The following is a 72,089-nucleotide window of genomic DNA, read 5'->3' on the forward strand; positions in this document are numbered from 1 at the left end:
TATCTTCTCAATATGTACTTCATTTGCAACACCAGGATGTACTGGTTGAAGACTTTGCTCTGGCTGATCATTGTCTTCATTATCAGTATTGACTTCGGGCTGAGCAGTGTCTTCGGGTTGATTAGGTGCAGAAATGATGAGTTCTTCTTCAGCCTGTGCCTCTGAAGGTATGATTTCTCCAGTTCCCATAAGCTTAATCGATTCACTAGGAGAGACTTCATCTAGCACATTTGGCAGGTGCTCTCTTTGCGAGCCGTTAGTCTCATCGAACCGCACACCCATAGTTTAAACCACTTTATAGTGAAAGAGGTTGAAGACTCTGTAGGAGTGCGGATCCTTTCCGTAACCGAACATAAAACCTTCATGTGCTTTCGGTGCAAATTTTGAAGTGTGATGTGGATCCTTGATCCAGCACCTAGCACCAAATACTCTGAAGTAGCTTACGTTTTGCTTCTTACCAGTTAGTAGCTCATATGATGTCTTCTTTAGAAGCTTGTGAAGATAGACACGGTTGATGACATGGCATGCAGTATCAATGGCTTCAGGCCAGAACTTCCTTGGAGTCTTGTACTCATCAAGCATCGTCCGAGCCATCTCAATGAGAGTTCTGTTCTTGCGCTCCATGATGCCATTCTGCTGAGGTGTGTATGGAGCTGAGAACTCATGAGTGATGCCCAACGTATCAAGATAGGTGTCAAGGCCGGTGTTCTTGAACTATGTGCCATTGTAACTTCTGACGTGCTTGATCTTGATGCCATAGTTCGTCATGGCATGATTGGCAAATCATTTGAAGACATCCTGCACTTTAGTCTTGTAGAGAATTATATGCACCCAAGTATATCTAGAGTAATCATCAACAATAACGAAACCATAGAGACAAGTGGTAGTAAGAGTGGAGTAATGAGTAGGGCCGAATAGGTCCATGTGAAGCAGCTCAAATGGACGTGATGTCATCATGATTGTCTTCGAGGGATGCTTGGCGCTAGTCATCTTCCTAGCTTCGCAGGCACCACATAGATGATTCTTTTTGAACTTGATGCCCTCGGTGCCTACGACATGCTTCTTCTTCGCGAGAGTGTACAAGTTCCTCATGCCAGCATGCCCTAGCCTCCGATGCGAGAGCCAACATTCTGAAGCTTTTGCCAGAAGACATACAACCATCTGTGGTCCCGCTGAGAAATCTACCATGTACAAATTGTCCTTTCGATATCCTTCAAAGACTAGAGATTTGTCAGACTCCATAAGCACAAGGCAATGATATTTTCCAAATATCACTATCATGTTTAAATCACAAAGCATTGAGACAGACATTAAGTTGAAACCAAGGGATTCAACAAGCATCACTTTATCCATGTGCTGATCCTTTGAGATAGCAACTCTACCTAGACCCAATACCTTGCTTTTACCAGTGTCAGCAAATGTGATGTGACTCTTGTCAGATGGGCGTAAGGTTGAGTCCATGAGAAGACTTCGATCACCAGTCATGTGGTTAGTGCATCCACTATCCATAATCCATTCAGAAGCCTTTGGTGTTATACCCTACGGTGCAGTTAGGGGGATAGGCTTCACCAAGGGTATTGTGAAGCATAAACATTTGATGAACGAGTGGATTATGAAAGCTCAGATCTAGGTTAGGACTGATAGGATGATTGTCAAGCGATTCAGGAACAAAATACATAGTAAGACCATTTGGGCATTTTATCTTGCACCCCACAAGATGTTTTGGGTCCCCAGCAATAGCATCTGGCGCCTTTGATTTCCGGCTGGAGACCCTTCCCTACAAAAGAGAGTTAAGTTTTCTTAACCACCCACATTTTCAGGGGTGGCTTCGAAGCAATGAGTGTAAGTGCAGCATCTGAGAACTTTGGCTTTGGAGCCCTAGCAAATAGTCTTGCAGGAGGTGAATAATACTCATAAGAATAGGCAGAACAGTTCTTGGTCTTATGAACATGGCGGTTTGATGAAACACACTCATATTCATAGGCCTGAGTATGGTTTCCCTATAAAACATTGGCATTAGGGTGACTCTGTTGAGTCATCGGTCTGTATGAAGCCTTTGGACCATACGAAGCCTTTGGTCTGGGGTTTGTCTTCTTCCCAGGTGGTGTCATGATGACATTCACCTGAAGATTTTCAAGACAACTCTTGGGCACCCAGATCTTCTTCAAAGGTGGTCCATTCCTGCAGTTAGTACCAATATACCTGGAAAACACTTCATGATTCTGATTCTTAAACAGTTTATAGTTTGCATCAAAGGATTCATTAATGATAATCGGGTTAGCACAAGTGAAGCCAGATAAGGTAGATGGATCCACTGAAGGTCCCTTTGCAGCAACCCATGTGGTTTTGGGGTACTGCTCAGGCTTCCAGTAAGAACTATCAACATTCATTTTCCTCTCGAACCCAACACCCTATTTTCTAGGGTTTCGGTTCAGAATCTGTTTCTTGAGGACATCGCATAGTGTGTGATGGCCTTTGAGACTTTTGTACATTCCTGTCTCAAGCAATGTCTTCAACCTGGCATTCTCATCAGCAATAGTAGTGGTATCCTCAGCAGAGGGGTTAGTTACCATATCAGTAGTTGAAGATATTGCAACACTAGTAGCAGTAGAACATCCAGCAACAGAAGCAACATTATCACGCTCAAGACATTTTAGACATGGTGGTTCAAATCCTTCCTGAGCGGAACTGATCTATTGAGCGCGGAGTGACTCATTCTCCTTTTGAAGATCTTCATGAGCCGATCTGAAGTTCTCAAACTCTTGCTTCCTTTGAAGATAATCATATGTGAGCTTTTCATGAGTAGTTGAGAGCGTTTCATGACGACTTTCAAGTTCCTCGTACTTAACATGAAGACTTTTAATGTCTTCAATTAAGGACTGAGTTTGAGTCATTTACACGTCTAACAGGTCATCGCTTTTGTCTAACAATTTTTGAATATGTTCCATGGATTCTGTTGTTCAGTTGCAATTTTAGCAAGTGTTCTGTAGCTAGGTTTAGATTCACATTCAGAGTCATCTTCACTTGATGTTTGATAGTAAGCATCGCGTGAGTTTACCTTGGCACCATGTGCCATGAAGCAGTAGGTGGGTGCAGAGTCATCCTCATCATTAGCATCAACGTTGGTGACGAGGCCATTGTCTTCAGTGTTGAAGATGGACTTGGCGACGTATGCTGAAGCTAGAGCCAGGCTTGCCACGCCTGAATCAGATTCCTCGGCAGACTCCTCCTCCACCTCCTCAGATGCAGACTCTTCCTCTGAATCCATCTCCTTGCCAACAAACGCACGAGTCTTACTAGATGAGCTCTTCTTGTGTGATGAAGACTTTGATGAAGACTTGGAAGAAGACTTTGAGTATTTCTTCTTCTTCTTGTCATCAGAATCATATTCCTTGCTCTTCTTCTTCTTGTTGTTCTCATTGTCCCATTGAGGACATTCAGAGATGTAGTGACCAGGTTTCTTGCACTTGTGGCACGTTCTCTTCTTGTAGTCACGGGAGGAAGCTTCATCATTTCTTGAGCTAGATCTTGAGGACTGTCTGGAGCCTTTCTTCTTGGTGAATCTCTAGAACTTATTCACTAGCATGGCAAGTTCCTTTCCAATGTCTTTATGATCCTCAGAACCGCAACCAGATTCTTCTTCAGATGAGGAAATAGCCTTTGCCTTCAAAGCACGAGTTCGGCCATAGTTGGGACCATAAATATCTCTTTTCTCAGATAACTGGAACTCATGTGTGTTGAGACTCTCAAGTATGTCAAACGGATCGAGAGTCTTGAAGTCAGGGCATTCTTGAATCATCAGGGCCAGGGTGTCAAATGAGCTGTCGAGTGATCTCAAGAGTGTCTTGACGATTTCATGCTTGGTGATCTTAGTGGCGCCGAGTGCATGAAGCTCATTTGTGATGTCTGTGAGGCGATCAAACGTCAGCTAAACATTCTCATTGTCATTTATCTTGAAGCGTTTGAAGAGGTTGCGAAGAACACTAATCCGTGAGTCTCTCTGGGTTGAGACGCCTTTGTTTACCTTGGAGAGCCAGTCCCAAACTAGCTTCGCAGTTTCCAGAGCACTCACACAACCATACTGTCCTTTGGTCAGATGACCACAGATGATGTTCTTGGCAGTAGAATCCAGTTGAATGAACTTCTTGACATCAGCTGGGGTGACACCTTCACCGGCCTTGGGAACGCCGTTCTTGACGACATACCAGAGGTCGACATCAATGGCTTCAAGATGCATGCGCATCTTATTCTTCTAGTAGGGGTAATCAGTGCCATCGAAGATAGGGCATGCAGTGGAGACTTTGATTATCCCTGTAGTCGACATAGCTAAAACTCCAGGTGGTTAAACCGAATCACACAGAACAAGAGAGCACCTTGCTCTGATACCAATTGAAAGTGCTAGTTATTGACTAGAGGGGGGAGGGTGAATAGGCGATTTTTATGGAAGTCTTCAAAACACGGGGGCTTTGAAGACAAACAGTAGAAATGAACCTATTGATATGCAGTGGAAGGTAGACTACACTAGACAAGTCATAGCCAAGTAAGTAATGAAGTGAAAGCACGAATACTATCAGCAGCTAGGTAGTATGGATCAGGATGGAAGATAGTATGAAGCGAAACAACAACAGTCTTCACACAATGAAGTCAATCAGATCATGCAAGCAGGCAATGACTTCATGAAGACAAACTGTAAGGAAAGAGAGGTAAAGGATAGAACCAGTTGCTTGGTGAGGACAAGGATTTGTTGGACCGGTTCCAGTTGCTGTGACAACTGTACGTCTGGTTAGGGAGGCTGAGATTCAACTCAGAAGACCGCGTCTTCACCTTATTCCCCTTGAGCTAAGGACACACAGTCCTCGCCCAATCACTCTGGTAAGTCCTCAAGTGTAACAAGTCTTCAGATCATGCAGACAGAAAGACTTCAGTGATGCCTAACACTCTTTGGCTCTGGCTGTTTAGGGCTTTGTCCTCGCAAGGAAGCTTCAAAGGTGGGTTGCTCTCAAACAACAAAAGCCGTGCACTAACTCTAAGCAGCCACCAATTTATGGTGTAGGGGGTGGGCTATTTATAGCCAGGAGGCAACCCGTCCTGATTTGTCTGAAATGACCCTGGGTCACTAAGGAACTGACACGTGTCCAACGGTCAGATTTCAAACACACGCGGCAGCTTGACTTGGGCTACAAGTAAAGTTGACTCATCCAGCTCTGGATAAGATTTGCTCTCATTGTCTTCACTCGAAGACATATGATTTGGTTGAGCATCACTCCAGTCACACTGACTTTGTTCACTTGGACCCCACTTAACAGTACAGTGGTTGCTATGACTCAACAAAGGAGAAAATGAAACTACGAAACAACTATGTCTTCACAATCCATAGTCTTCATGCGATGTCTTCTCATGTCATAGTCTTTGATGTGAATCTCTTCACGGACCACCATTGTCTTCAATGTCTTCACACATTTTTAGGGGTCATCTCTGGTAGGTAAACCGAATCACTGAGGGACTACTACTTGTGTTATCCTGCAATTCTCACAAACACATTAGTCCCTCAACAAAGTTTGTCGTTGTTGGTGTCAAAACCGGCGGATCTCGGGTAGGGGGTCCCGAACTATGCATCTAGGCGGATGGTAACAGGAGGCAGGCGACACGATGTTTTACGCAGGTTCGGGCCCTCTTGATGGAGGTAAAACCCTACGTCCTGCCTGATTAATATTGTTGATATGGGTAGTACAAGAGTAGATCTACCACGAGATCGGAGAGGCTAAACCCTAGAAGCTAGCCTATGGTATGATTGTTGTTCGTCCTACGGACTAAAACCCTCCGGTTTATATAGACACCGGAGAGGGCTAGGGTTACACATAGTCGGTTTCAATGGTAGGAGATCTACATATCCGTATCGCCAAGCTTGCCTTCCACGCCAAGGAAAGTCCCTTCCGGACACGGGACGAAGTCTTCAATCTTGTATCTTCATAGTCCAGGAGTCCGGCCGAAGGTATAGTCCGGCTATCCGGACACCCCCTAATCCAGGACTCCCTCAGTAGCCCCTGAACCAGGCTTCAATGACGACGTGTTCGGCGCGCAGATTGTCTTCGGCATTGCAAGGCGGGTTCCTCCTCCAAGTACTTCATAGAAGATTTTGAACACAAAGGTAGTGTTCGGCTCTGCAAAATAAGATTCCACATATTGCCATAGAGAGAATAATATTTACACAAATCTAATCTGCTGATGTATTCCGTAGCGTGACATCACACCACGGCCAAGTCTTTATCCGAATCGTCTTACTGTTCTACCTCAGCGCGTCTAGCGAGGCGGTTTCCTTGGCACGTCTTGTCAAAGCAGAGATCGTGTCCCCTTATTCCGGGATTCTCATCAATACGGGTGTGGGTATCCCAACCGCGCCATTGATCACGGCGCTTGGGAGATAAGCGAGTTTTACTAGGCTGGTGGGGACGCATAGTCGCGTCCACCCATATAAGGGGATAAGGATCCACCTTTTCATCCACGCCTTCTTCCTCCTTTGCCTATCCATTTCCGCGCACTCGAGCTCCAGCGCCCAACTCCACACACCCCACCTCAACCTTCTCCAGCCATGTCTGGAGCGGGAGGCAAGTAGATGGTCTCCTCCGTCACGGAGGGACACATCAAAAGACTAAGGAAGGCCGGATACCTATCTAACGACATTGCGCACCGGCTTCCCGAAGAGGGGCAGCTCATCTGAGCAGGCTCTTCGACACGATGTACGAAGATGCCTGGAAGGCGCTTTTCAAGGGCGCCGAGGCCCCTGCATCCGCTACCGAGGATCGCAGATTCAGCATGCAGCGTCACGCTCGTGTGGTAAGCTGTTTTTACCTATTAGAGAGAGTATCACTGCTAGTCAGCTCACTGACTTATATATTTCTCGAATAGTGTCACTACATGGTGTTCCACTAGAGATCAATTCAGACGTGGTAGTCTTTTCTCTTCTCATTTCTATGAAAGTTTCCAAACTGCCATGGGAACCCATCTTTCCTTCAGTACCGCTTTCCACCCTCAATCAAGTGGTCAGGTGGAACGGGTCAACCAAATTCTCGAAGACATGCTTAGAGCTTGCGTTATCTCATTCGGTATGGATTGGGAGAAGTGTCTTCCCATTGTAGAGTTTTCTTATAACAATAGCTACCAATCCAGTCTTAAGAAAGCACCCTTCGAGATTCTGTATGGACGAAGATGTCGAACACCTCTGAACTAGTCAGAAACCGGTGAAAGACAATTCTTTGGACCGGATATGATTCAGGAAGCAGAAGAGCAAGTTCACGTTATTTGTGAGAATTTGAAAGTAGCCCAATCTCGTTAAAAGAGCCAGTATGACCATCGTCATAAGGAAGTGGCTTATGAAGTTGGCGACAAGGCTTGCCTTCAGGTTACCCCTTTAAAGGGTACCCATCGTTTCGGTATCAAGGAGAAGTTGGCTCCTCGTTACATTGGTCCTTTTTGCATTCTCGCTAAACGAGGAGAGGTTGCCTACCAGTTGGAACTACCCCCACATATTTCTCGAGTGCATGATGTCTTCCACATCTCTCAACTCAGGCGTTGCTTCTCGGATCCCATCCGCGGAGTGGACCACGAAACGCTTGATCTCCAAGATAACCTCACATATCGAGAGTACCCTGTTCGCATTCTTGATCAAGCAGAGCATGTCACTCGACGTCATAACATCAAGTTTCTCAAGGTTCAGTGGTCTCATCATTCTGAGAGAGAAGCTACTTGGGAGCGAGAAGATCATCTTCGATTGGATTACCCCACTCTTTTTCCGCCGACTCCTGAGTCTCGGGACGAGATTCTTTCGAGTGGGGGCGAGTTGTCACATCCCTAGCTCTGGTATGCTCTAGGCTAGCCACTGTTTTTTGCATCATGTTTAAAATTCAAATGAACATGAATTGGGGGATGTTCAAACCCTAGCATCAATGAAATTCAAATAGGTTTAACTAAAAATATTTTTCAGTGAACCCAAATGGCCTTCAAAAATGTTCATCATTTTTGGAAAATGCTAGAAATAGCAACCAGAGGTGATGCACATTTTTGCATGACATTTTGGATTGTTGAATTAACACATATGGTATTTTGAATTGGAGCAAATAAATACTATAAATACTTTATTGCTCCAATAATTCTGATTTTTGTTGAGGGGCTTTGGAATAATCCTTTTAGTCCCTGCAAAATTTATCAGAAGCAACAAAATTAGTTTGGTTCAAAAACCAAACTAAAACAAAGGTCAGAAATAGAAAACAGAAACAAAATGGAAAAGGAGGAACTTACATGGGCCTCTTACCTGGCAGCCCAGCGGCCAACTGGCAGTGCCAGTCGTCGTCCTCCTGGCGCTAGGAGGACGAGAGGCACGCGCTCGCCGCCCATGCGAATGGGCGCCACGCCACCTGCCTGCCCTCCCCCTCGATGCCCCGGTCTCTCCGAACGTTGCCACGATGCACCCCGGACCCCTCTCACTCTCCCTCGTGTCGATCCCCTCCTCTGCTGCCTCCCTCTCGCTCTGCACCTCGTGGCCGAGCGCTGCCGTCGCCGCCGTTCGCCGTTGCCGCGCCCACCGCCACGGCCTCGCCTCTGCGACGAGTCCAAGAGCTTCGCCGCGTCTTCCTCGTCCTCCACGTCAAGCCACGCGTCGTCGGGCGCCCCATGGAGCCGTCACTGCCGTCGTCTTCATCATCGGCCACCGGAGATCGCCACCGACATCCCATCGCCTCCAAGCCATCCCCGAGCACGCTGAGATCACCGACGGCCTCTCCGTGAGCTCCTCTACCAAACCCCTCTTCTCCCCCCTCATTTTTGCGTGCCCCAGCTCCGTTCCCCACCATGGCCGTAGCTCCTCGCCGCCGATCATGTCGCCACCATGGACAGAGCCACCGCAGCTCGCTCCCTAGCAGCTCACCGTATTCCTTGCAACTCTAGGAGGCCACAAAGCCCCTCAGCTTGCTCTGCCGTGCCCCATAGCCTGCGCCCGCTCGGAGCCGTGCTCTGGCCGCTGCCGTGAGCTCCGGCCTCCCCAGCTCCTCCCACCTGCCCCACTAGACGCAGGAGAGCACGGGCTACGCCCCGGTGCTCTCAGCCGTCGCCCCCGTGCCTTGCAGCGCAGACTCTGCCGCGACCAGAGGTCACCGGCGGCAACCTCGCTGGCCTGACATGCGGGCCCGGCCTGCCAGGTGATTAGCTTAAGGCTAATCACCATTTAACTAAACTCTGACACTGACAGTGGGCCCCTGCGCCCTAATCTTTTAATTAGATTAGTAATAACCCCCCTGTTTAACACTGTGTCACTGACGTGTGGACCCCACACGTCAGGTTTGACTCTGGTCAGCCCTGTTGACTCGCTGACTTAGTGATGATGTCATGCCAACGCAATTAATCATTTTCTGGATTATTTCTATTTTGGAAATTCCAGGAAATTAGCAAAACTTATAAAATTCATATAAATTCAACCTAGCTCAGATTGAAATAATTTATATATGAAAAATTATCAGAAAAATTCAATCTATACATCTGTACTAGTTTCATGCATGACAAACCAACTTATACCTACTGTATAAGTGAAAACACATAAATGACATTTATAAATGTCAAATTTGGAGTTGGTTCAAATTGACTTCATTCAAATAGAATGCTTGATGCATTAGCTCAAACAACATCACATATTCATGCCATGTTCATGCATCATATTGTTGCATATGCTTGTGTATCGAATGCCGACATCGTTCCTTCTCGTTAGGTCTTGCTCCGGAGAGTGTTCTAGAGTACCTGTGTGTGAAGCAGTGCTCCCTGTTGATCTTTCAGGCAAGCAAAACCCCCTTGTTCATTCCGATACAATCCCACTCTCTCGCTCCTACTCTCTTTTATTGCATTAGGACAACAATGATTCAACTGCTACTTTATGCTGCGGTAGTTGAACCCATTCCCCTGCATGACCTGTCATTGCCACAGTAAATAGTTGAAACCCACTAGCATGTGTAGGAGTTGGTTGAGCCATGTTGTGTTCCTACCATGCCATGCCTGCTATTGCTTAGAGTTGTGTCAGGTCTGATTCATTGGGAATGGATTGGAGTGTTATGATATGTTCTGATGCTGAGAGTTAAGTGTGTGAACATGATTTGGCAAAGGTAGAGGTGAGAGGCCATGTAGGAGTACATGGTGGGTTGTCTCACTGGAACCGTCCCTCAGAACTGAGTTCTGTGTATTGATGTCTACTACACAACCTTCTTGTTGTAGACGTTGTTGGGCCACCAAGTGCAGAGGTTTGTAGGACAGTAGCAAATTTCCCTAAGGTTTATCAATCCGTAGGAGGCGTAGGATGAAGATGGTCTCTCTCAACCAACCCTGCAACCAAATAACAAAGAGTCTCTTGTGCCCCCAACACACCCAATACAATGGTAAATTGTATAGGTGCACTAGTTCGGCGAAGAGATGGTGATACAAGTGGTATATGGATGGTAGATAATAGTTTTTGTAATCTGAAAATATAAAAACAGCAAGGTAACTAATGATAAAAGTGAGCGTAAACAGTATTGCAATGTGTTGAAAGAAGGCCTAGGGTTCATACTTTCAGTAGTGCAAGTCCTCTCAACAATAATAACATAATTGGATCACATAAGTATCCCTCAACATGCAACAAAGAGTCACTCCAAAGTCACTAATAGCGGAGAACGAACGAAGAGATTATGGTAGGGTACGAAACCACCTCAAAGTTATTCTTTCCAATCAATCTGTTGGGCTATTCTTATAAGTGTCACAAACAGCCCTAGAGTTCGTACTAGAATAACACCTTAAGACACAAATCAACCAAAACCCTAATGTCACCTAGATACTCCAATGTCACCTCAAGTATCCGTGGGTATGATTATACGATATGCATCACACAATCTCAAATTCATATATTCAACCAACACATAGGACCTCAAAGAGTGGCCCAAAGTTTCTACCAGAGAATCACGACGAAAACGTGTGCCAACCCCTATGCGTAGGTTCATGGGCGGAACCCGCAAGTTGATCACCAAAACATACATCAAGTGAATCACGTGGTATCCCATTGTCACCACAGATACGCACGACAAGACATACATCAAGTGTTCTCAAATCTTTAAAGACTCAATCCGATAAGATAACTTCAAAGGGAAAACTCAATCCATTACAAGAGAGTAGAGGGGGGAGAAAACATCATAGGATCCAAATATAATAGCAAAGCTCGCGATACATCAAGATCGTATCACCTCAAGAACACGAGAGAGAGAGAGAGATCAAACACATAGCTACTTGTACATACCCTCAGCCCCGAGGGAGAACTACTCCCTCCTCGTCATGGAGAGCACCGGGATGATGAAGATGGCCACCGGAGATGGATGCCCCCTCCGGCAGGTGCCGGAATGGGTCTAGATTGCTTTTCGGTGGCTACGTAGGCTTCTGGCGGAGGAACTCCCGATCTATTGTGCTCCAGGATGTTTTTAGGGTATATGGAGATATATAGGCGGAAGAAGTACATCAGGGGGTCACGAGGGGCCCACGAGGGTGGAGGGCGCGCCCCCTGCCTCATGGCCTCCTCGTAGATCCCCTGACGTGCACTCCAAGCTTCTAGGCTTCTTGTGATCCAAAAATAAGTTCCGTGAAGTTTCAGGTCAATTGGACTCCGTTTGGTTTTCCTTTTCTATGATATTCTAAAACAAGGTAAAAACTGGCACTGGGCTATGGGTTAATAGGTTAGTCCCAAAAATGATATAAAAGTGTATAATAAAGTCCTTAAACATCCAAAACAGTAGATAATATAGCATGGAGCAATCAAAAATTATAGATACGTTGGAGACGTATCAGCATCCCCAAGCTTAATCCTGCTTGTCCTCGAGTAGGTAAATGATTAAAACATAATTTTTGATGCGGAGTGCTACTTGGCATAATTTCAATGTAATTATTCTTAATTGTGGCATGAATATTCAGATCCGAAAGATTCAAGATAAAAGTTCATATTGACATAGAAACAATAATACTTCAAGCATACTAACTAAGCAATCATGTCATCTAAAAATAACATGGCCAAAGAAAGTTCATCCCTACAAAATCATATAGTTTAGTCATGCTCCATTTTCGTCACACAAGAACGCTCTCATCATGCACAACCCCGATGACAAGCCAAGCAATTGTTTCATACTTTAGTAATCTCAAACCTATAAACTTTCACGCAATATATGAGCGCGAGCCATGGATATAGCACTATGGGTGGAATAGAATATGATGATGGGGTTTATGTGGAGAAGACAAAAAGGAGAAAGTCTCACATCAACGAGGCTAATCAATGAGCTATGGAGATGCCCATTGATTGATGTTAATGCAAGGAGTAGGGATTGCCATGCAACGGATGCACTAGAGCTATAAATGTATGAAATCTCAACAAAAGAAACTAAGTGGGTGTGCATCCAACTTGCTTGCTCACGAAGACCTAGGGCACTTGAGGAGGCCCATTGTTGGAATATACAAGCCAAGTTCTATAATGAAAATTTCCCACTAGTATATGAAAGTGACAAAACAAGAGACTCTCTATCATGAGGATTATGGTGCTACTTTGAAGCACAAGTGTGGTAAAAGGATAGTAGCATTGCCACTTTTTATTTTCTCTTTTTTTATTTGGCCTTTTTTGGGACAATGCTCTATTAATGATGATCATCACACTTCTATTTATTTACAACTCAAAGATTACAACTCGATACTAGAACAAAGTATGACTCTATATGAATGCCTCCGGCAGTGTACCGGGATGTGCAATGAATCAAGAGTGACATGTATGAAAAATTATGAATGGTGGCTTTGCCACAAATACGATGTCAACTACATGATCATGCAAAGCAATATGACAATGATGATACGTGTCATAATAAATGGAACGGTGGAAAGTTGCATGGCAATATATCTCAGAATGGCTATGGAAATGCCATAATAGGTAGGTATGGTGGCTGTTTTCAGGAAGATATAAGGAGGTTTATGTGTGAAAGAGCGTATCATATCACGGGGTTTGGATGCACCGGCGAATTTTGCACCAACTCTCAATGTGAGAAAGGGCAATGCACGGTACCGAGCAATGATGGAAGGGTGAGAGTGTGTATAATCCATGGACTCAACATTAGTCATAAAGAACTCACATACTTATTGCAAAAATCTACAAGTCATCAAAAACCTTGGCACTACGCGCATGCTCCTAGGGGGATAGATTGGTAGGAAAAGACCATCGCTCGTCCGCGACCGCCACTCATAAGGAGGACAATCAAATAACACCTCACGTTTCAAATTTGTCACACAACGTTTACCATACGTGCATGCTACGGGACTTGCAAACTTCAACACAAGTATTTCTCAAATTCACAACTACTCAACTAGCACGACTTTGATATTATTACCTCCATATCTCAAAACAATCATCAAGCATCAAACTTCTCTTAGTATTCAATGCACTTATATGAAAGTTTTTATTATATCCCTCATGGATGCCCATCATATTAGGACTAGTTTCATAACCAAAGAAAACTACCATGCTGTTCTAAAGACTCTCAAAATAATATAAGTGAAGCATGAGAGATCAATTATTTCTTCCAAATAAAACCACCACCATGCTCTAAAAAGACACTGGAGCAAATGGCAAACTACTCCAAAAGATATAAGTGAAGCTCAATGAGTAGTCGAATAATTATGCAACTATATGAAGACTCTCTAACATTTAAGAATTTCAGATCTTGGTATTTTATTCAAACAACAAGCAGAACAAAATGAAATAAAATGACGCTCCAAGCAAAACACATATCATGCGGCGTATAAAAATATAGCTCCAAGTAAAGTTACCGATGAACGAAGACGAAAGAGGGGATGCCTTCTGGGGCATACCCAAGCTTTGGCTTTTGGTTGTCCTTGAATATTACCTTGGGGTGCCTTGGGAATCCCCAAGCTTAGGCTCTTGCCACTCCTTATTCCATAATCCATCGAATCTTTACCCAAAACTTGAAAACTTCACAACACAAAACTTAAAGTAGAAAATTCGTGAGCTCCGTTAGTATAAGAAAATAAATTACCACTTCAAGGTACTGTAATGAACTCATTCTTAATTTATATTGGTGTTAAACCTACTGTATTCCAACTTATCTATGGTTCATACCCTCCGATACTACTCATAGATTCATCAAAATAAGCAAACAACACATAGAAAAGAGAATCTGTCGAAAACAGAATAGTCTGTAGTAATCTGTAGCTAGCGCAAGATCTGAAACCCCAAAAATTCTAAAATAAATTGCTGGACGTGAGGAATTTATCTATTAATCATGTGCAAAAATTATTAACTAAATATCACTTTCCAAATAAAAATGGCAGCAGTTCTCGTGTGCGCTAAAATTTCTCCTTTTTACAGCAAGATTAACAAGACTTTCCCCAAGTCTTCCCAACGGTTCTACTTGGCACAAACAATAATTAAAACATAAAAACTCAATAATAACAGAGTCTAGATGAATTATTTATTACTAAACAGGAAAAAAACAAGGAACAAAAAAATAAAGTTGGGTTGCCTCCCAACAAGCGCTATCGTTTAACGCCCCTAGCTAGGCATGATGATTTCAATGATGCTCACATAAAAGATAAGAATTCTAACATAAAGAGATCATCATGAAGAATATGACTAGCACTTTTAAGCCTAACCCACTTCCTATGCATAGGGATTTTGTGAGCAAACAATTTGTGGGAACAAGAATCAACTTTCATAGGAAGGTAAAACAAGCATAGCTTCAAAACTTTAAGCACATAGAGAGGGAACTTAGTATTATTGCAATTCCTACAAGCATATGTTCCTCCCTCATAATAATTTTCAGTAGCATCATGAATGAATTCAACAATATAACCAGCACCTAAAGCATTCTTTTCATGATCTACAAGCATAGAAATTTTATTGCTCTCCACACAAGCAAAATTCTTCTCATGAATAATAGTGGGAGCAAACTCAACAAAATAATTATCATGTGAGGCATAATCCAATTGAAAACTAAAATCATGATGACAAGTTTCATGGATATCATTGTTCTTTATAGCATACAAGTCATCACAATAATCATCATCGATAGCAATTTTGTCCTTATAATCAATTGGAGCCTCTTCTGAAATAGTGGAATCATTTCTAAATGAAGTCATGACCTCTCCAAATCCACTTTCATCAATATAATCATCATAAATAGGAGGCATGATTTCATCATAATAAATTTGCTCATCAAGACTTGGGGGACAAAAAATATCATCTTCATCAAACATATCTTCCCCAAGCTTGTGGCTTTGCATATCATTAGCATCATGGATATTCAAGGAATTCATACTAACAACATTGCAATCATGCTCATCATTCAAATATTTAGTGCCAAACATTTTAATTCTTTATTCTTCTAACACTTTGGCACAATTTTCCTTTCCATCATACTCACGAAAGATATTAAAAAGATGAAGCGTATGAGGCAAACTCCATTCCATATTTTTTTATAGTTTTCTTTTATAAACTAAACTAGTGATAAAACAAGAAACACTACACCACAACACTTAATTGGGGGCAATTAACTGCCGGTAGAAATAGCTGAACAAGGTCAAATAAACTGCTGGGACATCTTATACTGCCACTATAACTACATAAGGGCATTTTAACTGCCGGTGGAACTGTAAAAACAAGGGCAATCTAAGTGCCGAGAATAAAGAGGGCGAAACAACTGTCGGGAAAACTACTACATGGCATGGCATCTACCGGTGACCGTCTTTGGCGTGGGACCAAAATAGAGTCGGGCCTAAGCGCACGCTAACGAGAGCCCAAAAGCTTGCGAGCGACAAATTTTTTGGCCTGAAAGAATATAGACGAGCGTGCCCCTCACCCACAGACTTCAATCCAATGCATCCCCAAATCGACCAAGACCACATCCGCCGCAAACCCTAGCCACATCCCCGCCGCCACCGACCGCGCCCACCACAACACCACCGCCGCCCCCACCGCGTCCCAACACACCACTGCCACCCCCGCCGGCACCAACCACTCCCCGCTGCTGCTGCAGACTCTGCTCTCCACACCCCACTGCTGCAGACTACTACCGCCGCCGGCCCCACAGCATAGCGCCACCGAGGACAGGGACGACGCCACCGGCGCCGGCCAGCCACGTCGCGGAACCACTCCACCGGCGACCACCCTCCTCCACCGCGAGCTTGGTCCACACCGAGCAAGCCTTCTCCCCAGTATCGAGCGAGGCAGCTTCCTCTACATCGTCTCCCCCAGCAGCGGGGCGTCCTCCCTCCAGCGAGCGGCTCTGTCTCCTCAGCATCCTTTCCCTAGGCAGTTGCATCCTATACTTCCTTTCACGAGTGTCCTCTTCATAGGTGAGATTTCAACTCCTATCTCTTTTTAACATCTGAATGTGCAGCTACACATGTATGTAATCTCGAACAGTAGCACTTAACTATTCTAGCAGTTAGAACAAATCATCCTTTTTAATTAATTTGATCTGACAGTGACAAAAAAACCACAATCCAAACACCTTCAAGGTTATTTGCATTGTTTGAAAACAGAACTTGAAAATAAACATATATGAACACTAAGTACTATTAGTAGCCCTTCAGCTTGAAGGACATGGAAGTCTGCTGATTAACAAGTGCATACCTTAATTAGATTCGTTGACATCGAACTAAGTTGTTTAGTTGAGATTTGTAGTTCAGTTGTGAGATGAAAGAAAGCTAATTATTTTATGTCATCAACCCACTTGTTTAGTCTACTGCGCTATGTTCTCCAGAGATGATGCTTTTTAATATTTGCAATTATGCTTCACACTCTCACCACAAAAGCAAATCAATTAGAAAAGAATGATGTCGGTTGTAGTTACTGATATAGTTTCTTATTCTTGCACGCCAGATGGGTCGTTGAGGTAGAGTGGTGGACGACATAAACATATTTTGTATCTTTGTTTTTATGTTTCCAAGAATTTTCATGCCCTCAGCTCTCTACAGTACTGAAGTTTACTAAATGAGCATGTGCAAAAAATCTGGAGATGTTGTACAAAAACTGGAGTCTGTACAAAATGGAATGAGACTCTATCCAATAATTTGCATGCCCTCAACTCTGTAAAGTACAGTAATGCAGTTTACTATAACATCCCAAATTTTCAATTTGGAATGTTATACATTAGATCATCATTGCATATCATAATTTATTTTCTTTTGGTTTTGATCCTAGAAATTCTACGCAACTCAAGGACCCACGGAGAGAGTTGGGGATTTCGTTATTTTCATATTTGAGTTTTCTCAAATTTTGAGAATAGGATCATTTGATTTTAATTATTTTATCATCAATTATTTCTATTACAAAAATATGAGAGAGGGAATAAAATGACTTTCCCAAAATAAAGAAATATTGAGGATTTAATAATAAAAGCAAATAAGATTTTATTTCGGAGTTTTTCGTTATTTTATTTGAATTTAGGAAAAATATGCGTTTTTCAAAATTGCATTTAGGCCCCAAATAAATGTTCACCTTGTGCGGCTTGATTTTAAAAGCCGGGGAAAAATTTATTTCGGGATTTTTGGAGTCCGTTTAGTATTTCTTTTATTTGTTTTTCTGCGCGAACTAATTAAAAAACGCAACCGACCTACGGGCCGTGTCCGACCTGGACACTAGGCCCGTCCAGGCTTTATAAGCCGGGAGCCCAGCCCGGGAGCCTCCCCAAACCCTAGCCCAGCCCCCCCGCCGCCGCCCCATGCCGCCGCCGCCGAATCTGTCGCGCCGCCGCCGCCGCCGCCGACCACCGCGCCGCCGCCGACCGCCGCCGCCGCCGGAGCCCCGCCGGATCTGTCGCCGGAGTTTGCCGGGTAGTTTTTTTTTGTCGCCGGTTTTTTTCCGAAAAACCGTTCGGTTTTTCCGACGGTTTTGTTCGTTTTTTTAGTTTCGGTTTTTTTAAATAGATCAGTTTTCCCGATTTATTTAAATAGCGAGCGTTCGTTCGTTAGTTCGTTCTAGTGAGCGTTCGTCATTTTTCTTTTCTCGGATTAAATCCGCGATTTTTCTGATCGCGATTCCTGATCCGATTTTCGTTTTAGTATAACTTTTCGCTCGTTTATCGGAATCAGGCGATTCAAGCGCCTGGAGTTTCGTCTCGAAACCCTCTATCCGTTTAACCAACTTAAACAAGTTTTTGCCACTGAAAAAATTGCCCTAGATCCAGAATAGTAAACGAAGCCTGTTTCTTTTGCCGTTTGACTTTCGTTGCTTCGTTTGATTTGATTCTTTTTGCAAAACGGAGTTCTTAAGTTGAACTTTCTGGTTAGATCTCTTATTTGAGTTTTAGCTGTGCATTAGATGAATACTTATTGTATGCTTGTTTGTTTGTCTGCGATAGAATACCCGGAGTGCGCCGCCTGTTACTTCGAATCTCTAGGTTTCGCGGATCATCAGCAAGGCAAGTAACACTTTGATCATACCTCCTACTACCCAGTTTTATTGCATTAGATCAATCCTCAAACATTGCATGATTAGGATCTAATTAAATTGTGGGATGGGAAGTAGTTGAGGTAGTACCTATTACCTGTTGTATTATCAAACCTTTGGGAGTTACTTCTACGTTTGCCTATTATGCCATGCTATGCTAGTAGACGTGGATTGGGTGAGTGATATCCATGACAGATGTGAGTTTGTTAATTAATGGTTTATCTAAGGTGGCAACTTAAACACACATCTGGGTGGATTGAGGTACCTGGGTATTCCAGGATTGCCTGTTTTTCTTTATGGACCGCCACCCAGGCCCAAAGGGATCATGAGATTTTTCATACTAGAAACTTCCGTGTGCAGCCACAAGCTATTATGGGCTCTAGCATAGTTGATTAAGTCGTGCGAACTCTTACAGGGTAGACTAGCAGATGTAGGGGAAAGTAGGTGTAACGGTCTATCCATCGTAAGGTGCTAGCGCTTCTGAAAGACTATGTCTCGGTCATCCGTCTTCTCAAACACCATGTAGTGCGAGAAACCAAACGGAGGCGATCGAGTCTTGTGGGGAAAAGTGCGCAAACCTCTGCAGAGTGTATAAACTAATCATGGTTAGCCGTGTCCCCGGTTATGGACATCTTGAGTATCTAGTACTTGGATTATCATGTGAATCTCAACATGTTACTCTAAATTTAATTTTGTTGGGTTTTGTTTAATGATGATGCTTAATTGGGATTGAGAATGCTGTCAACCATTCTCAATGTTTAACAACTACCATGATAGTTAAATAAAATTTATTCCTTTGCAGTAGGGAAAAATTAGCTTTACGCAAAACTGTAACCATAGAGCTTTCCACCAGCCAAATATGCATATAGTATAGCTGTTTCATTCCATTACTCTCTATGTGTTACTTTGCCAGCATATTCCATGTGCTGACCCGTTTCGGGCTGCAACGTTAATGTTGCAGACTTTTCAGACGACGATTAAGGAGTTTTTAGGTCGTGGTTCTATACTCAGTGATGCCGTTGGAGTTGATGGACTCACTTATCTTCCAAGCCTTCCGCTGTTATCGTTATTAGATGGCCTTAAGCCATATTTATTGTAATAAGTTCTCTATTGAGACACTCGATGTAATAAGTGTGTGATTGCTACTCTGTTATAAATCCTTCAAGTACTGTGTGGTGTCAGCATTACTGATCCAGGGATGACACCTGAGCACAGAGATCAGACTGTTTGAGGTCTGGTCGCTACAAAGATGGTATCAGAGCACACGCTGACTGTAGGACACGACCACTAAGCTAAAGACCTAGATCACTATTCACTCTCTTCTCTTCTGACCTCTCATCTTTTCTACTCTTTAGGATGGCGGATGCAAGGAACAAGTTCACGCAACCGGATGAAGATACACCCTTTGGACGTCACCTGAAGGAAGTCACTAGATACCTGAACATAGGAGTACCAAGCTTCACCGGAACCTACAACGCCACTTTACCTGAAGAAGAGCGCTGGATGATTCAAGTTCAAGTTCCAGGAAGGACGTTCATGCCAGTCACTGAGCCCATAGAGTTTTCTTTTGATGCACCAACTTGGAGTCTAGGAAAGAGCATGGCAGCTCACATCGCCATGGGACGCATTGGAGAAGTCTACCGCAATGATCTCAAGGATACTATCTACCAGATTTGTGGGCGCCGAGATGAGCACTGGGAGATGATCAGCACCAGAAAGGATAGATCAATTGCAGCTTTTATCCAGGAATTAAACCAGCACATTCGACGACAGGAGAACCAGATGTGCGCCGACATGATAGACCTGAAGAAGGCAAGGACAAGAATCAAGGAACTGGAGGAAGAACTCAAGGCTACACGTGAAGATTATGAAGAAGAAATTGAAGTATTGGTGGAGAAGAATGACGATCTGATCAAGAAGATCGGAATATTTATGGGAGGCCCTACACCAGTAGATGAAGACGAAGAACCCAAGGAGATTCGCCCGGAAGACTACATCATCATCGACGACACCGACTCGGACCCAGATGATAGCGATGATGACTATGTTGATGAAGCCGGAGCAGATATCATGGAGTCTGCAACCGAAGAATATTTCTAGTAGACCACCTCATCAGTAGTAGTAGTCCACCATGTAAATACAGTAGTCCGAGCACTTTTGCGATAGTTAGATCGATTGTATGCCCTTGTTTGATTGAATGAAGTGAATTGTTTGCTTTTGCCTCATGTGCATATGGGTAGTGTTTTCTCTTTAGACCCCCTCTATTCTTAAATCTCATCTTTTCTAAACCCTCAGATGCCTCCGAGACGTGACCCCGGATTTACCTTTCCACCGGAGCTCACCCAGTTGATCCAGCAGCAGAACACATTGATGCAGTTGCTAGTCCAGAATCAGAATCAGGGGAACAACAACAACAACCCACCACCACCACCACCACCTGTTGATCACTTAGCCCGTTTTCTTAGGCTGAATCCGCCGGTGTTTTCCAGTAGCACCGAGCCAATAGTAGCAGATGATTGGCTCCGCAAGACAGCTAGAGAGTTGACCACAGCAGGATGCACAGATGCGGAGAAGGTGAAGTTTGCCGCACATCAGCTTGAAGGACCCGCAGCATCATGGTGGGAGAATTTCACAGCCACTTTCCCTGTCGACACTGTCACATGGGACCAGTTTCAGCAGGCTTTTCGAACTGCCCATGTTTCAGCAGGAGCTATGGCCATGAAGAAGCGAGAGTTTCGCAACTTGCACCAAGGAGGACGGACAGTTGGCCAGTATGTGGAGGACTTTAGTAAATTAGCACGTTATGCCCAAGATGACGTTGCTACGGATGCAGCTAAGCAGGAGAAGTTTCTGGAAGGACTGAATGATGAGTTGAGCATGCAGTTGATGGTAGCAACCTTCAACAACTACCAGGAGTTGGTAGATCGTGCTCTTATGATTGAAGGGAAGCAGCAGCAAATTGAGAATCGCAAGAGGAAGTATGCACAAGGACAGTACAATTCAGGAGCTCAGCAGAAGCCACGTTTTACCCCTAGATCGGGAGGACATTTTCAGCATACCCATGGAGGAGGTACCTCGCACAATCACAATGGCACCAAGAATGGTAATGGCAATGGAGGAAGCAACGGCCAGAACCGTACCAACCCATCAACCCCAGCCAAGAAAGACCTGAGCCAAGTCACTTGCTTTAAGTGTCAGAAGACCGGACATTATGCCAATGAATGTCCTGAAGGCCAGAATGGCAATGGAAGCTCTGGGAAGAAGCCGAACCCTTTCAACAGGGGACAGGTGAACCATGTTAATATGGAGGAGGTTGAAGAGCAGCCGGATGCAGTAATCGGTAAGTTTTTGGTTAAGTCATTTACTGCACTCGTTCTTTTTGATACTGGTGCATCGCATTCATACATATCAAGGGGATTTGTGGATAAGTATAACCTGCCCACTAAGGTTCTTAGAACACCTATGCTAGTAAGCTCACCAGGAGCGGAGTATATGGCCAGTCAAGGATGTTTTCAAGTGCCATTGAGTATAGGTAGGCATGTGTTTCCCTCGGATTTAATCATTTTGGAATCACAAGGATTGGATGTAATTCTGGGTATGGATTGGCTGTCAATGTATGGAGGAAACATCGATTGCGCCAGTAAGACAATTTTGCTTACCACCCCAGAAGGGAGAAGGATCAAGTATGTATCCCGACATGTGCCAAAAGGGACTCAAGTAAATTGTTTAACAGGAGTTGTGCAGGAGGAAGTACCAGTGGTAAGGGATTTCCCTGAAGTATTTCCAGAAGAGTTGCCAGGCATGCCACCGGATAGAGATATTGAGTTTTTGATTGAGCTATTGCCAGGCACAGGGCCAATATCAAAGAGACCATACAGGATGCCTGCAAAGGATTTGGTGGAGATTAAGAAGCAGATTAAGGAGTTACTGGATAAAGGTTACATTCGCCCAAGTTCGTCGCCTTGGGGATCACCAGTACTTCTAGTGGAGAAAAAGGATGGATCGTTAAGGATGGTTGTTGACTATCGTGGGTTGAATGAAGTAACGATCAAGAACAAGTACCCACTACCAATGATCAATGATATGTTTGATCGATTGCAAGGAGCTAAGGTATTTTCCAAGATCGATCTGCGATCAGGATACCACCAGTTGAAGATTCGAGAACAGGATATACCTAAGACAGCTTTTACCACCAGGTATGGGCTGTACGAGTATACCGTTATGTCATTTGGTCTGACTAACGCACCTGCATATTTTATGAACATGATGAACAAAGTGTTTATGGAGTTCTTGGATAAGTTCGTCGTAGTGTTCATTGATGATATCCTGGTTTACTCGAAGAATGAAGAGGAACATAAGGAACATTTGCGATTGGTACTTCAGAAGCTCAGAGAACATCAGTTGTATGCCAAGTTCAGCAAATGTGAGTTTTGGTTGAAGGAAGTAGGATTCCTCGGACACGTTATATCCGGAGAAGGTATATCAGTTGATCCCACTAAAGTTGATACCGTGACCAAGTGGGAGGCACCAACAACAGTTGGAGAGATCCGGAGTTTCCTTGGACTCGCAGGATACTACCGGAGATTTATTGAGAATTTCTCCAAAATTGCAAAACCTATGACGGAGTTGTTAAAGAAGGATACCAAGTTCATATGGACTGAGAAGTGTGAGGCTAGTTTCCAGGACTTGAAGAAACGCTTGGTTACTTCACCAGTGTTGATTTTGCCAGACCAGACCAAGGATTATGAGGTGTATTGCGATGCTTCACGACAAGGACTTGGAGCAGTGCTTATGTAGGAAGGGAGAGTTGTTTCATATGCCTCACGACAAGTGAAACCCCAAGAATTGAATTATGCCACGCATGATTTGGAGTTAGCAGCCGTAGTGCATGCATTGAAAACATGGAGACATTTCCTCATTGGAAATCATTGTGAAGTGTACACGGATCACAAGAGTTTGAAATACATTTTCATGCAGAAGGAGTTAAACCTCAGACAAAGGAGATGGTTGGAGCTCATCAAGGATTATGATATGAGATTGCATTACCATCCCGGAAAGGCTAATGTAGTAGCTGACGCATTGAGCCGCAAGAGCCATGTCAATACACTAATGACAGGAGAAATACCAAAGGAGTTAGCCGAGGATCTTTGTGAGCTATGTTTGGAAATAGTTCCGAGAGGCTATGTAGCAGCATTGGAGATTCAGTCAACTTTGATGGATAGAATCAGAGAAGCTCAGAAGACTGACAAGGAGATTGCCTCTATAAAGGAGAAAATGATAGAAGGAAAGGCTAAAGGATTTCATGAGGATGAGCACGACACCCTATGGTTTGAAGACCGTGTTTATGTGCCCAATGGCCCGGAGATCAGGAAGTTGATTCTGCAAGAGGCACACGACTCACCATATTCGATTCACCCAGGAAATACCAAGATGTATTTGGATTTGAAGGATACTTTCTGGTGGACCGGAATGAAGAAAGATATTGCGGAGTATGTAGCGGTTTGTGACGTATGTCAGAGAGTAAAAGCAGAGCATCAGAAGCCAGCAGGATTTCTACAACCATTGCCGATACCCGAATGGAAGTGGGATAAGTTAGGCATGGATTTTATCACGGGATTACCCAGGACTCGTTCAGGCTATGACTCGATTTGGGTTGTAGTTGATCGGTTGACGAAAGTAGCTCATTTCATCCCGGTAAAGACCACTTACACCAGTGCTAAGTTGGCAAAGATATACATGACCAGGATTGTATGCTTACATGGAGTTCCGAGGAGTATAGCATCAGATAGAGGAACCCAGTTTACCTCAAAGTTCTGGAATCAGTTGCACGAAACTTTGGGTACCAGGCTAGAGTTCAGCACAGCTTTTCATCCACAGACAGATGGACAGACCGAGAGAGTCAATCATATTTTGGAGGACATGCCGAGAGCTTGTGCGCTAGATTATGGATCTAGTTGGGACGACAATTTGCCATATGCAGAATTCTCTTACAACAACAGCTATCAATCCAGTTTAAAGATGGCCCCTTTCGAAGCCTTGTACGGAAGGAGGTGCAGTACACCGTTGTCATGGGATGAAGTTGGAGACCGCGAGTTGTTTGGGCCTGATTTGATTAAAGAGTCTGAACAGAAGGTGAAATTGATTCGCGATAGGCTCAAGGTAGCTCAATCCAGTCAGAAGAGTTATGCAGATTCAAAATGCAAGGAGACATTTTACGAAGTCAGAGACAGAGTTTATCTTCGAGTATCCCCACTTCGGGGAATAAAGCGCTGTGGTGTTAAGGGAAAGGTAGTGCCACGGTTTGTAGGACCATACCGAGTATTGGAACGTATGGGAGAAGTGGCCTACAAGTTGGAATTGCCTGAAAGATTGTCAGGAGTTCATAACGTGTTCCACGTTTCCCAGTTGAAGAAGTGCCACGCGGAGATGGCTGACATACCCTTGAGAGACACAGTGCCATTGGAAGCAATTCAGTTATATAACAATTTGACCTATGAGGAGAAACCAGTTAAGATTCTCGAGTTTGCCAGCCGAGTCACCCGCAGCAAGGTTATCAAGTTTTGTAAGGTTCAATGGAGCCACCACACGGAGGATGAAGCCACCTAGGAGCAAGAGGAAGATTTGCTCAAGGACCACCCTCACCTATTTTCTAGCCAACCCGAATCTCGAGGGCGAGATTCATCTTAAGGGGGTAGGTTTGTAACATCCCAAATTTTCAATTTGGAAAGTTATACATTAGATCATCATTGCATATCATAATTTATTTGCTTTTGGTTTTGATCCTAGAAATTCTACGCAACTCAAGGACCCACGGAGAGAGTTGGGGATTTCGTTATTTTCATATTTGAGTTTTCTCAAATTTTGAGAATAGGATCATTTGATTTTAATTATTTATCATCAATTATTTCTATTACAAAAATATGAGAGAGGGAATAAAATGACTTTCCCAAAATAAAGAAATATTGAGGATTTAATAATAAAATCAAATAAGATTTTATTTCAGAGTTTTTCATTATTTTATTTGAATTTAGGAAAAATATGCATTTTTCAAAATTGCATTTAGGCCCCAAATAAATGTTCACCTTGTGCGGCTTGATTTTAGAAGTCGGGGAAAATTTATTTCGGGATTTTTGGAGTCCGTTTAGTATTTCTTTTATTTGTTTTTCTGCGCGAAATAATTAAAAAAAACGCAACTGACCTACGGGCCGTGTCCGACCTGGACACTAGGCCCGTCCAAGCTTTATAAGCCGGGAGCCCAGCCCGGGAGCCTCCCCAAACCCTAGCCCAGCCCCACCGCCGCCGCCGCCGCGCCGCGCCGCCGCCCCGCGCCGCCGCCGCCGAATCTGTCGCGCCGCCGCCGCCGACCGCCGCCGCCGCCGCGCCGCCGCCGGAGCCCCGCCGCCGACCGCCGCCGCCGCCGCGCCGCCGCCGGAGCCCCGCCGCCGCCGCCGGATCTGTCGCCGGAGTTTGCCGGGTAGTTTTTTTAGTCGCCGGTTTTCCTCGAAAAACCATTTGGTTTTTCTGACGGTTTTGTTCGTTTTTTTAGTTTTGGTTTTTTTAAATAGATCGGTTTTCCTGATTTATTTAAATAGCGAGCGTTCGTTCGTTCTAGCGAGCGTTCGTCGTTTTTCTTTTCTCGGATTAAATCCACAATTTTTCTGATCGCGATTCCTGATCCGATTTTCGTTTTAGTATAACTTTTCGCTCGTTTATCGGAATCAGGCGATTCAAGCGCCTGGAGTTTCGTCTCGAAACCCTCTATCCGTTTAACCAACTTAAACAATTTTTTGCCACTGTAAAAATTGCCCTAGATCCAGAATAGTAAACGAAGCCTGTTTCTTTTTCCGTTTGACTTTCGTTGCTTCGTTTGATTTGATTCTTTTTGCAAACCGGAGTTCTTAAGTTGAACTTTCTGGTTAGATCTCTTATTTGAGTTTTAGCTGTGCATTAGATGAATACTTATTGTATGCTTGTTTGTTTGTCTGTGATAGAATACCCGGAGTGCGCTGCCTGTTACTTCGAATCTCTAGGTTTCACGGATCATCAGCAAGGCAAGTAACACTTTGATCATACCTCCTACTACCCAGTTTTATTGCATTAGATCAATTCTCAAACATTGCATGATTAGGATCTAATTAAATTGTGGGATGGGAAGTAGTTGAGGTAGTACCTATTACCTGTTATATTATCAAACCTTTGGGAGTTACTTCTACGTTTTCCTATTATGCCATGCTATGCTAGTAGACGTCGATTGGGTGAGTGATATCCATGACAGATGTGAGTTTGTTAATTAATGGTTTATCTAAGGTGGCAACTTAAACACACATCTGGGTGGATTGAGGTACCTGGGTATTCCAGGATTGCCTGTTTTTCTTTATGGACCGCCACCCAGGCCCAAAGGGATCATGAGATTTTTCATACTAGAAACTTCCGTGTGCAGCCACAAGCTATTATGGGCTCTAGCATAGTTGATTAAGTCATGCAAACTCTTACAGGGCAGACTAGCAGATGTAGGGGAAAGTAGGTGTAACTGTCTATGCATCGTAAGGTGCTAGCGCTTCTGAAAGACTATGTCTCGGTCATCCGTCTTCTCAAACACCATGTAGTGCGAGAAACCAAACGGAGGCGATCGAGTCTTGTTGGGAAAAGTGTGCAAACCTCTACAGAGTGTATAAACTAATCATGGTTAGCCGTGTCCCCGGTTATGGACATCTTGAGTATCTAGTACTTGGAATATCATGTGAATCTCATCATGTTACTCTAAATTAATTTTGTTGGGTTTTGTTTAATGATGATGCTTAATTGGGATTGAGAATGCTGTCAAGCATTCTCAATGTTTAACAACTACCATGATAGTTAAATAAAATTTATTCCTTTGTAGTAGGAAAAAATTATCTTTACGCAAAACTATAACCATAGAGATTTCCACCTGCCAAATATGCATATAGTATAGCTGTTCCATTCCATTAGTCTCTATGTGTTACTTTGCCAGCATATTCCATGTGCTGACCCGTTTTTGGGCTGCAACGTTAATGTTGCAGAGTTTTCAGACGATGATTAAGGAGTTTTTAGGTCGTGGTTCTATACTCAGTGATGCGTTTGGAGTTGATGGACTCACTTATCTTCCAAGCCTTCCGCTGTTATCGTTATAGATGGCCTTAAGCCATATTTATTGTAATAAGTTCTGTATTGAGACACTCGATGTAATAAGTGTGTGATTGCTACTCTGTTATAAATCCTTCAAGTACTGTGTGGTGTCAGCATTACTGATCCAGGGATGACACCTGAGCACAGGGATCAGGCTTTTTTGAGGTCTGGTCACTACAGTTTACAAAATGAGCATGTACAAAATGAGCATGAGCATGTGCAGGAAATCTTCTATGTCATTCCTGGAGACTCTGTACAAATTTTTAACTCAATGCATTGTTTTTGAACTAAGCATGTTTTGCCTATTTACACCTGAAAGATATTTGACTTGGAGCTAGAACTCAGTGTTAGACTCTATTATGTACAATACATTATTTCAGTCTACACCCTTGATTTGGTCCTTTGATTTGTATGTTATGTTGTGTAATTGGTCCTCCTCTCTTTCTCGCAGCATGCCTCCTATTCATCTTCTGCACCAAGCAGCACTGTGTCGACTACGTCTGGATAGCACCTCATCTCCATCCTCACCCCCAAGCAGTGTCACCTCACCTCTACTTCCCCGCCTGAGCAATGACACCTATGGTCTCGGCTTCACCGCCTCCTGTACTTCTCAACCAACGGTGAGATTTCTTTGCTATTTTTATCATTCAGCCATTAGTAATCTTGTAATGGGCACTAATATAGTGTTACAATTTTCTTGTTACGCTCAGTTGTTTCGGATGTAGAAATTATGTTATATAGTGTTGAAATTGTGTGATTATTCTTAGGTGTTTGTTTGTGTTTCTTGAAGTCTGATTTACTCAGCAAGGAAGGGATGAGCTACTGTATAATGTTTATCGGGAGCATGGTAGCCAAGTGGCAAAAGCTTCTGTGTATGCAGATGGAAGCAGATAAGTGTCAGGCTCTTCCTACAGGATGTCTATTGGTTCAGTTCTAGTCATAAACAGAGGTGATATAGTTGCTTTTACTTTGCTCAGTTACTTTGATGTCAGCATTTGAGTACTAATCGATCCATTTCTTTCAATAACCATATTATGTAGAATGATACGTTTTCTTCCATATCATGTATAATTGATTCATTTCTTTCCATAACTATATCATGTATAATGATTGATTTCTGTTTGTAGCAATGCTACCACAAGCAAGCTTATACGATGCATTGTTTTGTGTTCTTTGTAGCCACTAGCCAGCTATGACCAAAGGCCACATATTCTGTTTTAAATTGTTTATCAAGTTTTGAGTTGCTAACCACATATGCCACATGGTTAAATGCTCTGTCTTTAGGTACCACTTCCTTTTTGTTTTTGCAGTTATGCTTTATCTGATTGGTTCAAAATAATCTGTATTGGCAATAACTCCATGGTTTTAATACGGTTTTAATATAGTATTTTTTCTATTAGTTTTCCATATCTCGAAAATAGGGTAACATGATTTGTTAATTTTTTTTGATAAAAGGGGCCACATGGCCCCCATTTTCATAATGAAAATAGGAGTCTGGATACAACAAATTCAACACCCCACACATTTTTCTCAGACCTGATGCATCACCTCACCAAACTGAAGAACAACCTACATCCTAGACATATAACCACATCTATAGGATGCAAGCCACCCACTACTGGGAGAGTAACAGACTTGTTATTATGTGCCGCTCTTCAGAATTTGCGGGAGATTCTTTTTTGATATTTTAAGGAAATCTCAAAGGATACACTAGCCATTGTCTACTAGTGGTAGATATGACATTTGGCCTGCTTTCCTGAATTAGTTGAGATATGGTCATATTTATCTGCTTCAGTTCAGATAAAGATGTGTTTCATGGGTTCTCTCATCACCTCATATCCAGGTTCTAGGTCCTATTTCATTACCTTTACCACATGCCCATCTTACGGATACGAATCGTAGCCTCTAGTATGTAAACAATACTTGATCTGATTGAAGAAGTCCTCCCGAGTAATATGGTTATTCTAATTATATAATAATGATTGCTTGTTGCGATGAAGTGTTACACATTTAGAAGATTTTTATTTATGCTGATGAGTTAAACTGCAGCATGTCAAAATCTTTGATGTGTCAATTTAAAATCTAAAATAAGAGCCCCATTTTGAGTTTCTGATCTGTTGCAAGTTTCCCAAGGGTACACAAGTTGATGGAGTTGTGGAAGATCTGCAAGCTGCTGGAGGTTTGGAAGACCTACAGTTAATTTGGTCAAGTGATATATGCCTTGTTTGCTGAACCCAGAGACATTGGCAAGTTTTACTATGCTTATTTGGTGGTTGTTTTGGTACATAAGCCATTTTATGTTCATTTTGGTTGTGTCACACATCTAAAACATATGTACAGAACCTTTTGTGGCACAACCTCCTTGTATATGGTCGTTTCATACATGTATCTAGAAACATATGTATTTGGTTTGGCATGTGTTATTGAATGAAGTTTAAGGTTGGTTGAAGTGTAGGTATGTGCAAGTTCTATGATCTTTCCTGATTGCTCGAGGAGAATGAATGGATATTAAATCAGGTATATGTTGCTCGATGAATGGATAATAAATTAGGTATATATTGCCTAGAACGGTTTGCTAGTGAAACACAGCGTGGGGCATATTAATTGCCGGGTGAACATGTTTTTGCTGGCAGTGAAACTGCCGGTAAGTGTTCATTCTGATGCCATGGACAATCTGCCGGGAGAAAATGAACTGCCGGCTTATTCATGGGTCGGGGCAGATAAACTGCCAGGAATAGTTTATCTGCCAGGAGAAGTAATCCCCGGCAGCCGTTCTTGTGACAGTTCTATCTGCCGGGAGAACCAGCGTCCCCACAGTTTATCTGCCATCTTAAGTGATTTCTCCCGGCAGATTGTATGCCATTACATCCATGTTGGGGTGTAGTGAAACTAAAAGACTCGATTGCAAGATCTAAAGATATACCTTCAAGCGCTAACCTCCCTGGCAATGGCGCCAGAAAAGAGCTTGATGTCTACTACACAATCTTCTTCTTGTAGACATTGTTGGGCCTCCAAGTGCAGAGGTTTGTAGGACAGTAGCAAATTTCCCTCAAGTGGATGACCTAAGGTTTATTAATCCATAGGAGGCGTAGGATGAAGATGGTCTCTCTCAAGCAACCCTGCAACCAAATAACAAAGAGTCTCTTGTGTCCCCAACACACCCAATACAATGGTAAATTGTATAGGTGCATTAGTTCGGCGAAGAGATGGTGATACAAGTGGTATATGGATGGTAGATAATAGTTTTTGTAATCTGAAAATATAAAAACAGCAAGGTAACTAATGATAAAAGTGAGCGTAAACGGTATTGCAATGTGTTAAAACAAGGCCTAGGGTTCATACTTTCACTAGTGCAAGTCCTCTCAACAATAATAACATAATTGGATCACATAACTATCCCTCAACATGCAACAAAGAGTCACTCCAAAGTCACTAATAGTGGAGAACGAACGAAGAGATTATGTACGGTACAAAACCACCTCAAAGTTATTCTTTCCAATCAATCCGTTGGGCTATTCCTATAAGTGTCACAAACAGCCCTAGAGTTCATACTAGAATAACACCTTAAGACACAAATCAACCAAAACCCTAATGTCACCTAGATACTCCAATGTCACCTCAAGTATCCATGGGTATGATTATACGATATGTATCACACAATCTCAGATTCATCTATTCAACCAACACATAGGACCTCAAAGAGTGCCCCAAAGTTTCTACCGGAGAATCACGATGAAAACGTGTGCCAACCCCTATGCATAGGTACATGGGCGGAACCCGCAAGTTGATCACCAAAACATACATCAAGTGAATCACGTGGTATCCCGTTGTCACCACAGATACGCACGACAAGACATACATCAAGTGTTCTCAAATCTTTAAAGACTCAATATGATAAGATAACTTCAAAGGGAAAACTCAATCCATTACAAGATAGTACAGGGGGGAGAAAACATCATAGGATTCAAATATAATAGCAAAGCTCGCGATACATCAAGATCGTATCACCTCAAGAACACGAGAGAGAGAGAGATCAAACACATAGCTACTGGTACATACCCTCAACCCCGAGGGAGAACTACTCCCTCCTCATCATGGAGAGCACCGGGATGATGAAGATGGCCACCGGAGAGGGATGCCCCTCCGGCAGGGTGCTGGAACGGGTCTAGATTGGTTTTCGGTGGCTACGGAGGTTTCTGGCGGCGGAACTCCCGATCTATTGTGCTCCCGGATGTTTTTAGGGTATATGGAGATATATAGGTAGAAGAAGTACATCAGGGGCCCACGAGGGGCCCACGAGGGTGGAGGGCACGCCCAGGGGGGTGGGCACGCCCCCTGCCTCGTGGCCTCCTCGTAGATCCCCTGACGTGCACTCCAAGTCTTCTGGGCTTCTTCTGATCCAAAAATAAGTTCCGTGAAGTTTCAGATCAATTGGACTCCGTTTGGTTTTCCTTTTCTGCGATATTCTAAAACAAGGTAAAAACAGAAATTGGCACTAGGCTCTGGGTTAATAGGTTAGTCCCAAAAAATGATATAAAAGTTTATAATAAAGCCCTTAAACATCCTAAACAGTAGATAATATAGCATGGAGTAATCAAAAATTATAGATACGTTGGAGACGTATCATGTATGTTGTCTAATGACTAGCTACTACCACACATTGGGTTCCGGTAACTCGGCCCCTCTCGGCTTATTAATCACCTCGATCTCTGTCCAGGAGTTGCAACTAGTTTCTGGTGTTTTTAGGTAGTGCCATTTTTCTACCGAGTGGCACCCGACAGGGTGGACTTGGGACAAACTAGGCACCATGGCCCGATGTACCAAGTGGCACCCATTTGGTGGGCTTGGGAACCCTGCACACATCGTTTGGGGCTACGAGCGAAACCCCGGCCGGATCTCCTTGCAGATGGAACCCGAATAGGCGATAAACCTGGATTAGAGTCTTGTGTGGTTAGTCAGGTTGTGGCTGACACCCTCGCCAGGCTTCCGCTTGAAGGATGCCGAGATACATGACATGTACATGGCAGTAAGTGGCGAGAGCATGTGTGAAGAAGTACACCCCTGCAGGGTTATCATGATCTATTCGAATAGCCGGGTCCGTGGTTATGGACTTCTTGGATGCTTACGTGGTACATAGACAACTTAAAGTGGATACTTTAAAATGCGCAAGACAAGTGTGAGTGCTATGGATGGCCTTCTCGTAGGGAGACGGGAATGGATCCATAGTAGTGTATTGATGTGGTGATTAGTGGACTCGTGTGCGCTTTCTCACCTCAAAGAAGTTACTCGTAGTCGTAGAACAGGATAGCCACTGAGTCAAAGCTGGCTTGCTGCAACTAAACCCCACATTGCCTTTTGATACTAATGCATGTATGATAGGATCTGATGTAAGTTTTGCTGAGTACCTTTGTACTCACGTTTGCTTTATTTATGTTTTGTAGAGGAGACCTCGGTCCCACTAGTAGTTCCTCATGGACTTCGACGAGTAGCTTGTTACTTCAGCTACGATCTTGTACCCTTGGGAGGGTCTTGTAGATAGTCAACTTCTCAACCTTTTCCTTTTGTAGTTGTCTGTACTTAGACATGTAATGCTTCCGTTGCTTGTATGCTCTGAATGATGGGTCATGAGACCCCTGTTTGTATTAAATGCTTGTGGCTCTTTTGGGCCTTTTATCTATATGAGTTGGAGTTATGTTGTGATGCCATGTTGTACAACACATACTTGCATGTTATGCGTACGTGTGACATGTATTGCTATGTGTGGAATCCGACAACCTAGTTGTCTATCCTTGGTAGCCTTTCTTATGGGTAAATGTAGTCTAGTCCTTCCACTGAGCCATGGTAGTCTGCTATAGCCCGGATTACCGAAGCCTTTTAGCCCAGTTGCTACTGCTTCGGAACACTTAGACTGGCCGACATGTGTCCTTCTTCATTCCTGTGTCTGTCCCTTCGGGGAAATGTCACGCGGTGTCTACCGGAGTCCTGCTAGCCCGCTACAGCCCGGGTTCCCGGAGTCCTGTTAGCCCAGTTGCTACAGCCCGGATTCACTCACTGATGTCCGACACGTTCGTTTCTGGGTCATGTATGCCTGTCCCTGTAAGTTAGTGCCACTTTGGGTTTAAGACTAGTCATGTCGGCCCGGGTTCTCTGTCATATGGATGCTAGCGACACTATCATATACGTGAGCCAAAAGGCGCAAACGGTCCCGGGCCAGGTAAGGTGGCACCCGTGGGAATACCGTGCGTGAGGCCGCAAAGTGATATGATGTGTTACATGCTAGATCGGTGTGACTTAGGATCAGGGTCCTGACAGTATGCTCTCATAGTAGGTGTCCACCATATTCGCCAGTTCCTCCTACCTAGTTGCAATCCTTGTTCCATTCGTCAAGGTGGTGATGGTATTTCTTCTCTGTCTCTGACACGCGCTTTGGTGAAAGAGCCTTGTGTTCGCGTCGCCCTCCTTATGGTAGATGATTCTAGACCTTTGGCGCGCAATGGATCTTTCCAGGGAGCATAGGCCCAATAGCTTGTGTTTTAGGATTTTGCGTAGTTCCCTTTCCTGGGCGGTGAGGGTTCCGTCGTCCATTGCCTTGTCAAGGCGGGAAATGACCTCCAAAGCTATAGCAATGTGCAATTTGATGTTCCTGATCCATCGATCACTCCACTTTTTCAAACTCTTTGCATTGGCCCTTAGCTTCTTATCGAGCGTCACATAAGGATTCCCTCCCCTAGGAATGGAGCCCCATGCCTCCGCGATGGTCTCCAAGAATCCTTCTTCCTTTGTCCAAAACGCCTCGAACTTGAATCTCTTTCCCATGCATAGGTCTACATTCACATCTAGTAGCAGTGGGCAATGATCTTAAATCACCGTGCTTACTACCGAACGGCAGCATGTTGGGTATATGTCTTCCCATGACGTGGTGCAGAAGATATGTCCTCAAGCTTACTAAACTTCTAGATTGCATGTCCTCTACTTAGTTTTTCTTAAATGTTCTTAAATCAGTTCATTATTGTGTTTTTTAAGAAGTTAACAATTCAAAGTGATGGCATCAGCATACTGCAACCGATAAACAACTTTTTTTGGAGGTAATGGGCAGCTGCGCCCTTTCATTCATTCATAAATTGTTCATTACAGATAGTAGTCCTGATTACATCAGGGAACTCGTTAAACTAGAAGGACCAAACATCATGCTTTGCCGATTTAGCGAGAGCATGTGTTTGCCGCATGCACTCTTCCCCAGTGATCATGTACCACCACAGCAAAGGTTGCTCTTACAGACTGGGAGAAGATTGTTGCATCCATGATGACGAACATTGGACCATGCGGTGGTGGATACCATTTTTGGATTGACTTCAAGGTCCCACGTCTTGTGGAAGTGGTCGAGCTAAAAAATGCAGATTGATAAAGTTAACAGAAGCTTTGATTTCCCACCACATGAAGAGGATGAGTTAAAGCCTCACAATTTTGGTAGGCATTTCCGTTTTCCCATATATGCCATATTGCCAAAGCCATAACGACAGAGTGAAAATCAGTAGTATTTGTTATCCACTCTAAAAACCCATTGCCTAATGTGCATGAAACTGTTTAGTTTCATGAAAATTCCATAGTCTTTCTTAAGTTCTTTCCAGATTTCCTTAACATAGTGGCACTGCAAAAATCAATGTTTAGTTTCCTCCCTATTGCAGAAATGACAATCATACCTTGTGGGAATTGATCTCACTTGGACTTGAACACCCGTTGGGAGACAAAACATAGGATTACCCATAGTTTCCTCCACTTTTCATGACCTCATCAAATTATAGTTTGGCCTGACTGTGTAAATGCCATTTTTTGTGTGCGGCTAGGAAGCAAAATCTGAGCATCCTTATGTGCTCAAAAAATATATTTCTAACAGTTTCCTCATTCCACTGTCACCCAACCCACAATTTCATTATCACTTTCGGAGGAAGTATGTTGTAGAGTTCCAGGGAAAATCTTAGGAATCCAATTATCTTCAAATATGTTTTTTTGCCAACTCCGGCTCTCCAAAGTAGGCCTTTCTGCAAATTGCCACTCATATATCATACTATGCCAAGTATAGTAAGACGACCTTGGGCATTTGGTTGCCCAAAAGTCATCTTCCGAATAGTATCTTCCTTTCAATACCTTAGCAAAAAATGAGTAAGCATTAGTTACAGGTGCCAACATTGTTTTTCCAGCATGGCTTGGTCGAATATTGACATGTCTATAAAACCCAGGTGACGAGGTTATTTCGACTAGGTAGTTCCACGATGCAATAAGACCTAGGAGGCCCAAGCTCGCATGTGTTACTGCCCAAGGCAACATCAGCAATCAGGGTAGCCTGTCAGTGGGAGTGAGTGGGTTTAACTATCAGTTGATATCTTGCCAGTTCGTTTGTGTATTAGGACAACATCGAGACGCATTAAACCAGGTGTTACAAAGACAACAGTACAATGCATTCAAGACGCTAGTGTTGATGGCGTTTGTTACTACCCATAGTGGGTTGTTTATTGCCTATACTCACTTTTAGTCATTGGTGGCTGGCTGAAGGACCCCGCTAGTAGCATACTCTATATAAACCTGCGTAGGGTACCTAGCTAAAGGTTTGCAATCTATGTAATCAAACGCTCATATGCAACAGCAACTCTCAAGAGGGATAGGATTAGGGTTTTTACCTCCATCGACGAGGGGCCTGAACCTGTACATGTCCTTGTGTCCCCCATTGCGTCTCAATAGATCAAGATCCATTCGTACTCCTATCTTACTATCAGATATAGCACCACTACAATTGGCGGGGTTGCACATCTATCGATCAATGTGTAGATGGTTTTTCCTTCTTCATCGATTTCTGGCATTGAGATGATCTTGGGGGAGATCATCTTCTTTGGGTCGATTAGATTCACTTTTGATGATTCAGTGTGGCTTCTCGAGGCCCCACTAGATGGCGACTTGTTGTTTGCCCATGGAAACACATACTTACACGCCAATGATTCGGGCATGTTGTTCCTTCAAGAACTGGTACCATACCGGGCTGTTGGGTCGCTCACTCTTCGTCATCACCAAAAGCGTTCCGGCAAAACCCGTCTCCATCGCTCATCGCCTCGCTCAGCGGTGTAGTAGGACGTGATGGTTCACCTCTTCGATTTGTTGCATAATATCTTTTGAGTCCATATCAGAGGATGATGAGAGATGCGGGGGCCTCAACTCCATAGCAGAAGTTTGTATGGTTGGAATCCCTCCACCATCACCGCCTCCTGTCTGCTGTGACGCGTGATGCTGTGGCAAATAATACTAGTGTAGAAAAGCTTATTTATGGCGTGGCAAAAGTGGCCTTCCTGGAGTTGGGTTCCAACGCCACCAATATGGCGCCAGTGACAAAATTTACTATTGGCATGGGAGCACACATCAGCACTATTTTATATACTGATGATGTGCCGCATGCCCAATGCCAGCAATAAGTGTCTGTTACCACTCACGTGCCTTGTTGGCTCAACGCCAACAAATTGAATTTTCACTTACAAAAATAACTATATGCATCTATGCAAGCCATCAAGTAATTTAAGATATACTGCATTGATGTCTACTACACAACCTTCTTCTTGTAGACGTTGTAGGGCCTCCAAGTGCAAAGGCTTGTAGGACAGTAGCAAATTTCCCTCAAGTGGATGACCTAAGGTTTATCAATCCGTAGGAGGCGTAGGATGAAGATGGTCTCTCTCAAGCAACCCTGCAACCAAATAGCAAAGAGTCTCTTGTGTCCCCAACACACCCAATACAATGGTAAATTGTATAGGTGCACTAGTTCGGCAAAGAGATGGTGATACAAGTGCAATATGGATAGTAGATAATGGTTTTTGTAATCTGAAAATATAAAAACAGCAAGGTAACTAATGATAAAAGTGAGCACAAACGGTATTGCAATTCTAGGAAACAAGGCCTAGGGTTCATACTTTCACTAGTGCAAGTCCTCTCAATAATAATAACATAATTGGATCACATAACTATCCCTCAACATGCAACAAAGAGTCACTCCAAAGTCACTAATAGCGGAGAACAAACGAAGAGATTATGGTAGGGTATGAAACCACCTCAAAGTTATCCTTTCTGATCGATCTATTCAAGAGTCCGTAGTAAAATAACATGAAGCTATTCTTTCCGTTCAATCTATCATAGAGTTCGTACTAGAATAACACCTTAAGACACAGATGAACCAAAACCCTAATGTCACCTAGATACTCCAATGTCACCTCAAGTATCCGTGGGTATGATTATATGATATGCATCACACAATCTCAGATTCATCTATTCAAACCAACACAAAGTACTTCAAAGAGTGCCCCAAAGTTTCTACCGGAGAGTCAAGACGAAAATGTGTGCCAACCCCTATTCATAGGTTCATGGGCGGAACCCGCAAGTTGATCACCACAACATACATCAAGTGGATTAATAGAATACCCCATTGTCACCACGGGTATCCCACACAAGACATACATCAAGTGTTCTCAAATCCTTAAAGACTCAATCCGATAAGATAACTTCAAAGGGAAAACTCAATTCATCACAAGAGAGTAGAGGGGGAGAAACATGATAAGATCCAACTATAATAGCAAAGCTCGCGATACATCAAGATCGTACCACCTTAAGAATACGAGAGAGAGATCAAACACATAGCTACTGGTACATACCCTCAGCACCGAGGGAGAACTACTCCCTCCTCATCATGGAGAGTGCCGGGATGATGAAGATGGACACCAGAGAGGGATTCCCCCCTCCGGCAGGGTGTCAGAACGGGTCTAGATTGGTTTTTGGTGGCTACGGAGGCTTCTGGCGGCGAAACTCCTGATCTATTTTGCTCCTCGAAGTTTTTAGGGTATATGGGTTTATATGGGAGGAATAAGTACATCGGTGGACCTCCGGGCTGTCCACAAGGCAGGGGGCGCCCCTAGGGGGGGCGCCCCCACCCTTGTGGGTAGCCCGGGACTCTCCTGGTCCAACTCCGATACTCCGTGGGCTTCTTCTGGTCCAAAAATAAGTTCCGTGTAGTTTCAAGTCAATTGGACTCCTTTTGATTTTCCTTTTCTGCGATACTCTAAAACAAGGAAAAAATAGAAACTGGCATTGGGCTCTATGTTAATGGGTTAGTCCCAAAAATCATCTAAAATAGCATATAAATGCATATAAAACATCCAAGTTTGATAATATAACAGCATGGAACAATAAAAAATTATAGATACGTTGGAGACATATCAGCATCCCCAAGCTTAATTCCTGCTCGTCCTCGAGTAGGTAAATGATAAAAACAGAATTTTTGATGTGGAATGCGATCTAACATATTTATCCATGTAATCTTCTTTATTATGGCAAGAATATTCAGATCCATAAGATTCAAGACAAAAGTTTAATATCGACATAAAAATAATAATACTTCAAGCATACTAACAAAGTAATCATGTCTTCTCAAAATAACATGGCCAAAGAAAGCTATCCCTACAAAATCATATAGTCTGGCTATGCTCCATCTTCACCACACAAAATATTTAAATCATGCACAACCCCGATGACAAGCCAAGAAATTGTTTCATACTTCTGATGTTCTCAAACTTTTTCAATCTTCACGCAATACATGAGTGTGAGCCATGGACATAGCACTATAGGTGGAATAGAATGGTGGTTGTGGAGAAGACAAAAAGGAGAAGATAGTCTCACATCAACTAGGCGTATCAACGGGCTATGGAGATGCCCGTCAAGAGATATCAATGTGAGTGAGTAGGGATTGCCATGCAACGGATGCACTAGAGCTATAAATGTACGAAAGCTCAACAAAAGAATCTAGTGGGTGTGCATCCAACTCGCTTGCTCACGAAGACCTAGGGCATTTTTAGGAAGCCCATCATTGGAATATACAAGCCAAGTTATATAATGAAAGATTCCCACTAGTATATGAAAGTGACAACATAGGGGACTCTCTATCATGAAGATCATGGTGCTACTTTGAAGCACAAGTGTGGTAAAAGGATAGTAGCATTATCCCTTCTCTATTTTCTCATTTTTTTATTTTTTTATTTGGGCCTTTTCTCTTTTTTATGGCCTCTTTTTTTCTCTTTTTTTATTTTTCGTCCGGAGTCTCATCCCAACTTATGGGGGAATCATAGTCTCCATCATCCTTTCCTCACTGGGACAATGCTCTAATAATGATGATCATCACACTTTTATATACTTACAACTCAAGAATTACAACTCGATACTTAGAACAAAATATGACTATATGAATGCCTCCGGCGGTGTACCGGGATGTGCAATGATCCATGAGTGAAATGTATGAAGAATTATGAACAGTGGCTTTGCCACAAATACGATGTCAACTACATGATCATGCAATGCAATATGACAATGATGGAGCGTGTCATAGTAACGGAATGGTGGAAGGTTGCATGGCAATATATCTCGGAATGGCTATCGAAATGCCATAATAGGTAGGTATGGTGGCTATTTGAGGAAGGTATATGGTGGGTTTATGGTACCGGCGAAAGTTCCATGGTACTAGAGAGGCTAGCAATGGTGGAAGGGTGAGAGTGCATATAATCCATGGACTCAACATTAGTCATAAAGAACTCACATACTTATTGCAAAAATCTATTAGTTATCGAAACAAAGTACTACATGCATGCTCCTAGGGGGATAGATTGGTAGGAAAAGACCATCGCTCGTCCCCGACCGCCACTCATTGTTGGAAATATGCCCTAGAGGCAATAATAAATTAGTTATTATTATATCATATTTCATTGTTCATGATAATCGTTTATTATCCATGCTAGAATTGTATTGATAGGAAACTCAAATACATGTGTGGATAAATAGACAACACCATGTCCCTAGTAAGCCTCTAGTTGACTAGCTCGTTGATCAATAGATGGTTACGGTTTCCTGACCATGGACATTGGATGTCGTTGATAACGGGATCACATCATTAGGAGAATGATGTGATGGACAAGACCCAATCCTAAGCCTAGCACAAGATCGTGTAGTTTGTTTGCTAAAGCTTTTCTAATGTCAAGTATCATTTCCTTAGACCATGAGATTGTGCAACTCCCAGATACCGTAGGAGTGCTTTGGGTGTGCCAAACGTCACAACATAACTGGGTGGCTATAAATATACACTACAGGTATCACCGAAAGTGTCTATTGGGTTGGCACGAATCGAGACTGGGATTTGTCACTCCGTGTAAACGGAGAGGTATCTCTGGGCCCACTTGGTAGGACATCATCATAATGTGCACAATGTGACCAAGGAGTTGATCACGGGATGATGTGTTACGGAATGAGTAAAGAGACTTGCCGGTAACGTGATTGAACAAGGTATCGGAATACCGACGATCGAATCTCGGGCAAGTACAATAACGCTGGACAAAGGGAATTGAATACGAGATTGATTGAATCCTCGACATCGTGGTTCATCCGATGAGATCATCGTGGAACATGTGGGAGCCAACATGGGTATCTAGATCCCGCTATTGGTTATTGATTGGAGAGTTGTCTCGGCCATGTCTGCATGACTCCCGAGCCCGTAGGGTCTACACACTTAAGGTTCGATGACGCTAGGGTTATAGGGAATAGATATACATGGTTACCAAATGTTGTTTGGAGTCTCAGACGAGATCCTGGACGTCACGAGGAGTTCCGAAATGGTCCATAGGTAAAGATTTATATATGGGAAGTCATCATACGGTCACCGGAATAATTCGGGGTTTACCGGTATTGTACCGGGACCACCGGAGGGGTTCCGGGGGTCCACCGGGAGGGTCCACCTGCCCCGGAGGGCCCTGCGGGTTGTGTGTGGAGAGGGACCAGCCCCTTAATGGGCTGGGTGCCTCCTCCCTAGGGCCCATGCACCTAGGGTTTTGGGGAACCCTAAAAGGGGGGCGCCCTCCTTGCCTTGGGGGCAAGGTAACCCCCTTGGCCACTGCCCCCTCCTTAGATTGGATCTGAGGAGGCCGGCCCCCTCTCCCTTGCCCCTATATATATGTGGGGAGGGGGGGGGGGTGGGAGGGCAGCCGCACCCAAGTTCTGGTGCAGCCCTTCCCCTCTCCCAAGTCCTCCTCCTCTCCCGCGGTGCTTGGCGAAGCCCTGTAGGATTGCCATGCTCCTCCTTCACCACCACGCCGTCGTGCTGCTGCTGGATGGAGTCTTCCCCAACCTCTCCTTCTCCCCTTGCTGGATCAAGGCGTAGAATACGTCACCGGGCTGCACGTGTGTTGAATGCGGAGGCACCATGGTTCGACGCTTAGATCGGAATCAACCGCGATCTGAATCGCTACGAGTACGACTCCTTCATCCGCGTTCTTGTAACGCTTCCGCTTAGCAATCTACAAGGGTATGTAGATGCACTCCCCTTCCCCTTGTTGCTAGATTACTCCATAGATTGATCTTGGTGATGCGTAGAAAATTTTAAATTTCTGCTACGATCCCCAACAGTGGCATCGTGAGCTAGGTCTATGCGTAGTTTCTATGCACGAGTAGAACACAAGTTGTTGTGGGCGTCGATTTTGTCAATTTACTTGCCGTTACTAGTCTTATCTTAATTCGGCGGCATCGTGGGATGAAGCGGTCCGGACCGACTGTCGTGGAATTGTCACGGCAGATGTCCTTAGTGTCAGGACTTAGTCGCGAGGCCAACACATCTATGTGGTAGCTTGAGAGGGGTGGAGCGGGACGAGAGACGCGATGTTTTACCCAGGTTTGCCCCTCACGATGGAGGTAAAAGCCTACATCCTGCTTCATTGATACTGATGATGATGATCACGGTTACAAGAGTGCTCTATCTCGAGAGCTATTGTCTAAACCTAACTTGTCCAACTTGTGGAACCTGTGAATCTTCTCCCCTTTTGGGGAGCCCTGCCCCTCCTTATATATGTTGGAGGGGCGGGTTACATCTAGAGTCCTATTAGGATTAGGACTAGTCTATCTCTAATACAAACCGGATACAAGTCCAGGTCTTAACTCTTTGTAAGATAAATGTTCCTCATGCCTTTCCTCTTAAACCGGCCCACCACTAACGTAAACCGGCCTTCTGGGCCTTGGGCCTTGTCATTTATCTGACCCGTCCGCCGGGTCACAAGTGTGTCATAATGTTCTGGTGGGTTGCTTGTAAACCGCCAGGTCAGGGCAGGTCGCCAGTGAATCGCCAAGTGTAAACCGGGTCTCAAGTAAACCGCCAAGTCCAGTCGGGTCACCAATGAATCTTCAGGCTCGTGAATCGTCATACCAGTGAACCGCCTCACATGTAAATCGCCAGACACATAAACCGCCAATCACGTAAACCGCCAATCCTCTGGCGGTTTACCAATGAAACGCCTAGTCCGGTCGGGTTATACTTCCGGTCGGTTTACGCCGCGGGGTATATCCCCGACATTAGCCCCCAAGTTTAGCTTGGATTTATCCATGGTAAACTTATGCTGCAAAATAAACACAAGAACAAATTTGACAGGTTATGCTCCGGGTTAAGAATTCTTGTAAACCGGTACCTGATCACCCTTAAGTCCTTGTTATTTCCTCCTTCCAGGAAATCCGGGTCAACAGACCAGCTTCATAATCAATTTGCCGACATTGGTTTGTCATAGAGAAATATTATGAAGAATAACCCCTTTGACTCATCTCCCAAAGCGCCGGTTTAAGAAATATAGGTCTTGAAATACTTATCTGATATTCAGCCAGTCTGAAGATGTAAAACTTGCCGGTTTAATATTACCAAAATGGCCAGTTTATAAATATTGATGGCACCAGGTCATAATTGTTGTCGACACCGGGTCATGTAATTGATCTTCCTGATTTGCTCAAAACTGATAAAATGAAGATGTTCCTCCTTTATATGCATAATACCTGTAGCCCCCAAGTCTTAAGAGGAGAACATAGTGATAACTTAAGACTTGCTCCAATAAGTGTTTCAACCTTGAAGAAATTCGGTTTGTTCATCTCAATCATATAAACTGAATACTCCATATATGTAGCCCCCAAGTACCGGGTTGTCATGCTTGCAGCAACCTGGAACTTGTAATTCCTTATAAAAACTTCAATCAGTGTAACCCCCAAGGGCCAGGTCATTATGCAATAATGAGCAGGGACTTTGTAAATATAAGCATGTAGATTTTAGCAGCGATGTGTAACCCCCAAGGGCCGGCTTAGTAAGATAACACTGAACCGGGACTTGATATATACTTCAATGAAAATAACATCTTATAATGTAGCTTCCATAGTAGGGCTTGAACACACGTCCACAAGGTTAAGAGCTTTGTGCTTTACCAACTAAGCAATGGATCCTTCAATATTATGGACGAAAACTTATGTACCTTGAATTGTCGATAGGAGTAATTGGTAGCCCCCAAGGGCCGACTCATTATAATATGATGAGTCGGGTCTTCAATAAGACTAGTAAAAATGACCTACCTTGCATTAGCTCCCAAGTGTCATGGTGCATGCTTGCAGCGACATGAGGCTTGCATGTAATCTCAATTTGAATAATGTAGCCCCCAAGTGCCGGGTTGTAAGCTTGCAACGACTCGGGACTATTCCTTCCATTGTAGAATAAATCATATCCTTTGATAAAATAATAGCCATTGCGCTGAAGCGACTTTGAAAACCTCAATCGTAATATTGGTTATTGATAACCATAATAAAAATCCAGCCATGTTGGCTATTTGAATAATACACCCAATGATTTATAAGCGCACAATTCCAATGGCACAATCCAAATATATACTGGCGACTTATAGTCCAAAGCCAGGCCGGTTCAATAAACACCAGTGATTTGTAATTATGCTTTATTCAACCTGTTTCTGCATACAACAAGTTTAAAGTGTCCTGGCGGGTTACCGTCGGACGGATCATAACGCCCAACATATAACCCGGGTTTATAACCAAGGCTGCACTTAAGAATAATCAAATATGAAATATATCATACCTGTGACATTGAATCACATTGTTGGTTTTACCAACTTTTTGTAGTAAGGGTGATAACCCAAATCTTGAGTACTGACAACTCCTTCCATATTGTGCCGGTTTATGATAAAACCGTGCCAGGTTGTGATAAACGCCGATTTAACCATATATAATACTGGCGACTCGTAGTCAAACCAGACCGGGCTGGTAGTCTCCGGCTTATAATTTGATCGTGTACTGACAACTTGTAGTTGAAAGCCGAGCCAGGTTGATAAACACCGGTTTACTCCATAATAGGATGGTAACTTAAAACCAAACCGGGCAGATAGTCTCCGGATTAAGATTTGACCGTGTTCCGTCAATTTGTAATTGACAGTCGAAACGGTTTTAAGAATTTGTCGGTTTTCAAAACACAACAAAAGAAATATATGTCTAAATGAAACACAATTTGAAAGGTAATGATGAAACAATTGGCAAAAAAGAAGCAATTGAGGTCATCAAATGGCATTACCATGGTCGGACACGACCAAGCCCCCAATAGGCGTAGCTATGGTTCAATTCAGCCAGGTCCCCAAATGATGCAGTGGCATGATGCCGATCAAGAGGCGTAGCGATGGTTCGGGTTTGACCAAGGCCCCCAAGTGATTCTGTGGCCTTAGGCCGATCAAGAGGCATGACTGGTTCAGACATGACCAAGTCCCCAAGTGATCTGGCGGCTTTTGCCTATCAAAAGGTGTTGCATTGGTTCAGACATGACCAAGCCTCCAAGTGATGTTGTCGCACTAGGCCGATCAAGAGGCGTGACTATGGTTCAGACGTGACCACAAGTCCCCAAGTGATCAATAATATGATAAGCCAATAAGGCATGGTACCCATGTCTAAACCGCGCATCATGGCAACAGGTCCTCTTTGGCACCTTTTAACTTTTTGCAAGAGATAAATCCTTCTTGAACCGGATGTTAAACCAGATATTGAGAGCTTCAAAGCTTTGTGGGAGACATCTTTCCCTTGAACCGGATTTTAAACCGGAATCTTCATTTTTAGCCGGAAATTTTCTGACGGCCTTTAAAATTTGCACCAATATGGCGGTTTAGGGTCCTGCATTTAGATAACTTTGCAAGCCGGAGTAATTGCTCTTTCAAAGAAAGCAATATATAATATAAAAATATATTGGATGGATTTCACCTGATATGTCAGTCCAGTTGATATCCATCGCGGGGTTATACGCCAGTACGGACAAAAGAGTCGGCCGCGGCGTTGTAAACCGGTTCGGACGGGCGAGACAAACGCAAGCGTGGTCCCGGCAAGCTGATGTAAACCGGGCTGTAAGGGCGGCGTCTTGCACGCGTCCATTCACCGTGTGATGTGGCACGGACGAACACCGGGCTGGACGTTGCCAGCGCGTACTCTGTACCCATGGTATAAATCATGTTTATAATGAATAATTGTCCTGCATATCAAAATATCCGGTCCAAAGTAATTGTTCCCTTGATAAAAACAATATATACCAAGAAAGTAGATTTAGATGGATATCACCTGATGTTTTTTGTTCGGACAATGGATGATCTGTTCATCGCGACAGAGGCGGTTTAGGCTGGTCGGTGACTCAATATGATCCTGACGGTTCAAGCAGAAACCCTCTGGGTTATTTTCCAGGTCTTTAAACACCCGGCACGAGCGGTGTAGATGTATACGTCGTCTCCGATGCCGGCGCACGAGGACCGGATCATACCTTGGCCATGAGCCAGTTGACCTGTGTATAGCATAGCATACCGTGGAAAAAGCTTTGGATGATACTTAATTATACTAGTAAAAGTTTAGAAAAATAGCACCTGATTTGTTCGTATGGCCGATGATCCATATGTAATATCCATCAATAAATTTGGGAGTGAAGCGCGGCAGAAGAGGCAGGCAAGCCGGCAGGCGTAGCGGTGAAACGCCATGGTGAGGTCAGCAGAAACGCGGCCAGCCCGTGACTTCGGCGACTTGGAGCAAAGGACGTCTTCAGGTCGTAGCTACACCTCTTCTTTTTTTTCGCAAAGGCTGTCGCATGTCCTCATCAGTTCTGACATTTATCTAGAGGTATGTGGCTGACGATCCTTTGATATCACATCCTTGTGAGACTTTGGGCCCTGTGCTATGAATAGTACTAGTACTAGACCTCCTGTGAGATGTACTAGTAATAGGAGAGCGGCGTTTCCTTATTCTCCTTTTCTTTCGGCCTTTGACTTCTGCAGATTGCCTCTGCACGTGCGTGCACCATCAAATGGGGCTAACGGGCACATGCCTCGAACATGTTTTTGTCTGGGTGCCTTGGGCGTCCGCTGCTGTAGTTTATTTTTTGTCGTAGGCGATAGCAATAATAGCAGATTCGTTGCCGCCGCTCATTACTTTTAGCTGTCGATGTCCATACCCAGCCACTTGGTCATCGCTGATATAATTGCTAGTATTATCCAGATCGAAGCCTCCTGATCGCGGTTAAATCAATCGGTTTATACCGATCGCTCGCGACAAAGCACCCGCCCCTTTTCTTATCAATCCGGTATGCATCGTCCAGCTTGAATACTCAATATGGGCGTGGGACCGAATCCAACTCCAATACAGCTCGGTATTACTGCTTCTGCTTAGTGGTAGCTGAAAAATCTTGTTTTATCTCGGCGAAACTTGCAACCAGGCGGTTTAGACGGATCTTGCTCCCTTCTGTCTTTATTGATTTTCAGGGTGGTGACTGCACCCGATGCCGCCCTTAATCTCATCAACTCAAAACCTCGTACTACCAGCTCTGTACCTAATCAGCTCTTGTCCAAGGTTATCCATTACCTGGTTATCCCGTATGATTGCCTCAAACCGGCTCTTCTTCATCCGGCCAAAAGCAACTCTTCGAACCCTAGATAAAATCCCTCCAAGAACTCAATACCATCATGCGCAGGCCCCACGGTGGGCACCAACTGTCATGGAATTGTCACGGCAGATGTCCTTAGTGTCAGGACTTAGTCGCGAGGCCAACACATCTATGTGGTAGCTTGAGAGGGGTTGAGCGGGACGAGAGACGCAATGTTTTACCCAGGTTCGGCCCCTCACGGTGGAGGTAAAAGCCTACATCCTGCTTCATTGATATTGATGATGATGATCACGGTTACAAGAGTGCTCTATCTCAAGAGCTATTGTCTAAACCTAACTTGTCCAACTTGTGGAACCTGTGAATCTTCTCCCCTTTTGGGGAGCCCTGCCCTCCTTATATATGTTGGAGGGGCGGGTTACATCTAGAGTCCTATTAGGATTAGGACTAGTCTATCTCTAATACAAACCGGATACAAGTCCAGGTCTTAACTCTTTGTAAGATAAATGTTCCTCATGCCTTTCCTCTTAAACCGGCCCACCACTAACGTAAACCGGCCTTCTGGGCCTTGGGCCTTGTCATTTATCTGACCCGTCCGCCGGGTCACAAGTGTGTCATAATGTTCCGGCGGGTTGCTTGTAAACTGCCAGGTCAGGGCAGGTCGCCAGTGAATCGCCAAGTGTAAACCGGGTCTCAAGTAAACCGCCAAGTCCAGCCGGGTCACCAATGAATCTTCAGGCTCGTGAATCGTCATACCAGTGAACCCTCACATGTAAATCACCAGACACGTAAACCGCCAATCACGTAAACCGCCAATCCTATGGCGGTTTACCAATGAAACGCCTAGTCCGGTCGGGTTATACTTCTGGTCGGTTTACGCCGCGGGGTATATCCCCGACACCGACTTTACACGTACTCTTACGTGAGACTGGTTCCACCGACTGACATGCACTAGTTGCATAAGGTGGCTAGCGGGTGTCTGTCTCTCCCACTTTAGTCGGATCGGATTCGATGAAAAGGGTCCTTATGAAGGGTAAATAGAAATTGGCATATCACGTTGTGGTTTTCGCGTAGGTAAGAAACGTTCTTGCTAGAAACCTATAGCAACCACGTAAAAACTTGCAACAACAATTAGAGGACGTCTAACTTGTTTTTGCAGCATATGCCTTGTGATGTGATATGGCCAAAAGGATATGATGAATGATATATGTGATGTATGAGATTGATCATGTTCTTGTAATAGGAATCACGACTTGCATGTCGATGAGTATGACAACCGGCAGGAGCCATAGGAGTTGTCTTAATTTATTTATGACCTGCGTGTCAACATAAACGTCATGTAATTACTTTACTTTATTGCTAAAGCGTTAGCCATAGTAGTAGAAGTAATAGATGACGAGACAACTTCAAGAAGACATGATGATGGAGATCATGATGATGGAGATCATGGTGTCATGCCGGTGACAACGATGATCATGGAGCCCCGAAGATGGAGATCAAAAGGAGCAAAATGATATTGGCCATATCTTGTCACTATTTGATTGCATGTGATGTTTATCATGTTTTACATCTTATTTGCTTAGAACGAGGGTAGCTTAAATAAGATGATCCCTCACTAAAATTTCAAGAAAAGTGTTCCCCCTAACTGTGCACCGTTGCGAAGGTTCGTTGTTTCGATGCACCACGTGATGATCGGGTGTGATAGATTCTAACGTTCGAATACAACGAGTGTTGACGAGCCTAGCATGTACAGACATGGCCTCGAGACACATGCGAAACACTTAGGTTGACTTGACGAGCCTAGCATGTACAGACATGGCCTCAGAACACGGAAGACCGAAAGGTCGAACATGAGTCATATAGAAGATACGATCAACATGAGATGTTCACCGTTGATGACTAGTCCGTCTCACGTGATGATCGGACACGGCCTAGTCGATTCGGATCATGTTTCACTTAGATGACTAGAGGGATGTCTATCTGAGTGGGAGTTCATTAAATAATTTGATTAGATGAACTCAATTATCATGAACATAGTCTAAATTTTCTTTGCAAATATGTTGTAGATAAATAGCTCATGTTGTAGCTCCCTGTTTAAATACGTTCCTAGAGAAAGATTAAGTTGAAAGATATTGTAAGCAATGATGCGGACTGGGTCCGTAGTCCGATGAGTGTCCTCACTACTACACAGAAGGCTTACGTCTTTGATGCACCGCTCAATGTGCAAACCCCTACAACATCGTTTGTGGATGTTGTGAACACCTGACAGACACATTCTGATGACTACTTGATAGTTTAGTGCACCATACTTTACGACTTAGAATCGGGATTCCAATGACGTTTTGAACGCCATAAGACATATGAGATGTTCCAAGAGCTGAAATTGGGATTTCAGGCTCATGCCCGTGTTGAGAGGTGTGAGACCTCTGACAAGTTCTTTTGCCAACAAGATGGAGGAGAATAGCTCAGCTAATGAGCATGTGCTCAGAATGTCTGGGTGCTACAATCACTTAAATCAAGTGGGAGTTAAACTTCCAGATAAGATAGTGATTGATAGAGTTCTCTTGCCACTATCACTAAGCTACTAGATCTTTGTGATGAACTATGACATGCAAGGGATGGAGTTGATCCCGGAGCTGTTCGCGGTGCTTAAGACCGCAAAAGGTAGAAATCAAAGAAGGAGCATCAAGTGTTGATGGTTTAACAAGACCACTGGTTTCAAGAAGGGCAAGGGCTAGAAGGGAAACTTCATGGATGGCAAACCAGTTTCCGCTCCAGTGAAGGAACCCAAGGTTGAACCCAAACCCGAGACTAAGTGCTTCTATTGTAAGGGGAACGGTCACTGGTAGCGGAATTACCCCAAATGCAGGTAGATAAGAAGGCTGGCAACTTCAACAAAGTATATACGTGTTATTAATGTGTACCTCACTAGTACTCCTGGTAGCACCTAGGTATTGGATACCAGTTCAGTTGCTATTATTGGTGACTTGAAGCAAAAGCTACGGACTAAACGGAGACTGGCTAAGGGCGAGGTGACGATGTGTGTTGGAAGTGTTTCCAAAGTTGATGAGATCACCATCGCACGCTCCATCTACCTTCAGGATTAGTATGGAACCTAGATAAATGTTATCAGGTGTCTACTTTGAGCATGAATATGATTAGATCATGTTCATTGCAATACGGTTATTCGTTTAAGTTAGAGACTAATGGTTATTCTGTTTACATGAATAATACCTTTCATGGTCATGCACCCTATGTGAATGGTTCATTGAATCTCGGTCATGGTAATACACATGTTCACGCCAAAAGATGTAGAGTTAATAATGATAGTACCACTTTCTTGTGGCACTGCCGCTTAGGTCATATTAGCGTAAGATGCATGAAGAAACTCCATGTCGATGGATGTTTGGAGTCACTCGATTTTGAATCGCTTGACACATGCGAGCCATGCCTCATGGGTAGGATGACTAAGACCTCGTTTTAAGGTACAATGAAACGGGCAAGTGACTTGTTGGAAATCATACATGCTGATGCGTGTGATCCAATGAGAATTGAAGCCTGCGGTGGGTATCGCTATTTTCTCATCTTCACTGACGATTTGGGTAGATATAGGTATATTTACTTAATGAAGCACAAGTCTGAAACGTTTGAAAAGTTCAAGCGATTTCAGAGTGAAGTTAGGAATCATCATAACAAGAAGATCATGTTCCTACGATCTGATCAAAGGGGGATTTTCTGAGTTATGAGTTTGGCAATCACTTAAGACATTGTGGAATTGTTTCGCAGTTGAAGCCACTAGAACACCACAGCGTAATGGTGTGTCCGGACATCGTAATTGAACCTTATGAGATATGGTGCGATCTATGATGTCTCTTACCGATCTACCACTATTATTTTGAGGTTATGCATTAGAGACAACTACATTCACTTTAGATAGGACACCATATAAGTCCGTTGAGACGATGTCGTATGAACATTGGTTTGGCAAGAAACCAAAGTTGTCGTTTCTTAATGTTTGGGGCTGTGATGCTTAAGGCTTCAGCCGGAGAAGCTCGAACCCAAAGAGGACAAACACATCTTCATAGGATACCCAAAGGTGACAGTTGGGTATACCTTCTATCTCAGATCCGAGGGCAAATTGTTTGTCGCTAAGAACGGGTCTTTTCTCGAGAAGGAGTTTCTCTCGAAAGAATTGAGTGGGAGGAAGATAGAACTTGATGAGGTTGTCGAACCTTTACTTCAACCAGAGAGTGATGCAACACAGAAAGATGTTTTTTGTGGCACCTACGTCTGTTGAATAGGAAGTTAATGATAGTGATCATGAAGCTTCAGATCAAGTTGCTATCGAACCTCGTAGGTCGACAAGGATATGTACTACTCCTGAGTGGTACGGTAATCCTGTCTTATATATCATGTTGTTAGACAACAATGAACCTACGAGCTATGGAGAAGCGATGGTGGGCCCGTATTCTGACAAATGGTTAGAAGCCATGAAATCCGAGATAGGATCCATGTATGGACTTTGGTGGACTTGCCCGATGATCGGCAAGCCATTGAGATAAATGGATCTTTAAGAAGAAGACGGACGTGGGTGGTAATGTTACCGTCTATAAAGCTCGACTTGTGGGAAAGAGTCTTTTCACAAGTTCAAGGAGTTGACTACGATGATAATTTCTCACCCGTAGCAATGTTTAAGTCCGTCGGAATCATGTTAGCATTAGCTATATTTTTCGATTATGAAATCTGACAGATGGATGTCAAAACAAGTTTTCTTACCAGTTTCCGTAAGAAAAGTTTGTATGTGATACAATAAAAGGTTTTGTCGATCCAAAGGATGCTAAAAGGTATGCTAGCTCTAGCAATCCTTCTATGGACTAGAGCAAGCATCTCGGAGTCAGAATACATGCTTTGATAGAGTGATCAAAGCTTTTAGGTTTATACAATGTTTGTTAGAAACTTGTATTTACAAGAAAGTGAGTGGGAGCACTACAACATTTCTGATAAATATATGTGGATGACATATTGTAGATCCGAAATAATGTAGAATTTCTGGAAAGCATAAACGATTATTTAAAGAGTGTTTTTCAAAGGAAGACCTGGATAAAGCTGCTTACATATTGGGCATCAAGATCTATAGAAATAGATCAAGACGCTTGATGAACTTTCAAAGAACGCACACCTTGACATGTTTTTGAAGGAGTTCAAAATAGATCAGTCAAAGAAGGGGTTCTTACCCGAGTTTTAAGGTGTGAAGTTGAGTAAGACTCAAAGCTTGACCATGGCAGAAGAAAGAGGAAGGACGAAGGTCGTCCCCTATGCTCTTGTCATAGGCTCTATACGGTATGCCATGCTGAGTACCGCACCTGATGTGTGCCTTGCCACATGTCTGGCAAGAGGGTACAAAGGTGATATAGGACTGGATCACCAGATAGCGGTCAAAATTATCCTTAGAGGAATAAGGAAATGTTTCTCGGTTATGGAGGTGATAAAGAGTTCGATGTACAGAGTTATGTCGATGCAAGATTAACACCTATCCGGATAGCTGTGAGTAGAGATACCGGATACGTATAATGGAGCAACAATTTGGAATAGCTCCAAGTGAACGTGGTAGCAGCATCTACGATATGACATAAAGTTTTGCGAAATATATGGGGATCTGAATATGGCAAGACCCGTTGACTACAACCTCTCTCACAAGCATAACATGATCAAACCCAGAACTCATTGAGTATTAATCACATAGTGATGTGAACTAGATTAGTGACTCTAGTAAACTCTTTGGATTTTGGTCACATGGCGATGTGACCTATGAGTGTTAATCACGTGGCGATGTGAACTAGATTATTGACTCTAGTGCAAGTGGGAGACTATTGGAAATATGCCCTAGAGGCAATAATAAATTAGTTATTATTATATCATATTTCATTGTTCATGATAATCTTTTATTATCCATGCTAGAATTGTATTGATAGGAAACTCAAATACATGTGTGGATAAATAGACAACACCATGTCCCTAGTAAGCCTCTAGTTGACTAGCTCGTTGATCAATAGATGGTTACGGTTTCCTGACCATGGACATTGGATGTCGTTGATAATGGGATCACATCATTAGGAGAATGATGTGATGGACAAGACCCAATCCTAAGCCTGCACAAGATCGTGTAGTTCGTTTGCTAAAGCTTTTCTAATGTCAAGTATCATTTCCTTAGACCATGAGATTGTGCAACTCCCGGATACCGTAGGAGTGCTTTGAGTGTGCCAAACGTCACAATGTAACTAGGTGGCTATAAAGGTACACTACAGGTATCTCCGAAAGTGTTTGTTGGGTTGGCACGAATTGAGACTGGGATTTGTCACTCCGTGTAAACGAAGAGGTATCTCTGGGCCCACTCGGTAGGACATCATCATAATGTGCACAATGTGACCAAGGAGTTGATCACGGGATGATGTGTTACAGAACAAGTAAAGAGACTTGCCGGTAACGAGATTGAACAAGGTATCGGGATACCGACAATCGAATCTCGGGCAAGTACAATACCGCTGGACAAAGGGAATTGAATACATGATTGATTGAATCCTCGAGATCGTGGTTCATCCGATGAGATCATCATGGAACATGTGGGAGCCAACATGGGTATCCAGATCCCGCTGTTGGTTATTGACCGGAGAGTTGTCTCGGCCATGTCTGCATGACTCCCGAGCCCGTAGGGTCTACACACTTAAGGTTCGATGACGCTAAGGTTATAGGGAATAGATATACGTGGTTACCGAATGTTGTTCGGAGTCCTGGATGAGATCCCGGACGTCATGAGGAGTTCCGGAATGGTCCGGAGGTAAATATTTATATATGGGAAGTCACCATACGGTCATCGGAATAATTCGGGGGTTACCGGTATTGTACGGGGACCACTGGAGGGGTTCCAGGGGTCCACCTGCCCCGGAGGGCCCTGTGGGCTGTGTGTGAAGAGGGACCAGCCCCTTAGTGGGCTGGGCGCCTCCCCCCTAGGGCCCATGCGCCTAGGGTTTTGGGGAACCCTAAAAGGGGGGCGCCCCCCTTGCCTTGGGGGGCAAGGCAACCCCCTTGGCCGCCGCCCCCTCCTCAGATTGGATCTGAGGAGGCCGCCCCCCCTCTCCCTTGCCCCTATATATATGTGGGGGGTGGGAGGGCAGCCGCACCCAAGTTCTGGCGCAGCCCTTCCCCTCTCCCAAGTCCTCCTCCTCTCCCGCGGTGCTTGGCGAAGCCCTGCAGGATTTCCACGCTCCTCCACCACTCCGTCGTGCTGCTGCTGGATGGAGTCTTCCGCAACCTCTCCTTCTCCCCTTGCTGGATCAAGGCGTAGGAGATGTCACCGGGCTGCACATGTGTTGAACGCGTAGGCGCCGTGGTTCGGCGCTTAGATCGGAATCAACCGCGATCTGAATCGCTATGAGTATGACTCCTTCATCCGCTTCTTGCAACGCTTCCGCTTAGCGATCTACAAGGGTATGTAGATGCACTCCCCTTCCCCTCATTGCTAGATTACTCCATAGATTTATGTTGGTGATGCGTAGAAAATTTTAAATTTCTGCTACGATCCCCAACACTCATAAGGAAGACAATCAATAAATAAATCATGCTCCGACTTCATCACATAACGGTTCACCATGCGTGCATGCTACGGGAATCACAAACTTCAACACAAGTATTTCTCAAATTCACAACTACTCAACTTGCATGACTCTAATATAACCATCTTCATATCTCAAAACAATTATCAAGTATCAAACTTCTCATAGTATTCAATGCACTCTATATGAAAGTTTTTATTATATCTCTCTTGGATGCCCATCATATTAGGACTAAATTCATAACCAAAGAAAATTACCATGCTGTTGAGGACTCTCAAAATAATATAAGTGATGCATGAGAGTTCATCTATTTCTATAAAATAAAACCACCACCATGCTCTAAAAAGATATAAGTGAAGCACTAGAGCAACAAGAAACTACTCCGAAAGATATAAGTGAAGATCAATGAGTAGTCGAATAATTATGCAACTATATGAAGACTCTCTAACATTTAAGAATGTCATATCTTGGTATTTTATTCAAACAGCAATCAAAACTAAATAAAATAAAATGACGCTCCAAGCAAAACACATATCATGTGGTAAATAAAAATATAGCTCCAAGTAAAGTTACCGATGAACAAAGACGAAAGAGGGGATGCCATTGGGGTATCCCCAAGCTTAGGCTCTTGGTTTTCCTTGAATATTACCTTGGGGTGCCTTGGGCATCCCCAAGCTACGGCTCTTGCCACTCCTTATTCCATAGTCCATCGAATCTTTACCCAAAACTTGAAAACTTCACAACACAAAACTTAACAGAAAACTCGTAAGCCCCATTAGTATAAGAAAATAAATCACCACTTACGTACTGTTGTTAACTCATTCTAAACTCATATTTGTGTAATATCTACTGTATTCCAACTTATCTATGGTTCATACCCTCCGATACTACTCATAGATTCATCAAAATAAGCAAACAACACATAGAAAAAGAATCTGTCAAAAACAGAACAGTCTGTAGTAATCTATATCAAACGTATACTTCTGGAACCCCAAAAATTCTAAAATAAATTTCTGGACGTGAGTAATTTATCTATTAATCATCTTCAAAAAGAATTAACTAAATATCGCTCTCCAGTAAAAGATGGCAGCAAATCTCGTGAGGACTAAAGTTTCTGTTTTTTTTACAGCAAGATTAAAAAAGACTTTCCCCAAGTCTTCCCAACGGTTCTACTTGGCACAAAAACTAATTAAACACAAAAAACACAACCAAAACAGAGGATATATAAATTATTTATAACTAAACAGGAGCAAAAAGCAAGGAATAAAAATAAAATTGGGCTGCCTCCCAACAAGCGCTATCGTTTAACGCCCCAAGCTAGGCATGATGATTTCAATGATGCTCATATAAAAGATAAGAACTGAAACATAAAGAGAGCATCATGAAGAATATTACTAGCACATTTAAGTCTAACACACTTCCTATGCATAGGGATTTTGTGAGCAAACAACTTGTGGGAAAAAGAATCAACTAGCATAGGAAGGTAAAACAAGCATAACTTCAAAACTTTAAGCACACAGAGAGGAAACTTGATATTATTGCAATTCCTACAAGCATATGTTCCTCTCTCATAATAATTTTCAGTAGCATCATGAATGAATTCAACAATATAACCAGCACCTAAAGCACTCTTTTCATGATCTACAAGCATAGAAATTTTATTACTCTCCACAGAAGCAAAATTCTTCTCATTCGTAATAGTGGGAGTATCATAAGAAACTCGAATACTATAAATTGTTTCCACATTAAAAGAGTAATGTTTAGAAAAAGGGTAATCACAATCATGACAGGTTTTATAAATATAATCATCACTACTTTTTATAGCATATGTATCATCACAATAATAATCATAAGTAGCAACTTTGTTCTCATCATAATCGATTGAAACCTCTTCCAAGATAGTGGAATCATCACTAAATAAAGTCATGACCTCTCCAATTCCACTTTCATAATTATCATAATAAGATTCAACATCCTCCAAAATAGTGGGATCATTACTTCCTAAAGTTGACACTCTTCCAAACCCACTTTCATCAATATAATCATCATAAGTAGGAGGCATGCTATCATCATTATAAATTTGCATATCAAAAGTAGGAGGCATGCTATCATCATTATAAATTTGCAATAAGTGTCTGTTACCACTCACGTGCCTTGTTGGCCCAACGCCAACAAATTGAATTTTCACTTACAAAAAATAACTATATGCATCTATGCAAGCCATCAAGTAATTTAAGATATAATGCATTGATGTCTACTACACAACCTTCTTCTTGTAGATGTTGTTGGGCCTGCAAGTGCAGAGGTTTGTAGGACAGTAGCAAATTTCCCTCAAGTGGATGACCTAAGGTTTATCAATCCGTAGGAGGCATAGGATGAAGATGGTCTCTCTCAAGCAACCCTGCAACCAAATAACAAAGAGTCTCTTGTGTCCCCAACACACCTAATACAATGGTAAATTGTATAGGTGCACTAGTTCGGCGAAGAGATGGTGATACAAGTGCAATATGGATAGTAGATAATGGTTTTTGTAATCTAAAAATATAAAAACAGCAAGGTAACTAATGATAAAAGTGAGCACAAATGGTATTGCAATTCTAGGAAACAAGGCCTAGGGTTCATACTTTCACTAGTGCAAGTCCTCTCAACAATAATAACATAATTGGATCACATAACTATCCCTCAACATGCAACAAAAAGTCACTCCGAAGTCACTAATAGCGGAGAACAAACGAAGAGATTATGGTAGGGTACGAAACCACCTCAAAGTTATCCTTTCTGATCGATCTATTCAAGAGTCCGTAGTAAAATAACATGAAGCTATTCTTTCCGTTCAATCTATCATAGAGTTCGTACTAGAATAACACCTTAAGACACAAATGAACCAAAACCCTAATGTCACCTAGATACTCCAATGTCACCTCAAGTATCCGTGGGTATGATGATATGATATGCATCACACAATCTCAGATTCATCTATTCAAACCAACACAAAGTACTTCAAAGAGTGCCCCAAAGTTTCTACCTAAGAGTCAAGACGAAAACGTGTGCCAACCCCTATGCATAGGTTCATGGGCGGAACCCGCAAGTTGATCACCAAAACATTCATCAAGTGGATCAATAGAATACCCCATTGTCACCACGGGTATCCCACGCAAGACATACATCAAGTGTTCTCAAATCCTTAAAGACTCAATCTGATAAGATAACTTCAAAGGGTCAACTCAATTCATCACAAGAGAGTAGAGGGGGAGAAACATCATAAGATCCAACTATAATAGCAAAGCTCGCGATACATCAAGATCGTACCACCTCAAGAACACGAGAGAGAGAGAGAGAGAGATCAAACACATAGCTACTGGTACATACCCTCAGCCCCGAGGGAGAACTACTCCCTCCTCGTCATGGAGAGCACCGGGATGATGAAGATGGCCACCAGAGAGGGATTCCCCCCTCCGGCAGGGTGCCGGAACGGGTCTAGATTGGTTTTCGGTGGCTACGGAGGCTTCTGGCAGCGGAACTCCCGATCTATTCTGCTCCTCGAAGTTTTTAGGGTATATGGGTATATATGGGAGGAAGAGGTACGTCGGTGGACCTCCGGGCTGTCCACGAGGCAGGGGGCGCGCCCCCACCCTCGTGGGCAGCTCGGGACTCTCCTGGTCCAACTCCGATACTCTGTGGGCTTCTTCTGGTCCAAAAATAAGTTCCGTGAACTTTAAGGTCAATTTGACTCCGTTTGATTTTCCTTTTCTACGGTACTCTAAAACAAGGAAAAAACAGAAATTGGCACTGGGCTCTATGTTAATAGGTTAGTCCCAAAAATCATATAAAATAGCATATAAATGCATATAAAACATCCAAGGTTGATAATATAATAGCATGGAATAATCAAAAATTATAGATACGTTGGAGACGTATCATGCATCAACTAGTTCAACTCCCAAAACTAGATAGACACTCAGCCAAATATGCATGTAGTGATAGCATTATTCTGTTCTTGCTCTACTGTGTTACATTGCCAGTATATTCCATGTGCTGACCCGTTCCCGGGCTGCAACGTATTATGTTGCAGACTTTTCAGACGAGGAGTAAGGTTCGTTAGGTCGTTGCCGTGCAGCTCAGCTATGCCGTTGGAGTTGATGGATTCACTTATCTTCCAAGCCTTCCGCTATTATCGCATTAGATGGCCTTAAGCCATATTATTGTAATAAGTTCTCTTTTGAGACATTCGATGTAATAAGTGTGTTATTGCTACTCTGCTATAAATCCTTCGAGTAGTGTGTGTGTCAGCATTACCAATCCAGGGATGACACTGAAGCACAGAGATTTGACTGTTTGAGGTCAGGTCACTACAAGATGGTATCAGAGCACATGCTGAGTGTAGGACACGACCACTAAGCTAAACCATAGGTCACACTTCTCTTCTCATTTCTGACTCCTCTCCATTTTCTACTCTTTAGGATGGCGGATGCAAGGAACAAGTTTGCACAACCGGATGAAGACACACCATTTGGACGCCACCTGAAGGAAGTCACTAGGTACTTGAACATTGGAATACCAAGCTTCACCGGGACGTACAACACCACCTTACCAGAGGAGGAGCGCTGGATGATTCAAGTACAAGTTCCAGGAAGGACCGTCACGCCAGTCACTAAACCCATAGAGTTTTTCTTCGATGCACCAACCCGGAGTTTAGGAAAGAGTATGGCAGCTCACATCACCATGGGACGCATTGGAGAAGTCTACAACCGGGAACTCAAGGACACTATCTACCAGATATGTGGGTGCCGAGACGAGCAATGGGAAGTAATCAGCACCAAGAAGGATAGATCCATTGCAGCTTTCATCCAGGAGTTAAACCAGCACATTCGACGTCAGGAGAACCAGATGTGCGCAGACATGATGGACTTGAAGAAGGCGAAGACTAGGATCATCGAGCTAGAGGAAGAACTCAAGTTTACATGCGATGGATATGAGGAGGAAATCAAGGCACTACTGGAGAAGAATGACGGCCTAGTTAAGAAGATCGGAGTATTCATGGGAGGACCAGCATCGGGAGTAGAAGACGACGATTCCACTTGCCAGGACAACTACATCATCATCGACGACACCGATTCCGATCCTACTGAGGATGACTTTGAAGACGAAGCTGGAGCTGACATCATGGAGTCTTCTACCGATCAAAATTTCTAGATGACCACCATATATTAGTAGTATTCCCTCATGTATTTAGTAGTAGTTGAGCACTTTTGCGATAGTTCTAGACCGCTCGTATGCCCTTGCTTGATTGATTGAGTGAAATGATTGTGTTTGTCTCATGTGCATATGGGTAGTGCTTTCTCATTAGACCCCTTTTCTATTCTGATCTCTTCCATCTAAACCCATCAGATGCCTCCGTTTCCCACCGGAGCTCACTCAGTTGATCCAGCAGCAGAATACTTTGATGCAATTGCTAGTTCAAAACCAGGGCAACAACAACAACAACAACCCGCCACCAGTGGATAACCTAGCCCGCTTTCTAAGGTTACAACCGCCGGTGTTTTCCAGTAGCACCGAGCCTATAGTTACAGATGATTGGCTCCGCAGGATTGGAAGGGAGTTAACCACTGCAGGATGCACTGATGCTGAGAAGGTGCGTTTTGCTGCACATCAGTTGGATGGACCATCAGCATCATGGTGGGAGAATTACACTGTCATCTACCCCATAGCCACGGTGACATGGGACCAATTTCAGCAAGCTTTCCGCACAGCTCATGTCTCAACTGGAGCTATGCAGGTGAAGAAGCAGGAGTTCCGCAATTTACGCCAGGGGAACCATACTGTGGCTCAGTACGTGGATGAGTTTAGCAAGTTATCTCACTATGCCCCTGATGATGTGGCCACATATGCCGCGAAGCAAGAGAAGTTTATGGAAGGGTTGAATGATGAGATGAGCATGCAGTTGATGGTAGCAACCTTCAACAACTACCAGGAGTTCGTAGATAAGGCGCTTATGATTGAAAGGAAGCAGCAGCAGATTGAGAGCCGTAAGAGGAAGTATGGACAAGGGAAGTATAACTCAGGAGCTCAGCAGAAACCTCGCCTAACCCCGAACTCGGGAGGACTTGTTCGTAACCATGGAGGTCATAACCACACTGGAGGAGGATTGCATAATCACAATGGTGCTAAGAATGGAAATGGTAACGGAGCTAACAACAATCAGAACCGCTCCAACCCAGCCACACCCGCCAAAAGAGACCTAAGGCAAGTTACTTGCTTTAAGTGCGGGAAGACAGGGCACTATGCCAATGATTGCCCTGAAGGAAGGAATGGAAACGGAAATGGGAGCGCTGGAAAGAAGCCCAATCCATTCAACAAAGGACAAATGAACCACATTAACGTGGAGGAGGTTGAAGAGCAGCCGGACGTGGTAATAGGTAAGTTTTTGGTTAAGTCATTTACCGCTCTTGTTCTTTTCGATACTGGTGCATCGCATTCATACATATCAAGGGGATTCGTGGATAAGTTTAAACTACCAACCCAAAACCTTAGGACCCCTCTCCTAGTGAGTTCACCTGGAGTAGAGTACATGGCTAGCCGATGGTGCAACCAGATACCCCTAACCATTGGTACACATGTTTTTCCGTCCAACCTAATTATCTTGGAGTCACAAGGACTGGATGTGATATTAGGTATGGACTGGATGTCAAAGTATGGAGGAAGCATTGACTGTGCTAGTAAGTCGATTTATCTCACCGCCCCAGAGGGAAAAATGATTAAGTATGTATCTAGGCATGTGCCTAGGAGGAGCCAAGTGAATGCCCTCACGGTAGTTGTTCAGGAGGAAGTACCTGTAGTGAAGGATTTTCCAGATGTTTTTCCAGAGGAGTTACCAGGCATGCCACCGGATAGAGACATTGAGTTTTTGATAGAGCTATTGCCAGGTACAGGGCCAATATCTAAGAGACCCTATCGGATGCCCGCAAATGATCTAGAGGAAATTAAGAAACAGATTAAGGAGTTATTAGATAAAGGTTACATTCGAAGAAGCTCGTCACCTTGGGGAGCCCCAGTACTTTTGGTGGAGAAGAAGGATAAATCCCTAAGGATGATTGTTGATTATCGGGCTTTGAATGAAGTGACGATCAAGAATAAGTACCCACTGCCGATGATCAATGATCTGTTTGATCAGCTGCAAGGAGCTAAAGTGTTTTAGAAGATTGATTTACGATCGGGATACCATCAGTTGAAGATTAGAGAGAAGGATATACCAAAGATGGCGTTCACCATGCGGTACGGATTATACGAATATACGGTCATGTTGTTTGGACTGACTAACGCCCCTGCCTATTTTATGAACATGATGAACAAGGTGTTCATTGAGTATTTGGACAAGTTTGTTGTGGTGTTTATTGATGATATTATGGTATACACGAAGAATGAAGAGGAGCACAAGGAGCATTTGCGATTGGTGCTCGAGAAACTCAGGGAACACCAGTTGCATGCTAAGTTCAGCAAATGCGAATTTTGGTTGAAGGAAGTCGGATTCCTTGGACATGTTATATCAGGAGAAGGTATAGCAGTAGATTCCAGCAAGGTTCAGTCAGTCACTGAATGGTTGGCACCCACTTCAGTTAGCGAGATCCGCAGTTTCCTTGGACTCGCAGGATACTACCGGAGGTTCATTGAGAATTTTTCAAAGATTGCGAAGCCAATGCCTGAACTATTGCAGAAGGATACTATGTTCAAATGGACAGATGATTGCGAGGCAAGTTTCCAGGAGTTGAAGAAACGTTTGACTACAGCCCCAGTGCTAACACTTCTAGATATACATAAGGAGTTCCAAGTATATTGCGACGCCTCCCGCTTAGGACTTGGATGTGTGCTTATGCAGGACGGAAGAGTTGTTTCGTATGCCTCACGACAACTAAAACTTCATGAGTTGAACTATGCCACGCATGATTTGGAGCTAGTAGCCGTAGTACATGCATTGAAGACTTGGAGACATTACCTTATTGGAAACCGTTGTGATGTGTACACGGATCATAAGAGTTTGAAATACATTTTCACATAGAAGGAGCTAAACCTTAGACATAGGAGATGGTTGGAGCTTATAAAGGATTACGATATGAAGCTACACTATCATCCCGGAAAGGCCAATGTCGTAGCAGACGCTTTGAGCCGAAAGAGTTATGCTAATATCCTTGATAGTAAGGGATTGCCGAAGGAGTTAGTAGAGGATATCAGGGAACTTCGATTGGAGATTGTTCCAAGAGGTTTCGTTGCAACAATGGGGGTTCAGTCTACATTGTCGGGCAAGATTCAAGAAGCTCAGAAGGATGACAAAGAGATTGCCGAGATAAAGGAGAAGATGAGAAAAGGAAAGGCCAAAGGTTTTCGTGAGGATGAGCACGATACCTTATGGTTTGAGGACCGAGTTTATGTACCCAATAACCAAGAGATCAGGAAGTTAATACTTCAGGAGGCTCATGACTCACCATACTCGATACACCCCGGAAACACCAAGATGTATTTGGATTTGAAGGAACATTTCTGGTGGACTGGTATGAAGCAGGATATTGCCGAGTATGTAGCAGTATGTGATGTTTGCCAAAGAGTAAAGGCAGAGCATCAGAAGCCAGCAGGACTATTACAGCCTATGCCGATACCCAAATGGAAGTGGGATAAACTTGGCATGGATTTTATCACCGGATTGCCCAGAACCAAAGCAGGATATGATTCTATATGGGTAGTAGTTGATCGCTTGACCAAAGTGGCTCACTTTATCCCAGTGAAAACCACGGATACAAGCGCGAAGTTGGCCAAGATATATATGTACAGGATCGTATGTCTACATGGAATTCCGGGGACCATCGTATCAGACAAAGGAACCCAGTTTACTTCAAAGTTTTGGCATCAATTACACCAAACTTTGGGAACAAGATTGGAGTTCAGTACAACGTTTCACCCGCAGACGGATGGACAGACTGAGAGAGTCAATCAGATTTTGGAGGACATGTTGAGAGTCTGTGCGCTATATTACGGATCTAGCTGGGATGACAATTTGCCTTACGTAGAGTTTTCATACAACAATAGCTACCAAGCCAGTTTGAAGATGGCACCGTTTGAAGCCCTGTATGGACGCAGGTGCAGAACACCGTTGATGTGGGATGAGGTAGGAGACCGGCAGTTGGTTGGACCAAACTTGCTCAAGGAGTCTGAGGAGAAGGTTAAACTAATTCGTGATAGACTGAAGATTGCTCAGTCCAGGAAGAAGAGTTACGCAGACTCAAAACGCAAGGAGTAACCTATGAAATTGGAGACAGAGCATGTCTGCGAGTATCACCCTTGAGAGGAGTGAAACGTTTTGGAGTTAAGGGAAAGTTAGCCCCGAGATTTGTAGGACCGTATCGTGTTTTGGAACGGATGGGTGAAGTTTCCTATAGGTTGGAATTACCTGAGGGATTGTCAGGAGTTCATGATGTGTTTCACGTTTCATAGTTGAAGAAGTGTCATGCTGAGATGGCCGATATACCGTTAAGAGATACAGTACCCTTGGAGGTGATTTAGTTGGACAGTGATTTGACTTAGGAGGAGAAGCCAGTTAAGATTCTTGAGTATGCCAGCCGAGTCACCCGCAGCAAGTGTCGGTGGGAACGACACCTATGGGATCACAAGAATCCCTACTACGGTTGCGGGGCGCGGGGTCGTGAGAAGAGCGGATCAAACAGATAGCACACGGTTCGTGTATCTAGGTTCGGGTCGCGAGGATGCGTAAAACCCTACTCCTGCTTTGGTGGATTGTATATCTGTGTTCTTGAGCTAGCTATGGGGCGTGAGGAGCTCCAAAAAGCCGAATCCTCCTCCTGGTCGCCTCGGGCCTCCTTTTATAGGAAAGGGGTTGCCACAGTGGCACACAGGAGGTGGAAAGGGTACAGTGATGTGAGGTTATCCCTTGCATTACATGACAAGGTGCATTTAATGCGTCTTGCCCAGGTGTCCTTGCTTTATCGGGGACAGGGGAGAGCCCTGTATCGTCCGTCGCCGCTCCCTCTCGCGTCGACACGCGCCCTGGCCAGCGGCGCCCGCGGTGCCATGTAGGCAGGCAGGCAGCTGAGGTGGCGCAGTGGTGGGTCTCCACGAAGATCCGCATGCCGCCACGCAGGTGCCTGCCCAGCTAGTTGGGTCGGCAGCTGCATGCGAACGGTGGTGGAGGTTTGACAGGCGTGGGCCTGATGGTGGCCCTACGGGTGTTCTTGGCAAGGGCCTTGCCGAGGCCCCGGCAAGGGTCTTGCCATGGCGCCTGCCGTCATCCCCGGCAAGGCTCTTGCCGGGGGCCTTGTGGTCCTCCTTGGCTGGGATCCCGCCAAGGATCATCATCTTCTAAAGGGTGTATCTGATCTTGAATGTCTTCACAAATATCTGCATGCCACCACGGGGATGTCTCCCAAATCCTTGCCCCATGGGGGCAGTGGACTCAAGGGTGACTTACTCCGTAGGTGTGGGGCGAGTGTAACGCCCTCGATGCGGCTATATCTCCCACGTGTCGAAGCACGACTTAGAGGCATAACCGCATTGAAAGCAATGTCACAAGTGAGGTAATCTTCACACAACCCATGTAATACATAAGGGAAAGAGATACATAGTTGGCTTACAATCGCCACTTCACACAATTACAAGAATAAAGCATTACATCAACCAAATACAATCAAGGTCCGGCTACGGAACCAAAATAAAAGAAGAACCCCAAATGCGACACAGATCCCCGATCGTCCAGACTGGGCTCCACTACTGATCAACTGGAAAACGGAACAACATAAAGAGCAAGATCTTCAATGAGCTCCTCCTTGAGCTTGGTTGCGTCACCTGCACGGACTCATCGGCACCTGCAAGCTGGTTTTGGAAGTATCTGTGAGCCACGGGGACTCAGCAATCTCGCACCCTCGCGATCAAGACTATTTAAGCTTATAGGTAGGGTAAAAGTATGAGGTGGAGCTGCAGCAAGTGACTAGCATATATGGTGGCTAACATACGCAAATGAGAGCGAGAAGAGAAGGCAAAGCACGGTCGAGAAACTATGATCAAGAAGTGATCCTAGAACAACCTACGTCAAGCATAACTCCAACACCGTGTTCACTTCCCGGACTCCGCCGGAAAGAGACCATCACGGTTACACACGCGGTTGATTCATTTTAATTAGGGTCAACTTCAGGTTTTCTACAACCAGACGTTAACAAATTCCCATCTGCCCATAGCCACGGGCATGGATTTCGAAAGTTCAAATCCCTGCAGGGGTGTCCCAACTTAGCCCATCACAAGCTCTCACGGTCAACGAAGGAATAGACCTCCTCCCAAGACATTCCGATCAGACTCGGTATCTCGGTTCTACAAGACATTTCGACAGGGTAAAACTAAACCAGCAACACCACCCGAATGTGCCGACAAATTCCGATAGGAGCTGCACATATCTCTTTCTCAGGGCACACTTAGATTGTCTTAGGTACGGGTAGGCCAGCCCAGAGTTGCCCCTGGTGGCCACCGGCAGCTGACAGGTTGGACCAACACTTAGAGGAGCACTGGCCCGGGGGGGGGGTAAAATAATGATGACCCTCAGGAGCGCGACTCCCAAGGGAAAAGAAAAGGCTAGGTGGAAAATGGTAAAAGCAATGTTGGGCATTGCTGGAAGAGCTTTACTTAAGGCGAACTGTCAAGGGGTTCCCATAATAGCCCAACCGCGTAAGGAACGCAAAATCCGGGAACATAACACCGATATGACGGAAACTAGGGTGGCAAGAGTGGAACAAAACACCAGGCATAAGGCCGAGCCTTCCACCCTTTACCAAGTATATAGATGCATTAATTAAATAAGATATATTGTGATATCCCAACAAGTAAACATGTTCCAACAAGGAACAACATCTCCATGTTCCAACTAGGAACAAACTTCAATCTTCACCTGGAACTAACAACGCTATAAGAGGGGCTGAGCAAAGCGGTAACATAGCAAAACAACGGTTTGCTAGGACAAGGTGGGTTAGAGGCTTGGTTCACAATATGGGAGGCATGATAAGTAAGTGGTAGGTATCGCAACATAGGCATAGCAAAAGAGCGAGCAACTAGCAAGCAAAGATATAAGTGATTTCGAGGGTATGGTCATCTTGCCTGAGATCCCGCTAGGAAGAAGAATGAGTCCATGAAGAAGACAAACGGACGTAGTCGAACGGGTCCTCATAAACGCGACGTTATCGGAACCAACCCGAAGAAGCAACACCGGAAAGGAGCAAACAATCATGGTAAACAACCACCACATAAGCATGGCATGGTGCGCAAACAAGTATGATGCATGTCCGGTTTAATGAGGCATGGCATGACAAAGTGCACAAACGAAACTACAAATTAAGTGGAGCTCAATATGCAACTCCGTTGCATATTGACGAAACACCACATTCAAGTTATTTAGTTCGATCTCGTTTATATACTCAACAATATTAAATGTTGTTAAGCATGTCAAGAGGTGAAACATAACAAAACTATACCATCTAAACAATTTAAATCGGGCCGGATATAACAAACAACGCATCCGGTAAATCTCCATATGCATTAGTAATTTAATGTAAACAACAATTTTAAACATTCTTGATGTTGTTATCATGATGCGGATGACATTGCAAGTTTATATGCAAAATTTATGAAAAAGTTGACATGATGAGATATGAGGCATTTGTCATCGTGGCGGAAAGAAAGGGGTGCCACGGCAACGATACCGAAAACGGTGCCACGACAACGATACCGAAAACGGTGCCACGACAACGTCCCGGTTCCAGTAACTCGATTGAGATACCGATGCAAAGGAGAAGTGTGCGGATGCGTACAAAAGATGGTGGGGTGCTCCCCGATTCCGGGTGTCCCATGAGACGACGGTAACAAGGCAAAAGAGGGGCAACGTGCATCAACAATTTGAGCACGGAGTAAGCACGAGCATCTCATACATCACACATGCATTAGTTCACGGACGGTCGTCTCGGCAGTTATACCTTTGAAGCGTGCATTATCGGAGCGGTTCGAGTCGGCGTAGAGGAAGTAGTGGAAGTAGACGTTCTCGGATGTCGAGGGAAGTAGTGGTTCACGCGACGGTAGTCGAAGTAGTTGTCCTATCGTTCATCGGCGATGAGTGGTTCACGTTCTTATTCGCACAATTTTCCGTAGATGTTCGGGGTCACGGCGAGGAACTTGACGTCCACGGAGGCTTCGAGGGTCGACGGTAGTGGTACTCGTGACGGTAGTGGAACTTGACGTGGTATGGTCCACCGGTCTTCGCGACGGTAGTCGTACATGCTCCGATGGTCGGGGTCGGTAGAGGTACTCACGGCGATAGGGGAAGTAGTGGTACACATCTCGCATTTGTGCTACATGGATCACCGGCGACGGTAGATGTACACGGCAAAAGTAGTGGTACTATGCGTCAAATGTCGTGGTTCTTGGGGTCTTCGGACTTGCCGGTCTCGGTTCTTGCGACGGTAGTGATTCCCGTATCAACATAGAGTAGTTGTACTTGACGGTTCCACATCGATCGTAGAGGTCCACGTATCGTAGATGTCCAGGGTCAACATTAGTGGAACGTAGCGCACCCTAGTGCCATCGGCTCCTTGGCGTTCCGAAACGAAGACTGCAAGGGGCCTCGAGGTGGTGGTGGTGCAGCTCTACACCACATAGGAGGAAGATCTTGGGCATGAGGCGTCCATGGTGGCCAGAGCAGAGGTGGATGACGAAGTAGCGGTCCCGCGGTTGAAGACGAACGGCGACGACGCGGGTAACAAGGGAGGTCAGAGGGCGCGACGGTGCTGAACTTGATGAATTCTGGCGAGGCCGGCAGGGGCGCAGCGCAGGAGGGGCGGAGGCCAGCTTGCTGATGAGGCGGCCTTGCCTCAGCAGGGGCCGGCAGGAGGGTCGACGGGGCGACACTTGCCGGAGTCGGGACAGAAGGGGACGGGTCGAGGGGCTCCTCCCTTGGCGACGGAGCTGACGAGCCGGTGGCGCCGTGTAGACGAGGAGGCAGCGAGGTGGTAGAGGGCGGAGGATGGAGCAGGTCCGGTGAGGAAGATGCAGGGGAGGCCCAGCAGGCTGTGGTGCCCGGCGTCCCTGGCGACGCGGCAGGGCGGCGAGCTCGGCCCTCGCGGTGATGGTGGAGGAGAGCAGGGGACGGGATCGTGCAAAGGAGCGAGAGGGAGGAGTGGAGACACAAGGGAGAGTGGGGGGATCGAGGGCGAAGCCCTGTGCGTGTGTGGCGGCGCAGGAGGAGAACGAAGGGAGAGGGAGATGGGATCGAGCGAAGGCGACGCTCGGGGGGAGGACAAGGGGAATCGAGGGGATGGGGTCTCCTGGCGCTAGGTTAGGATTAGATGGGCCTGGAGGCCGACCCAGTGGGGAGGGCGCCGGCTGGGCCTTAGAAGGCTGCGGGCCTGCTGGTTTTTCTCTTCCTCTCTCTCTTTCTCTAAAATCTCTTTTTCCATTAAAAAAACAAAACAGAAAAAGAGAAAGAAAAGAAAGAGAAGTTAGGGATGGAATCTGGGCATGGGGATAATTTTCACGGACTCGTAAAAATATTCATGGCCCGAGAAAATTAGAAGTGGCAAGATCGAAAGATATGCATTCAAACTCATTTGAATTTAATCAAATGGTTTGAACTAGGGCTAGGGTTTTGAAGTGCCCAGAAATGTTGAGAATTTAGGTGGAGCTCGGGGAAGTGACGAAAGAAATTACAGGAAAAGTTTGGGGACCAAGCTTGAAGCGGAAAGGGGCATGTGATAAATTGCAAGTGTGTTATAGGTGATTCCGAAAATGGAATATTTAATATAGCTCCCTACTATCGGGAGGATATGTTATAAAGAGAATCACCAAGTGAATTCCCTCGGTTTAAATGGATCAAAGATCCATGCCATTTATTTAGTTGAGTTAAAAAAAGAAATGACATGATGGCATGATGACATGATGCAAAGCAAAAATAAAAGGGCAAGTAGAAATGAAACAAAAGGTGAAACCCGGAATATATGGAAGTCTTCTCGAGCATCGGTCTCGGGGCGTTACAACACTCCACCACTACGATAGGATCTCGTCCCGAGATCTAGAATGGCATCGGAGGGAAAAAACGGAAGAGAAAGAGAAGAGGTAAAACTAAGTTGCTTCTTTGACAAATGAGTGAAACCACGAACCTTGAGAGGTTAAGCCATTTCGAGAAAAGAATACAACGGATATGAACGAAGTTGAAAACACTCCGTTAGAAAATAGGGACAATGAAGAAACAACTTCGAGCAGCACTCTGGTTGAAAAATTATGCAAGACTTGATAAGATGAAAAGAACTTGAGCAGAGGGCACAACACTCCGGTTAAATGTATAAACCGAGAAAAGAACACGGTCTTGAGAAAACAAGAAGATGGGTGAAAAGAACAACACCACAATGCCTGCGGAACGAAAGAATAGAATGTAGATAATTGAAATAAAAGAATGGAGAAGAAAATGCCAACTTCTGCCACAAAAGAGCTTGAAAAGGCATCCTCAGGAGAAAAGTCGAACGGAGTTGTTGGAACACCAACAACGAAAAGAATAGGCTTGATATGGTCTTATGGAGAACATCTCAAAACTAAGAGGTGAAATTCTGCCACTAACGGAAACAATAGATTGGATTGATATAAACAAAGAGACGAGACTATATTTCACCGGGAGGATAGATGAAGAACTTGGGTCACTTATAAGCACCATAATTAGCAACAATCCTTAGGGAAGGCTTTAGGTGGAATATAACCCAAGATAACTCCAACGAAGAGGTTGATGGATTTAATATATCTCATTCTTAACAACATGTGAATCATGAAGCATGAACTCAAATTATCAAGAATGGCATAAATACCACCTCCAATGATATGGATGAAAGAAATGCACTCCGGAATGCGAGATGAAGAATGCTTGAGCTCCTTAAAAGGAATCTCGATGAGAACTTGGAGAAGGAATTAAATCCTTGATGAACCATCATGTAGAACCTTCATGAAGAACTCCGGTAACAAAAGGATGATCACACGAAAGGAAAGAGAAGTTGAAAACACAAGGTGAAGTCCTGCGATGATTTAGATGAATCTCCGTGGTGATATAATTGTGAGAGCTTGGAACTCTGGGAAAGAAAATAAAGCAAGTGAAACCGAGAATTTGATGAACCTCCGGAATAAGGAATTAATCACTTGGATGAAACAAGAATAAGAATTACATTATGCTTATCCTTCATCAATTAAATTGATGACAAGCAACGAATAGCATACAACTTATTCCGGTAGAAAGGATTAAGAGAGATATAAATCAAACTTGAGAAGGTCTTCAACGAACCACCGGTAGAATTGAAAATGAAAGAAGAGAAGATAAAGAAACATCGGGAAAAATTAGCAAATGGATGAAGATGCTTGAGAGAAATTATATATGAGAGAACGAAGAGATCATGCACTGATTAGAGGATATTTGATCGATGCACCGGTAAGATTTAGAGTATGAGAGCTGAAAGCTAGAATGAATAAATCTTAGATGGTGGGCTCCGGATAATCAAACTGAAAAGACTCCTGAATTACTCTGGATGGGTGAAAAGAAATTCTCACAACCGAAACAATTATGGGAGAATGGCAGAGAATTGGGCAAGATTTAAAAGAAACTCTTCTTCAGCCTTCAAAATCTGAGAATGACGATGAGAAACACCACCAAATTGTTGAGACACTCCGGAATGATTAAAAGAGGAGAGGTTGAGCCAACGATGAAAAGAATTTGAAAGAATTTGGAGAAAACATATGACTGATGATGAATCATTCTTACATCAAACTTGTAAAAAAAATTGAGGATAGCTCCGGGAAAATAAGAAGAGTCAGGTAAGATCCTGGAAAAAGACCTGTGGGTTAGGACCCACTCAAAAGAAACACCGTTGAAATGATTTAAAAGATAAGTTGCAGTGGTTGAATTAAATGACTTGAATGAGGGAACATCCTCGAAAGAGCTTGAACGAATGTAGAGTGGAAACACGAATCTTCGAGATATCTTTAGGACTCCGGAATA

Source organism: Triticum aestivum, chromosome 1A, assembly GCF_018294505.1.
Source record: "Triticum aestivum cultivar Chinese Spring chromosome 1A, IWGSC CS RefSeq v2.1, whole genome shotgun sequence".
Taxonomy (NCBI): domain Eukaryota; kingdom Viridiplantae; phylum Streptophyta; class Magnoliopsida; order Poales; family Poaceae; genus Triticum; species Triticum aestivum.